This window comes from Populus trichocarpa, chromosome 14 (assembly GCF_000002775.5).
Source record: "Populus trichocarpa isolate Nisqually-1 chromosome 14, P.trichocarpa_v4.1, whole genome shotgun sequence".
Classification (NCBI taxonomy): Eukaryota; Viridiplantae; Streptophyta; class Magnoliopsida; order Malpighiales; family Salicaceae; genus Populus; species Populus trichocarpa.
The window spans coordinates 14,877,345-14,949,433 of NC_037298.2; the positions used below are offsets into that span (position 1 = coordinate 14,877,345).

Consider the following 72,089-nt stretch of genomic DNA (forward strand, 5'->3'; position numbering starts at 1 on the left):
GACCTCAAATTGATGACAAAATTATTCCGTCGGAAATTCCGTTGGTATTAAGCGAATTTCTGGTAGTGGTTTATCTTATTTCGAAACTCAGGTTCAATCTTGCTTTTGTTGGACAATTATGTGATTCTGGTGATTATTTAGTCATTTTTTCCTCTTCCTTTTAGTGTGTACAAGATTTGCAGTCTCAGAAGCTGATTGGGACAGGTTGTAGGGAGAATGGACTATATATTTTGGATGAGTTAAAAGTGTTAGTTGTTGTTGTTGCTACTACTACTACTGATTTGTCTTCTTTTCATTTGAGTCATTCCTCTTCTAGTTTTTATTTATGGCATTATCTTCTAGGTCATGTTTCATCTTCTCGTTTGAGATTTTTAGCATCCACATGAGCTTTAGGAAATTTGCAACCTTGTGATATTTCTTATTGTAATGGATGTAAACTGGGGAAGTTTTCTGCTTTACCTTTTAATCAAAGTATTTATGTTTCTTCTTTCCCATTTGACTTGATTCATTCTGATGTGTTGCTACTCAATTTTTGACCCTATCTTTTGATAAATTTTCGAAAAAAAAACATCAAAAAATAGTAAAAAAAACAACAAAAAACCCAAAAATATGCTTTTGACATCTTTGTGTCACTAGCAATGTTTTTTTCCATGTGTTCAGTTGTCAATGCATGTTTTTCAGGTCAATGTTGAAGTTACTCTTTTTCAAGAAAATTCATAATACAAAAACATAAGAAAAATTGACTGAAGAAAATAAAAAAGTAATAGTAATAGTGAGAAGAGGATGGCGGGAGCATAGAAAATGGTTAAAGATTGGTTGAGGAGGTTCAAAAATACAAAGATGGAAATTTGGCAATATATTTTTGACTGATGAGAGCCCTCTTGACAAAGAAAATTAAATTTGAGGAAGTAAAGTCCAAATCATATGTTTGTAGACTCAATTAAATTTTATTAAAGGTTTAATTGATTTTATGGAGGGTTTGATTGCAATAAAAATTAATTTGTTTAGGCTTTAAGTGAAAACAATTAAATTTGGAAGTCAATGAAGTCAATTTGGTCAAAGATTGGAAGAATTAACAAGTTTGGGGACTTATTTAAACTTTAATTTAATTAAGTAATGCAATCAAGTACTTAATTGAAAAACCAAAGTTTGGGGCTGATTGAGGTCAAAATCACAAGAAATTAAAGTTTAAGGATCATTTTGTAAATGGTGCTGAAATGTAGGGGTCCAATTGTATTTGATCCAGGGGCACAATTGCAAATAACCATTTTAGTCAAGAAAATGGCGTCGTTTCAAGGGACACTATTCATCTTTTTCAACGGACCAAACCAGAAATAGACGCCCCACGATCGCCATTACTCCTGCAATAACAACGGTCGGTCGCCTCATTATTTAGAGGTGACCGTATGGCGTTTTCTCCTATCAGTGTTAGCATTAAAGCGCAGAAGTAGGGAGAGAAGAGACATGCCTAGACTGAAAAATATGAAAAAGAATGAAACTTCAACAGAGCAGAAATCCTCTATAAGTGTCCATTTGCAACACCATTAGTGAAGAATCGAAGAGGAGACAAAGGATTTTTAGATTCATCAGGTTCTCCAATAGAAAAACAAGAAAAAAATGAGAGTGAGCTTTGAAACTTGTAAGATTGAAAGACTTGGAACATTAAATTAAGGAAGAATAAAGTGAAGGAAGATATAAGAAAGGAGAGGAGGGCTGGCCACACTAGGAGGAGAAGAGAAGTTGGGAGAACTTAAATTGGAGTTGTTTTGGGAGCAGGGCATCAGGCAGGAGGAGCTAGGCCATCACGAGAAGATGGTAAGTGATTTGTCACTTTCTTTTAAAATTCAAAGTTTCATTATTAGTTATGAGTTGTTTATGACATATTGATATGGGAAAAGTAGAAGAAGAAACTTGTTTGTATTATAATTGGGATGTTAGGTAATTCGTATGGAATTACCAGTTAGATTGACTATTGATAGATGTAGTTACTCATTTTTGGGCCCTACGTGCTAATGGAGATGGTGTATATCCCCTTTGAATCGAAGGCAGGATTTTTAGTTTAGGATTGCTAGGAAATTGACAAAAGCAGAGAAGAAAAAATATTTTTCGAACCCTGTTTCGGCTGTCTTCTGCTTTCTTTATCCTTCCCCTCTGCTGCCAAAATTGTCAGGATTGTTAGGCTAATTAGGAGTCTTTATGATGCTAAATTCGTTCCTTTTTTATCTGGTCTTTAAGGTTGGATAAATCCCTCAGAAGTTGCACTAAAAAACTGATTCTACTGTTGTCGCAATTTTTTGTTCCAACTTAGGCTTTGATTCTGATTTGGTTTCGTGCAATATCCGACCATCCCAGCTATATTCTGTCACTCATGACATGTTGAAGAATTGACCTACACCTTTATTGGGTCCTAGGGCTCACTATTCTTATGGCAGACTCTCAGTCAAAGTAGGATGCTTGGCATTGTCAGTTTCCTGAATTAGATCGGGAGATCCTTTTTGACCAACCACGTTGTAGCCAGTTTCTGTACTTCAAAATGAATTTATCTCATTCTTAATCCTTCATGAAAGTTGTAGTCCTATACACGTAAATGAATTTTGGTTTTTGAATCGCTTGATTTCGGTATTAGAAGCTCAAGATATCCCCATTTGAATACCTAAACGTGAAAGTAGAGAATTCTGCCACGAGCAGGATTCTAACCCGAGTTTTGCACTAAAGACTCTGCTTCCGTCATGATTTTGCGGGTCGTTATTTTTAGGTTATACTCTTAGTCATATCGGGATGCTCGGCATTTGTCAGTTTTTAAATCAGATCAGGAGACCCTTTTTTACCAACCAGATTGTTGTCTGATTCTGTTCTTTAAAACGATTTTATCTCACCTCGAATCCTCCATGAAAGTTGTAGTCCTACATGTGTAGATGAATTTGATTTTTTGAATCGCCTGATTTCGATATCAGAAACTCAAGATATTCCCGCTTGAATATCTAGCGTGAAAGTACAAAATCCTGTCGTGAGAAGGATTTTACCCCGAGTTTGCAGGACTGAATTGAAAAAAGACTGAAATGAGGGAGTTAATTGCAGATAAAAATTGGAAGAAACTTGGCTAGGTTTCGGAAGAAATAGAAAAAACGGGGATAGGATTAGAAAATGATATAAATTCTGCCACGACGTTTCTGCTGCCTTTCTAACAACAAACGACACCGTCTTTTCCTTTGTTGCATTAATTCTCTTCTTTAGCTAGACGGTGCCGTATGAGAACAACCCCTTTGCTGGAAATTTAATTAGCATGGCACTGTACCCCGTCTGCATTTCCTTCCCTCCTCTGCAACCATTCCCTGCTAATTTTTTAAACCACTCGTCCTTTCACCCTCTTCAACCTGGCATGTACTGGACAGCCCCCTTTTCACGTCAAATGTGCAGCTGCAACTCAGAGCTCCAGTCCAAGGGAAACCGTTTTGCACCTCACTGTGCCAGCTGTGAAAGAAGACGCAAAGAGGAGCCTCATCATCATCTAAGGGCTGGGATTGTTTCCCTAACACATACGGTGGAGATGAGAGAATGTGAGGGTGGTTTCCAGTTCTTGCATATATAACAGACTGCTTTGTAAAAGCAAAGGAGGAGGGGGAGACGCAAAGAAAGAGTGAAAAAAAGAGAGAGAACAAGCATATATAAGGCTGAGGTTAGAGAAACAGAAAAAAAAAAGGGAAAAAAAGTAGAAGAGGACGCAGAGAAGAGTAAAAAAAACAGAGAGCTAGCATAGAAAAAACAAAGAGAACGAGAGGGAAAATTGTCCCCGGTCTATCCTACATTGCCAAAAGGAGTGCAACAAATCTACAGGTTTTCTAAAACTCCCAACGGCAAAAAAGAGGAAGGCCTTCTTCAGTTTTTGGAGACAGAAAAGCAAAGGTTTTTTGTTCCACCTATCTACACCTCATCCTCTGCACTCAAACCAGCAGCATCCGCAGGTCATCAGAGGCAAAGCAAAGGCAGGGACTACCCCACGAGGGAGGCTTTCTTCGGGTCATCAGAGACAAAGGAAAGGCAGGGACTACCCCCGGTTTGTACTTCATTTTAGCAAGCAGGATCTGCAGGTATAAGCCAACTTCTTCTTCTTTGTTATATTCAAACCTGGTATCTTTTGTTCGTTCGGTTCCAACCCTTTTTTTTTCTCTTTTCCTTGGCCCTGGATTTCGGTTTCTGCCTGGACGCAGAAATTATTGTGCTTGTTTGCTTTTACTTCCATGGCTTTGAGTTAGAGATGTTGTTTATGTTAGAGTTGAATATTCTCGGTTTTTGCCATGGGGGACCGTGAGCCTCAAGGGTTTTCATCATCCTTCCCCTCCTCTGCTCAGTGCCTCCTTGACTGGGATTTGTATAGGAACGTCTCCCTCATAGTTGTAGTTTTCATCCAAAAAGAAAAACGCTAGAAGGGTTCCTTTGCATTCGAGGGGTTTTCTTTTGGCAGGTGTTTGGTTCACGTTTCCATTTCTGTTTCTGTGAAAAGGGAGGTAGCTGACAGTTGGCCTATAGTTATGGTCTTTAACATACGTAATACAAAGGCATGGTGTTCAAGGCTATGTTTGTTTCTGCAGATCATTTTTTGAGAATTCATTTTCTAAATTTTTTTATGTTTGTTTGTTATTAGAAAAGTTAGTCAATAGAAAATACTTTTCAGTCAAAAGAAAATTTAGCTTGGTTTCCAGAAAAGTGTTTTCCTGAAAAATTTGGGCGGAAAACACTTTCCGGAAGTTGTGAAAATTTTAAAAATGTCATATTATTTGCTGATTATATCAAATTTGATCCTCAAACTTTTGATTGCTATATATATTTTGTTTTAAATATTTTTTTTCAATTTCATCTCTTAAAATTTAATTTTTATATTAATTTTGGTTCTTATTTTTATAATTGTTATTTGCTTTTCCCTTATCATTTTTTTATTGAAATTTTTTATGTATCAAATTTAGTCCTCAATTTTTTTTTTATTACTTATTTTATTTGAAATAATTTATGAAATGTTAATTATTATTATTTTAATTTTTTCATCTTTCATTTTTTTTATTTTTTAAATTTGATCTCTATTATTTTGATTATTATTTATTTTATTTGAGATAATTTATGAAATTATATTTTTTTTCAATTTCATTCTCATTCAACTTTTTAATTTGTAAGATTTGTTCCTTATTATTTTAATAAACTTTAGAAAAATAAAACATTAATAAGTTATTTTTCAGCTCATTTTTCGTGACATAACCAAACACTAGAAAGTGTTTTCCAACTTATTTTTCATTGCACTACCAAACATCATAAAATAATTCACTTTCCCGGAATTTACTTTTAAAAAAATAATTACTTTCCAGCAAATAAACGAGTCCAAGTTCATTCCTTTAGCGGAAACAAACACGGTAGTGCCTGAGATTAAGAAAAGGGGAGAGGCGTGGGTCACGGTTTCTGCTGTAGGATTGGGTTCAAAACTGTGATTTTCGTGTGTACATTACTTACTCCTTTCTGTTGAAAATGATGGGTCATGGTATATTTAGGCTTTGAGTTGATAGACCGATTCTGTTTTGATGAGATTTGGCTTTGGATGACTTTCTTTTCGGTTTCCTCCTGCTTTGTTTTTAGCTGCACTGTTTAGATCTTATGATTTTTGAAATATATGTGATGACTTGTCATCTTTAATCGTGTATATTGTGATGCTTGAGTATTTGATTAAATAGAAATGTTTTTTATGTTGCATATGGCCAATACTCTAATATATTAATTTTTTTTTTAAATAACAAATATTCGAGGTTTCAAAAAAATATGTTTTAGCATGGATTTCTTAAACACAAAAATTATTTTCTTGCATCTTGGATTTTATAACGTGTTTGTAAATTCCAAAGGGTGTTGGCTAATATTTTAAAAATATAAAAATCTTATTTTTGAGAATTCATCTTTATTCACTATTAATGTTTGGATAAAGAAATCCAAAAGGGGTAAATATCCAAAATATTATTAGGAATAATTTGTTATTATTCATTATTAATGTTTGGATAAAGAAATCCCAAAGGGGTTGGGGTTAATATCCAAAATATTATTAGGAATAATTTGTTATTATTCACTACAAATATTTGGATTAAAAAACCCCAAAGGGGTTAATATTTAAAATATTATTGGGAATAATTCGTCATTATTCATTGTTAATATTTGGATAAAGAAACCCCAAGTGGTTAATATCAAAAAAATATTTTTCTAGGAATAACAAGTCATTATCCTTTAATAATATAAGGGCCAAAAAACCTATGAAAGGTAAATGTCCAAAATATTGTTAATAGGAATACAACTTGTTTATTTTTAACATAAGGGCAGGTTTAAGCCTAAAATTTTATTTAGAACAATTTAATTGCACATCCTTAAATGGAGCCTCAATTATAATTGGGGACATTTCAAATTTTGATTCCACAGTTTATGAGTCATAAAAATATGAAATACTAAGACAAAAATGAGCTTTTAAAGCACCTAGAATTTCCTTAGATTTCTAACTTAGTTTTTTTGTTTCTCTTCCCTGCGATTTACGAGTCGCGAACACTTGAAATACTAAGGGAAAAATGAGCTTTTAAGCACATTGAATCTCCTTAGATTTCTATCTTAGCTATCTCTAAATTCATAAATTCTAAATTTATTTCAAATCAAACATAGATTTCAAGAGATCTGCACCGTTTCTCTTTGACACTCTATAGACATATCTAAAGGTATGATCCATATTGGCCAAGGGTTCTTTCCCTTAGACTTTGAACCCAAGTTCGTTCATCATAGCAGACTTATCCTAGAAAACTGATGGGATTAGAGAACATCAACACCATAGCAATTATAAGGCAAACCAAACACTAAGCAACTTATCTTAGGTAGGGCATACTAGGGGTGCTAAAACCTTCCCTTTATGCAACCAGTCCCTTGCTTTAGAATCTCTGAAAGACCAGTTAGGTTTCCTAGTGACCATAATACTAGGTGGCGACTCCCTTTTTCACAAAACAAAGACCCCAAAATCAATTCCCCGCTCCGGGAAGGGTCGTCGCGACGTCGCGCTCTCGTGAGGGTACGACAATAGAGAATAACCGGATGGTGGATAATTCGTATGGAATTACCGGTTAGATTGGCTATTGATAGAGAATAGCTAGATGGTGGGTAATTTGTTTGGAATTACTGGTTAGATTGGCTATTGATAGAGAATAGCTGAATGCTAGGTAATTCGTTTGGAATTATCGGTTAGATTGGCTATTATTAGAGAATAGCCGGATGATGGGTAATTCGTATGGAATTACCGGTTAGATTGGCTATTATTAGAGAATAGCCGAATGTTAGGTAATATGTATGGAATTACCGGTTTGATTGTTGGCTATCGAAGAGGGTTAGCCGGGTTTGAGGTAAAATTGTGAATTACCAAATTAAAAATTAAGCAATGAGTGTTGGTTGCAGAGGTCCTATAAGTATAGGATTAATAAATTATGAATGGGTTATTAATATTCATATGTAGTAAGTTAGTGATGAAAGATAATTTGATATATTTTGAAGAATTGTGAACATAATAGCTTTATCATTTTTAATGTGTTATCTTCCTTATTTCTTATTAATGTTATGTATACAGGTTTTTCATGAGATGATGCGGAGCGTTAAATATGGGCTTTGTGTTTAAATCTGTTTATTTTGTGGGATGTAATATCTTTTGCTTTATATGTAATTTGTATTTTATGTACATTTTAATATATGTATCCTAAAGATATTTGCTTTTGGTATTTATACCATTAGAAAGTATAAGTAAGGAACTAATATTAGCAAACTATTCGAAAAGAATACTTAGTAATTAAAATCATGCAGGTTTAAAAGTGAATGCATGTTAATCTAATAATTAGTTCAATATGAATTCTTTGAGTTTATATTTTCTTGTAGTTAATGTTTTATTTGTTGATGATGTAAGGTTGAGAAAGCACAACAAAATATGGTTATGTGAAATATTGTATGATGAGATGGGAAATGATCCAGGATGGTTGGATCGAAGTGGAAGATTTGAGTATTGTGATTGAATGAAGTCTAGTCGATAACTTGGTAACATCAAAAAACAAAGGAAACTCTGCCGAAATTTTCAAAAAAAAAATCCCATAATCTTAGACATATTATTCAATACTTGATATTAGTAAAGAAATGTTTGAGATTTCATGACATTATAATTTGAGGATGTTACATTATATATCATTTCCTCTACAAAGACAATAACAGAAAAAGAGTTGATGAATAGTTGATGTTGATCTAAGGTCTTTGAAACCCTCAAACACCTTTTGAGCCTGTGAATTTCCCTTTCTTTCATAGCCATGAACCATAGCCAACATTACGTGCTTTTAAAAGCCCTTTTTGATCAAGTAAGCAATCTAAACCGATAAATGGTGATATTAGAAATGGAAGAGCTTTTCTATAAGAGTCATACGTTCATTAATTAAGTTATTGATTATTATGCATGCTGATAAAATAAATGTTAAGAAAAGAAACAACCTTTCTTGATAAAGTCTGAGCATCTTGTTTTTTAAATTCACAAAAATGTCACCTCATCACAAACTATCAAAAGATATACCCAAAATCAGAGTTTAAAATGGATACAAAGAACCAAGGAAAAAGCCATTTTAATCTTGCAACGAGTCAATTTCTATTTTCAAAACAGAAGACAATCAAATGACTGCATATATTGAATGACGTGTGTTAGGTCTTTGAGCAAAGAAAATTATTTTCAAAAATACTTTCCAAAATTGACATCTCTCTAATTTCATTTCAACAAATTAGACTTGAATAGACATGATCTTTGAAATGCGAGAGTTGATTCCAAAACAAGAAAGATTGTCTAACAAGAAGAACATCGATCGAGTTTGCAAAATCCTTGACAGAAATGACATTGACACTTATTGACACTCCTTGAAAAATAGAGCAGCCAGGGGGCAATACATTGGACCATAAAAAGGAAATTCAGATTAGCTGGGGCAAAGATGATCAAATGATGAATTAGTGAACTGAAGGGAAAGTTGTTCAAAGAAAGACAATCATTGAGCGAGCACATTCATATCATATTGGGGGCAATGTTGTTCAAAGACAGTCCATGATTTAGTGAACTTCAGTAGCAACTGATGAGCAACGCTGCACTTGAAGGGCATTTTATTGTCATCATCTTAGGTTACCCTCTGAAAACATGGTTATAGTTCCTGACAGATGTTATCGCACAGTGGCACTTGAATGAATATCGAAAAGATGCACGCCACCAAGAGTGACTGTGGGACCATCTGCTTTAGAGCCCAAAGTGCACTCCACCGCATGAATATGGGTGGTGAACATCATTGATGACTGTGGGACCATCTGCTTCAGAGCCCAAAGTGCACTCCACCACATGAATATAGGTGGTGAACATCATTGATGATGCCAATGCATTGCTGTCTATAATCAGATTAGACAAGTTAAGAGAAATCCATTGACAAGAACAATGAGCACATAACAAAGAGCCTTTTACTGCAAACTATGAGATACATGTCTTGACACCTGAATAGTTTCCAAGATGGTTAATGATAACATATACTTGAAAAGTATTGTTTCAACTTGAGGCAAGTCTGTGGATGATTATCAATCTAAGATAAGGATGACACTAGAAAACCTCTTAATGAGTATTGGCAGGACGCACACAATTGATTAAAAAATAGTTAACGAGGGAATCCTGGACATGAATGACTTGTTAAGCTCCTTCACGATGAATCAAGCAACACCACACTTGGAGGCAGGGTCAAACTTGATAAACAACAAGAGCAGTAATCATCGTGGACAACCCAGGCTTGATGAGTATTGGCAGGACACATATAATTGATGAAAGAACAGTTACCGAGAGAATCTAGGAGATGAATGACTTGTGAAGCTCTTTCATGGTAAATCAAGCAACACCACACTTGAAAGCATGGTCAAGCTTGAGAAACAATAAGAGCAGTAATCATTATGAACAACCTAGGATGGGCATTGCACTTGTATTTGAGTGGAAGGCAAGCACGCAAATGAGTCAAATCAATAAAAATAAATAAATAAGGCTTTGGATAGCAAACAAAGACACCCTTTGACGATGGAACATCATAGAGGAGGGACCTATATTTCAAACTAGGTAAGGATGCATGCATGTCATCTAACCTCCAAGCATTGCACAAATTTTTTGAATTGTTACACGAAAAATCCTCAATGAAATCCAGCAACATTGTGGACAAAGAAAGAATCATTGAGCTGATAATAACAGAGAATCATAGCTTTAACCCTGGAACAAGAAGAAGATGAGATGAACCCTATCATTAGGAAAATCTCAAAGAAATGAGAAGATCAACCTTGTCATCAAGAAGAGTCTTTAGGTCAACCCTGCAATTAGGAAGCACCAAATTTTCAAACCCCGCGATCAGGAATTATCAGGTCTACCCTGCAATCAAGAAGCACCAAGTGTTCCAGCCTATCCTGCCATCCCTTCAAGACTTCTCCAGCCAAGTCTTTTTGTCAGGTTGTCATATAGGATCTTAGGTTTACCAAGCCGTGGACACAGATTTTAGCTTCAGTCAAAGGGAATTGTTAGATGGGATTTCAGGTTGACCGAGTTGCACACACAGAGAGACTTTGATTCTGGTTAACGGGGATCGCCAAAAGGGATCTCAGGTTAGCCCAACCATATAGAGGATTTTAGTTTTGGTTAAGGTGGATCGCCATAAGGGATCTCAGGTTAGCCCAACCATACACAAATTTTGGTTCCGGTTAAAGGGATCGCCAGAAGGGATCTTGGGTTAGCTCAACCACACACAAATTTTGTTTGGTTCTGGTTAAAGGAGATCATCAGATGGGATCTCAGGTTAGCCCAACCACACACAAACTTTGGTTCTGGTTAAAGGGGATCGCTAGATGGGATCTCAAGTTAGCCCAACCACACACAGGATATTGGTTCTGGTTAAATTGGATCCTCAGAAGGGATCTTAGGTTAGCCCAACCACACACAGGATTTTAGTTTTGGTTAAAGGGGATCGCCAGATAGGATCTCAGGTTAACCCAACCATACATGGATTTTAGATTTGGTTAAAGGGAGTCGTCAAATGGGATTTCAGGTTGACCGAGCTGCACATAGGATTTTGGTTTTGGTTCAAGGGGATCACCAGATGGGATCTTAAGTTAACCCAACCACACACAGATTTTAGCTTTGGTTAAAGGGAGTCGCCAAATGGGATTTTAGGTTGACCAAGCTGCACACAGAATTTTGGTTCTGGTTAAAGGGGATTGTCAGATGGAATCTTAGGTTAACCCAACCACACATAAATTTTAGCTTTGGTTAAAGGAGTCGCCATATGGGATTTCAGGTTGACCAAGTTGCACATAGAATTTTGATTTTGGTTAAAGAGGATCGCCAGATGAGATCTCAGATTAACCCAACCGCAACACAGATTTTAGCTTTGGTTAAAGGAGTTGCCAGATGGGACCTCAGGTTAATCGAGCCACCAACATTAACTTAGCATTGGAAGAAAAGTGAGAAGAACCTTACCATTAGGAAATTCTCAAAAGAAAAAAAAAGTTAATATCATGCCGTCAAGAAGACCATTTTATTTGGTTCTAGTTAAAGAAGATCGCCAGATGGGATCTCAGGTTAACCTAACAAAAAAAAAGAGAAAAAAAAAGAAGAAAGAAAGGAAGTAAAAAAGATAAAGTAAAGAAAATAGAAGGAAAAAAAAAAAAAGCAAAGTCTTTAGATGAGTAGATCATTCAGCGAGTTAGGAAGATAAGTTTTCTTTACAAAGCTTACTATGCAAAACATTGAGTCTTGCTTCGTAAGCATTGTAAAGAGGGGGCATCTGTTGCTACCTAATTTTTACCCATATTTTTGATAAGTTTTGAAAAATCCAAAAATAGCAACAAAAAAAAAGGAAAACCCAAAAAAATTTATTCTTGATATATTTGCATCGTTTTTAACATTTTCAACGTCGTCTAAAAAAGAATTTAAATTTTCAAAGGTCTTTTTGAACATGTTTGACTTTTAACGTGTTGTTTTTAAAATCATTGATTTTTCTCATTGAGTCGATGTTGATACTGCTCGTTTTAAAAAAAAATCAAAATACAAAAAAATAAGAAAAATCAAATTTACAAAAAAAAAAAGAAACAAATTGAGGGACCAAGTTTGGGGACTTAGCAACATTTTTGCCTATAAATAGGAGTCTTCAAAATACACAAAAGGAAGGGGAATTTTGAAACAGAAAAATTTTGAGCAACCATAGAAAACCCTAAATCTAAATTTTCTCTCCAAGCCACAGTCGCAAGCGTCCCTTTCCTTGTTCCACAGAGGCTGGCCCCCCCTCCTTTTGAAAAAACAAGAGATCTCTCTCTCCCTCTGCTAATCTTCCCGACTTTCAACCAAGACCCGATCTCCCTCACTTTTCTCCTCCTACAATCATCGTCGAAAGAAACCCTCTCCCTTTGCCAAGCTAGCCATCATTGTTCCCCCCATTTTCTTCTCATCTTCAACCTTCAGCCCAACAACCCCCTTATTTCCTGTTCCTTTTGACAAAAACCAGAAAGAGAGAGAGTGCTCCTTCCTTCTCCCATAAACCAGCCACACACCCCACCTTCCCCCTCTCAATCGGTCTTCACCATCAGCAACAATAGCGTCGTCCTTACCAGAGATCCAGCAACCCACAGATCCCCATTTCTTCTCTTACCGTCGACCACAACAGATCTACCCCTTATCAGCATAGACCAGCCTCCGCCGAAACCTCTCAAGCGACACCAACCTTCGGGCGCCTACAGATCCACCGTTGTCCCTTTCCCTAACAATGACATCCCCCTCTCGGTCGTTTCTCCTCCTTATTGCTAGTTACCTGAAGTAGAGGAGAAGACTACGAAACCCAAAGAACAAATCTGTAGTGAAACAGGTCTGAAAAAGGAGAAAAGGAGAGAAGCAGACCTGAAAAACTAAGAAAGAAAAAACTAAAATCAATTGCTTGTTGTTTTTTTGGGTGTTTTGCAGGGCATCGCCAGCGAGGAAGGGAAGAAGGGAGGAAGCCGCTCCAGATCCCACAGTCTCCTGCCTTTTTCCTCGCAGTGGTGCATGAACCCACGTGTCGCCAATGGCGGTGACGTGTGGAGAAGACACGTCATCACTGTTCCTGTGTCTAGAAACCTACTAGCACTGTTCCCGAGGGTCTTTTTTTTAATGTTCAGACGTTGATGTGTATATTTAGATTACTGTTGTTTGATTTATTTTGATATTTTGTAAAATGAAAATGAGGGTGTGTGTGAGTATATTATATTAAAAAGGGATGTGTGTGTTTTTACTTTCTTTTATGTATGTTTTTGAATTATAAAATCGAAAAGATAAAAAAAAATTTATGTTTTGATTTGCACACGGTCAAGGATTGCAATCTTATACGTAAGACGTATTTCTGATATTAAAAAAAGTTGTTCGTTTTTTTTATTGACGTTAGATTTTCTTTACCTGATAAGATAAGGATCTCCTTACTAAGAAGAACTTTTCTTCTCTTTTTAATAGGCTAGTGACAAGAAAAATTATCAAAACTTCTAAACCACATCAAATCGCAAAACAGCTTACCTCAGGTAGGGTGTGCTAGGGGTGTTAATACCTTCCCTAGCCACAACCAGTCCGTTACCCGTGAATCTCTGACAAGACCACTAACGACCCGGCTTTTTCAGAGCCAGAGTCGATGGAATTTTTTTTTGTCCGGTTCTGGATGTTTTTCACCATATCATTCTGCAAATTTATAATTGCATTTCATTCATTAACAAGGCACAATCCACATAGGATAACGTAAATCAACATTTCTATTAAACATATTCTCAATATACATGCCCATAATATTTCATTTTTATACTCATAGGTTTACATTACATCATATTAACATACTCATAAATTCACATTCCTATTCTAGTCTCGTTATCATCACGAGTTCATAGGAGAGTGCCGAACAACAAGTTACACAACTAGTACCTTCTACTTTGGGGTTTTCACTCCCTCCTTGTTCTGAAATCGTGAGGCCACAACAAGCCAAGGAAGAATACTTCTCTTACCTCACATTTTTTACAACTTTAGAAAAGGTTTTGGTGACATGGTTCTTTCCTCAATCTTGATTTTTCCTTCTCTTCCATCTCTGTTGTATAGCGGGTCTATCACACTGCCTCTCCTCTCATGGTTTCAGTCATCAATGAAACTCCCTAGCTCTCTTCTTCTTCAAACACTCAGGCATGGAACATGCAGCTAGTGTAGGTGGGTCTTCTTCTTGGAGAGGGTGGTTATTGTTGCAGTCACAGCTGTTGGCCGGTTATGGGGAAGGGGTCTAGACTCCTTCTCCTTCCATGGCTTCGACCACTTCTATCTTTCCCTTGGTCACCCTTCTTCTCTAGCATTCAAAGGTGGTGTATGAAGCTGGGTATGCAGCTGTTGCAGGTAGATTTTTGGGGAGACAAAAAAGGTAAGAGCATGCAGCCTGTTTTGGAAAGAGTGCCCCTTTCTCTCTCCTTGCTGCATTTATACCCCTCTTAAATGCAAAGGGGTGTTTGGACGTTGGACCAAGGTTTTCCTTATCCCCCTTTGGTTATCCTTGGGTTGGTTTCTATTCCCATTCTCCCCTAGGGTAGGCCGGTCCAACATAATTTTTTGTTAAGTTTTACAGTTTCACTGTCGATTCAGAAATCGACAATGAGCATTGCGTCATTGCCAATTCATAAATTGATAGCCAAACTGTGCCGCTGTCAATTCAGAAATCAACAGCCAATTGTGCCGTTGCCGAATCAGAAATCGGCAGCCAAAAACTCTGTTGTTGCCGATTTATGAAATCAGCAGCGATGCTGGAGTCATTTCGGCTTTACTTCTCTCTCTTTTTTGGTGTTTCAAGACCAGTACACCCGGGTTTCCTAGTGACCTTGAACTAAATACTAGGTGGCGACTGCTCAAGAACAAGCAATTAACAAACAAAAATCGACATCGATGCCGCGCAGGCACGTGCGACATGAAGTATGGAGGCCTTCTCTTTTTTTTTGGTAAGTTGACGTATGTATTAAAAGAAGAAGATACAAACATTATAAGGGGCATACCCCAGATTTACAATGATAACAGAAACATAAAACAACATATGGCTACAGGCTAGCCACCGACCGTAAAACTGAAACCTCACTAGATTCGTTAGGGAAACCAATACAACCAGCTAACTAACAGATTAAGAATCTATGGTATTCACCCTCCAAGCTCGTTGGATCCTTGTGTTTTCATTTGTTGGTACGACATTCCTCATCAAATCAAGCTTATCACGAATGATACATTCGATTTGATTAAGGACCAAATTCGGAGTTCTAGACATTCCAGCAAAGATCCTTGCATTCCGTTCTTGCCATACATGATACACTGTAGCTGCAAAACTCAGTTTACGAGAAAAATTGACGAAACTCTTGCCATGCCAAGAGACAATGGCCCATCGAATCCATTCATTCCAGCCTTTTGTCATTCTTGGGATGTCGCATCTGTCACAAACATCCCACTAGATCGCTTTAGTATAGGAGCATTCAAAGAATAAGTGGTTGTGATCCTCATTGTTGCAGAGACAGAGTGAGCATCTATTGGGACCATGTATACCAAACCGATGAAGTTTATCTTGAGTTGTGAGTTTCTGTTGGACAGCCATCCATAGAAGAAATGAATGTCTTGGAACAACATTCTTGAACCACACAATGTCATGCCATTCAACCATCTGACGATGACGTCTTAGTTGTTCCCAAGCTACTTTGACCGAGAATCTGTGATTTGGCGAATCCAACCAAACTATCTCATCCTTTTGCCCCATCTTAGGATTAGAATTGGAAGGAAGGGCTTCAATAATGGGGTGCCAGCCAATAGCTTGGGTGGTAGGAGTTTTCCATTCTGAGTTCTGAATTAGCACATTCACCTTCGCGTTCTTGGCCATACCTGAATCATAGATGAATCTTTCCCTGTAAGAATCCGCGAGTGGGCTGTGAGGATGCCAATTATCAAACCATAGAGAGGTTATCATTCCATCTCCTATGATGTACTTCATCTTCGGCCATGCTAAGGATCTGAGCTTTAGAATCTTTCCCAAAGCCCAAGAGCAATTCTGTGGCGTCTTGATTGTCCAGAAATTCCTACCTCGCAACAGATTGGATCTGATCCAAGTAGACCATATTGAGCCATCTGAGTCATTGCACAGGTTCCAAATGTGTTTCAACAAAGCAATCTTGTTCCATTCTGTTATCCTTTTTATTCCTAGCCTCCCCTCCTTTTTTGGAAGGCATACCTGATCCCAAGCCACTTTAGCCCCATTACTTCTCATATCTGAACCTGACCAAAGAAAGGATTTCATAATTTGCTCCACATTTTTAATTACTTGCCCAGGTAAGAGAAAGAGAGATGCCCAATAGACCTGTATGGAAAATAAGACTGAATTAATCAGTTGTACCTGTCCTGCATACGAGAGTGTTCTACAAGTCCAATGTCGAACTTTAGAGGTGATTCGATCCACGAGGCCCTTACAATAAATAGCCTTGAGTCTGGACGAGAGAAGAGGTACTCCCAAATATTTCATAGGGAGCTCCCCCTCTCTAAACCCAAGAATATGAATAATTTGTTCCCTCTCAGCATTTAACACACCGCTCAAGAAGATGTAACTTTTGTTTGGATTTGGATACAGACCTGATAAATCTTGAAACTTTGTGAGCACAGTTCTAATCATACGAATTGAGTTTACATCCCCGTTGCTAAAAATCATCAAGTCATTAGCAAAACAAAGATGAGAAATTTTGTCCTTCTTGCATCTCCAGTGGAACTTGAATTCTTGGTTTGCACTCATCTTGCAGAATAGCCCCGAAAGGATTTCCATACATAGGACAAACAAATATGGGGACAATGGATCCCCTTGTCTCAGCCCTCTTCCCCCTTGAAAGTAACCTGCAGGCTCACCATTGACGTTGATAGAGAATTGACATGATGTAACACAAACCATGATCCAATCAATGACTGTTCTAGGGAATCCCATTTTTATTAACATAGCGTCAATGAAATCCCACCGCACCGAGTCATAAGCCTTCATCAGATCAACTTTCATAGCACAACGAGCAGGTCCCGTAGATTTATGATAGCCTTTCATTAGTTCCTGAGACAAAAGAATGTTATCACTGATTCTCTGTCCTGAGATAAAAGCAGTCTGATATGGACCAACTAAAGATGGCAAAACAACTTTGATTCTCCCAGCTAGAATCTTAGCGATGCATTTGTACACTGTATTGCAGCAAGATATAGGACGAAAATCTGTGAACCTTGTAGGATTAGCAACTTTAGGAATAAGAGAAATGGATGTAGCATTCATTTCTTTAAGCATTCTACGAGTCTGAAAGAAGGATCTAACAGCGTTGATTACATCTTCCCCAACTATGTGCCACATTCTTTTGAAGAAACCTGCGTTAAAGCCATCCGGACCAGGGGCTTTGTTGTTCTTCAAACTAAACATAGCATGCTTAATCTCCTCCCTTGTTACATCTTGTGCGAGTACATGCTGTTGCGTTGAAGACAGTTTCAAGTTAATTGCCAATTCCATCACTTCCTCGTTCAGAACCCTAGGCATCTGATCAACTCCTAACACACGATGGAAGTATGCAATTACTTCTGATTTGACTGCCTCGTGTCCTTCGACAACCTCTACATCCTCCCTTGTAAGTGATAGAAGCTTATTTCTATTTTGTCTTCCATTTACTGATTTGTGAAAGTAGCTAGTATTCTGATCCCCCAAGCTAAGCCATTGTATCCTTGCTTTCTGTTTGAAAAAACTCTCTTCAGCCCTGACGGTAGAAGCGTATTTATGAACAACATCCCTTTCTCGCATGCACAAAATTGGATTCTCATGCGCTGTATGCAGAGCCTGTTGAGCCTTATCCATTTTATTTTTTGCATCTTTCACTCTATCTGAAAATGTTGGAGAAGTGAGCCATATTGAAAAGTTTCAATTCCTACTTTAGCTTTCTTAGTTTGCAACACAGCTGATACATTGGACAACCCCCCGAATTCTGATCCCATACCTTCCTCACCAAGGGCATGAAATCGTCATGATCCATCCACATATCGAAGAATCTGAATGGTTTCTTTATGTTCTGATCATTGCCAATAACCTTTACCACCATAGGAGAATGGTCTGACATACCCGAAGGCAAAAATCTCGCTTCCGATAATGGAAAGTTCAGATTCCACTTCTCATTGACAAGCACTCTATCTAGTTTTCCGCATAATCAGATTATCAGGACATTGGTTCGACCAAGTATAATGCATACCTGAATACCGAAGATCATCTACTTTCGCTTCTCGAATACATGTATCCAATCTGTCCATAGTACCAGCCCACGTAGTAGACCCTCCTAACCTGTCCGACTGGTTGCGGATAGCATTAAAGTCACCCATAAGAATCCACGGGGTTGACTCCCATCCATCACTACGACTCACAATATCAGACCATAATGCCTCACGTAAGGAAGCATTATTGTCTCCATAAATAATTGAAGTATTGAAACTGATATTGGTAGCTAATATAGTACAGAAACATGAATAGCCTGGTCTGACATTCCAAAAACATCCACCTTCACCGTATCAGCATTCCAACAAACCCAAATACGCCCACGACAAGAGAAATCATAATTATACAAGAAGGACCAAGAACGCAGTAGAAGTTGAGAAACATTATCTTTATTCTTGTCTTTAACTCGAGTTTCAACCAGACCAAAAAGAGCTATCCTCTTTTGATGGATGAGCCGACGCAATTCTGAATGCTTTATAGGATCATTCAAACCTCTAATATTCCAACATCCAATAATCATAGGAAAATAGAGAGGAGTACAAACAGCAACACAAAGATTACCTTGACGTGCCTCCTGGAGAGGAGCCAGATTTCTTATGCTTCTTTGAAGAGGCTTTTGAACCCGTTTTCTTTTTCTCTAGAGAGTCTCTAGCCTTAATAGCTAACTGATTAACAGTTTCCCTTTTGGTGGAATTCAGGGTTTGAGGGGTTGTCAGGATCGTTGATGTTGACTCCTTATCGGTTTGTTCCCCATCTGTATCACCTCCCATTGCGTCCATATCTTGATCTAAAGCAGTACTTGCAGCCCCTTGCTCCTGTTTCATGTCTTCTCATAAACTCTTCAAGACAAGAGGAGAGGAAGGATTTTCATCTTTATGACAAGCAGCATTGTGCACATCTGATGCCGCATGATCAATCATCTTACAATCAGACATATGTATACCAGATGTTGAACAACCATTCTCATTACAATTACCCACTTTAGATGCCAAGGGAGCATTCTCCCCACTCACAGAACCCTTGTTTCGTTTACCAACTACCTGCCACTGAAACTGATTCTGCTTGTTATCCGCAGATTTAGAGTTCATAGCTCCTAGATTCCTCTTACCCTCTGCCACCACTTTAAGATTATCAATGTTATTAGTAGCACATAGCGCTGTGGTGTGTCCAAAGACATTGCAATTACTGCACTTCGACGGTATCCATTCGTACTCAGCTGAAATTGTTATGAATAACCCATTTGGACAGCGAAGATCATATTCCTTAACCAACGTCTTCGAAGCATCTATCTCAACGCAAACTCTTGCGTAACTAAGCCTTTTACGCAACAATGTTGTATGATCCGCATGAAGGGGGACTCCAATAGCACTCGCTACACCACTCAACCCCTTAATAGTCCAATACTCGAGAGGGACATTATACAGCCGAACCCATACCGGAACTCTAGCCAAATCATCTTTCAAAAATTGCATGTTCGGCTGCCAATGTTTAAGCACCAAAGGCCTGTTGGCCATGTGCCATAGGGCTCTTTCCAGCACATTAGTGGCATGATCAACAGAATCAAAATTGAAGATGAAGAAACCATTATCCGAAGACAAAACTTCTGATAGACCGTAGGAGCTCCATATTCTTTTGGCAATAGAATTAACCACGGGATACGGTAATTTCTGCCCCACAAAATGACCAACTAGGGTGGATTTCCAAAATTCGCAGCCATCTTCAAACACATCAAGTGGAGGAGCTACTGTCACACGACCATCCGTCATTATAGGGGGAGCAAAGTGCAGATTACGGACTGAATTAATGCCAAGGGTCTTGCTACCCTCATTGTCATCAACATTAGAACCCTTCAAAGCAGTTAAAAAATTCAATTTGGGTCTAGGTTTTAGTTGTTCTTGTTGATGAGACCCTACCTTCACCTCATCAACTTTAGAACCCAACACATGGTTCATTTCTGGAACAACAGTAGAAGCTTGGACAGTAGAGTGGTTCTCTATACTAACATCAGAATCAGCTTGAAATTGAGAAATCCTCATCCCATGGCTATTCAACATATCTTGCAATTCTAATCTTAATGTATGTCCAGACTTAACTTGATTGTGTTGTTCAATGTTAGAGCTAACCATTGGAACATTTTCCACAGAAGAACATAGAGACATTATGGTAGCATACAAATACTAGAGAGAACAAAATTCTAAAAAGATAAACTGAGTCCAAGAAGCAACCTAAACTCAGAAATAACAGCAACCTAACTCATAAACAACAAGATGCAGAAAATTACAGAATTACGAGGCCAATATCTCCCAGCACACTGATTATAACAATGATCCGTTCGGTCAAGATGTAGAGTAGGTTCCGAAGAACAACATACTCAAAAATGTTAACGATCCAACAGTGAACAAAAGAGATCAAGCTACGACAAACCACTCTGAAACTAGCAAGAAAAAATGAAACTTTTTCCAAAGAACTGTGATTTAATCTTCACATATGGCGAAGGCCTTCATGTCTATGATAGCCATAAGAGAAATCATGAAGAAAATCCATTCACTATGCTGCAACTTCACCACTTCTCCATAGTTCCAGAACTGAAAATGCAGAATAGTAGAAATATTGCGAGATCAATATCTCTTACCGCGTTGATTGGATAACAAATCCGTTCGGTCAATGTTGAGAGAAGGTTGGAAGGAACAACATAGTCAGAAATGAGAACAATCCAATGGTGGACGGAGTAGATGTAGCTCCGACAGCACCACACTCTCTCTCGTTCTCTCTCTCTCAAAAGAGAAACAAGCCTAACAGGGCTAGTATGGGGCCGAACATTGTATGGAGGCCTTCTCCTATTGCTACAAAAGAAGGGTCTCAATATTATGTTTCTTTTATTAATGATCATACTCGTTATTGTTGGATTTATTTAATGAAACATCATTTTAAATTCTTTGAGATATATACAGTCTTTCGAGCTCTTGTCAAAACTCAACATTATGTTGTTTTCTTTGTGATATATACAGCCTTCCGAGCTCTTGTCAAAACTCAACATTATGTTGTTATCAAATGTTTTAGGTGTGATTTGGGTGGGGAATATATCTCTAATAAATTATGTGAGTTCTTTGCCTTAGATGGAACCATTCACCAAACTTCGTGCAGATACTCCTAAGCAAAATGGTGTTGCTGAAAGAAAACATAGGCACATAGTCAAAACTACTCGTTCTCTCTTGTTCTCTATTTCTATTCCTAGTGAGTTTTAGGACGAAGTTGTCCTTATTGCTGTAAGTTTGATTAATACAATCTCATCTTCTCATAATTCAGGTTTTTCTCTTAAAAACTTTTATGGGTATGTCCCTTATTATTTCTCCTTTAGAGTTTTTGTTTGTACTTGTTTTGTTCTTCGTCCTCATGCAAAACGCAGCAAGTTGTCCTCTTAATCTGCTATTTGTGTCTTTCTGGGTTATGGTGAAGTTAAAAAGGTGTATCGTTGTTTTGATCCAATAACTTAGAAACTTTATGTATCTCGTCATGTTGTCTTTCTCGAGCATATACCTTTCTTTTCTATTCCATCCACTACTCATAACTTGACTAGATCTGATATTATTCGTATAGATCCCTTGTTTTGAGGATTCTGATAGTTTATCATCTCATATTTCTAGTACCTCAGATACCTTTCTCATGTTCGACCAATTTGTACTCATCATTCTGTAGGTACTAACAATCTGACACTTTACTCTCCAACACACCTGGAGTTCCATTCTCATCTGCAACCCCCCAAGCTTCGTCTAAGATTGTGGATCCACCTCTACGTTTGTAAGTCCATAAAACTACTAAAAATTGCTTATTCTTGTTATTCTTCATCCTTTACTTCTTTTTTTAGCTTATGTTCATTGTCTCTCTGAGCCCTTTCTATAAGGAGGCAATTCTTAATCCTTTTTTGCAGCAAGCTATGGATGAGGAATTTACTACTTTGCATTAGACAAATACTTCGGATTTGATTCCTCTACCTCCTGGTAAGAGTGTTGTTGGTTGTCGTTAGGTGTATAAGATCAAGACTAATTATGATGGGTCTATTGAATGATACAAACCTAGGTTGGTTGCAAAAGGATACTCTCAACAATATGGTATGGATTATGAGGAGATATTTGTCCCAGTTGCAAAAATGACTACTATTTGTACTCTTATTGTTGTAACTTTGGTTCTTCAGTGACATATCTCTAAACTTGATGTTAAAAATGCCTTCTTGAATGGAGATCTTCAAGAAGAAGTTTATATGGCACCCCCTTCTAGTGTTTCACATGACTCTATGTATGTTTGTAAGCTCAAGAAAGCATTATATGGTCTCAAACAAGCACCTCGTGTAATTTTTAAAATTTTTTTTATTATGTTACTTTTATGTGCTTCTTTTTTTTATTATCAAATAATTAAATAAGTAATAAATTTCACAAAATAAAGTTATTATACCTAATCGAGCTCATGATCCAGGTGATAGGTTTGGTGGGTTGACCTGGGTCAATCCAAAATATTGTTGTCTCTATATTTAAGAAAAAAGTTAAAACAACATTCTCTTGATTTGTCAATCCGAGTCGACCAGATCAAACAGGTCACATCAAATCAACTTCAACCCGCTTTAATTTGAAATTGGGTCAGGTAATGACTCTACACAATGAGTCTTCGATGTCAATTAAAATAAATTAATTCAATATATATTTGGGATATTATTTTATCAAATACCATTAAATTCTTTGTTTGTTTTTTAATGATATAATAACATTTTTTTATAATATAGTAAGCACTCTTTTTGTACAACCCTTCATGAATTGTATTTGTTTTGCTTAAATTTTATTTGGTTGTTCTCATGTGCATCTTTATTTTTATTATTTCATAATTAAATAAAAAATATATTAAAAAATAGTTATTAAACCTAATTGGATATGTGACCCGGATCGTGAGTTTGACGAGTTAACTTAGGTTAACGCAGGTTGATTCAAAACATCTTCTAAATGTTTTTTTCAAAAAATTAAACAAAGTTGTCTTGAATGGTTTTAAGTCAAATCGTGTTTTAAAAATTATTGTTAAAAGAAAAGGAAAAACATTGTTTCAATAGAATTAAAATTATTACTCTCTTAAGAGCAATGTTGACATATAATTAAATAAAAAATATTAATGGCTCTCCATGACACGAGCTCATATCTTTTAATTTGTATTTATCTCTTAGTTTCTTGATTTAGACTTTGATTATTGTTAACAATTTTTTTAATATTTATTGGTATATATAATTATCAATTATTTTATTAGACATACACGTCAAATTTTAAGTTCACAATTAAAAAACATTGTGTTAAAAAAACTAAAAAACTTTAATAGTCTGAATTTTTATGTTAGAAATTATTTTTATTTTTATTTACAACAAAGTTGGGCTAAGTTCGTTAATTATTACAAAAATAAACTAAAAGGAGTAGTCATTTAACTGTTCATCATTTATTATGCAGTATCTCACTTTTTTGTGAACCGGAACAATTCACTTTCTCTAGATTTTTATTTTGATCCTCAAACCTTTTTTTCCCATAATTGTATCATTTTGAGCTCAAATTGAAACCTAATCAATTCTTATTTTTAAGAAATGGTGAAATTAAAAGATAGAGGACCGATATGGAAAAGGCAGGGAATATAGGTGGTGACTTCTAGCTTTGAACAAAAAATTTTAGTTTGGTCACCCCTACTTTTCAGTTCATAAAAATTTAGTTCCTTTAGTTATCAAAAATTCAATTTTCATACAATTTTTTTATTCTTTTTTATTTTTCAGTCCTTGGTTTGTGAGAAGAGAGAAAGAGTCATTAGATTTTAGTGTAGAGAGAGAAATTTGTTGTTTACACCAATTCCAACAACAAAAATGGTTGATCTTGGTGTCAATGACTTTCATTTAATGAGAGAAGTTTGATTGTGGTTGTTTAGAACCTCAATATTTCCTAAAAAATCAGATCAAAGTCGAATAAATTTTTTTTACCCGGTTTTATTGTGTTTTTGGACCTTTTTTGGGTTTCCTAGGTTGATAAATTGATTTCTAGATGTTTTTAAGGGTGTTTACAAGGTATTTTTAGGATAAAATGGGTTGAAATATGAGTTTTTAGGTCAAAAAATACTTTACCATAATTTTTCAACTACCACTATGGTGGTCGAAATTTGAGCGTCATTTAATTATTATTTTTTATAAAGGGGGTTGAATGACAAGTCATTTGCTCCTTAAAAAGATATATAAAAAAATAAAATTAGGTCTTGATGCGCGCACCTAAGCTTGAAGACCCACGTGTTAGGGTTTTTTTTGGCATTTTTTGTTTTATTTTTTAATAACTTTATTATTTTATCGTTCGGTAAAAAATAAGCTTTAGAAAAAAAAATATTAAACCTAGCTGAATCTATGACCCGGGAGAGTTTCCTCTATATTTGTTGGTACCAAATTATCAACAACACTTCTATTATATGTCATTACAACTTCCATCTTGATCCAATCATCCTGGATCACATCTCATTCATCAAACAATCTCTCAATACTTATACTCATCAATAAATTCAAGTCTCATAATATCAATTAATAAGTCAACATAAAAGTATTACTAAAACAATTTGAAAGATAACAATTTCATCACTAAAAAGTAATAAATGCTAACTAACTACATATATGCATTTAGACTAAATGAATACAATATTAAGATTAAGAGTCATATTGTCTTAAAACATCTAATGTATTCTACCACCTTATATTATAAACTATCTTATCATTTTGAAAATGATTTAGACATAGTAACAACTATACATTTATATAATTCATCCAACACAAAGGTAATACATCTATTACATACTACGCATCTTCTACTTGATTTTTACAACACAAAGGTAATACATCTATTACATACTACGCATCTTCTACTTGATTTTTACAACACAAAGGTTTTCAAAGAAAATAAAGACATAAATATTACATTCCAAAATGATAATTCATAAACAGAAAATTCCTACATCTAACGATCTGCATCACCTCGCGGTGTACTTGTTTCAACAATACCATATTAATCAATTTACTCAATATCTTAATATAATATTAATTATTTACTCTTAACCTTTGAAATTCAATACTTCTAACTTCAATCAATTAATGTAGATAATCTTTTTAAAACTTAAATATCCAACTAACTCATCTCGATTACCAAATAATTCTAACACTTTCATATAATTACTCATAAATTTGGTTTTCCTTCATCGGTTACCAATAAATCCGGTAATTCCATCCGAATTACCCATCATCTAGCTAACCTCTTTTGTTAGCTAATCAATCCGGTAATTCCATATGAATTACCCTATATCCGGTTAACCTCTTTGTTAACCAATAAACCCAGTAATTCTCTTAATTATCCAAGAAATCCAGCTAACCCATTTTGGTTGCCAAAATCAATCCGGTAATTTCATATGAATTACCCAGCATCCGCTAACCTCTTTTGTTAGCCAATCAATCTGGTAATTTCATACGAATTACCCCATATCTGGTTAACCTCTTTGTTAACCAATAAACCCAGTAATTCTCTTAATTATCCAAGAAATCCAGCTAACCCATTTTGGTTGCCAAAATCAATCCGGTAATTTCATATGAATTACCCAGCATCCGCTAACCTCTTTTGTTAGCCAATCAATCCGGTAATTTCATATGAATTACCCAGCATCCGGCTATCCTCTTTTGCTAGCCAAATAATAATCCCGGTAATTTCACATAAATTACCAATAATTCTCATTTGTAATAATCACTTAATTTATTCATTTGCTTCATTCTTTTAACATCAATTAAATACACAACATAGTATTTAGAGAAAACTAATAATTATAAATTAAGGTGATGAATCATCTACCTTTTGCTCATGATGACCTAACTCCTCCTGTCTGATAATTAGCTCTAGACACAACTCCTGAATCAATCAAATGTCATTATATCATTAGTCCAATATTTTTCTTACGTGCCGAAACGCAAAGCACGTAATTTTTTATTTGTAATTTGTTCTAATAAAAATTCATTCTCAAACATAACATCATTATTTTACATACAACCACATATTTAAATCAAGTTACTGCTTTTCTTGTTTTATGTTCATAATTCCTCCATCAAATAATCCTTCTATTCTTTATGCCCTCACATCATATTATTTATTTTATCTAAACATATATAAGAACTATATTCAAACACAATCTAAACATCTTGTCTTCATGCTTTCTTTTAACTAGTTCATTTCTCTTTTAAATTGAATTTACTTATTTTTTCTCAACTTCAATGCTATTTCTTCATTTAGTCTTTCTTACATATTTCAAATATCATGATTAAACATAGTTTTCTAAACATTAACATCAAAACTCATTCTTCCACTTTTACTTCATTTGGCCAAATGTGATGTTCCTTTTCCTCCCCCAAATTTGTCTTCATTTACTTGTTATTTCAATTTGTTTTCATTCTTCCACTTCAACTTCATCATTTTTCCTTCCCCTCCTAATTCCCCCAAATTTCCATAAGAACCCTAAGTTCAAGAATCAAGGATTTAAGGGAAATTAAAGAAAAATTCCATGAAATTACTTCCTAACTCAATCAAGTAAGCTTAAAAACATCTAAATCAAACATTAAATCCAAACTTCTCATGCTTACCAATTGACTTTCTTCCTATTTTTCTTCTCTCCCAAAGTTAGCCAAATTCCCTCTCTCAATCCTCCTTCCTTCACTTGATTCTTCCTTAGATTAGTATTTTATAAGTTGAACTTTGCAAGTTAACAAGGTTATTCTTTCAATTTTCTTATTTTTTCCTTACTTTTCTCTCTTTCTCTCATGTTTTTTTCTATTCTTTCTTCTCACATTCTGCTTCTACCCAATCGGCATCTTATAAAAGAAAGGAGAGCTGATTTGTTTTATTTTTTAATGGCAAATAACCATGTTACCCTTAATGAATCTTTTTGCTTTTATTTGATGGTCCTTATTTTTTTTGCTAGCACTACCAAGCTCCGTTCATCCTAAAATTTTAACCAGATTTTATTCAATATATTTTAAGGTCCTGTGTAAAATTTTAACTCAATTTGATGGTCGGATTGAAAATAACATCTAATAACGTAAAATAGATCAAATTGTAATTTTTCGTCAAATTTCCGAATTTCTCTAAAAATTATGAAATTTTAACCCAAGCTAAGGTATCATATTAGAAGGCTCCATGCAAATTTTCAGAATTTTCTGATAATCTGATTGAGAGTTATGAATTTTTGTTTTGTTTTGCATAAAACTAGTCAATTTATGATTTTTCACCCAGAGGGTTTACTTTCTCCCCTCCTAAAAAAAACTTTTTTCCTCGAAATTTAAATTCGTACCTATGCAATAAAATAATCCAGGATATTTCTTCTTCATTTCTGACTCTCTCTCCCAGGTTTCTTCTTTTATTTGAGAGTTTCTCCACAATACTTTTCCTAACGACACCTTTTTATTTCGTAATTCCTTTATACTTCGGTCCATCATTTGCATAGGTTGTACCTCCATAGTTAAATCTTCCCGTATTCCATCAAAATTTGTGGCAAAATTTGTGCAGGATCTAGTCTGTTTTTCGCAATATCGAAACATGAAACACATTGTGTATCCTATCTAAATGTGGTGGAACAGTATTTGATAGGCAACCGTCCCAATTCTTTCTATAATCTTATATGGCCTGATATACCTAGGTGCTAATTTGCCTTTCATTCCAAACCAAATCACATGCTTCCATGGAGAAAATTTTTAAAATACCATATATCCAATTTGAAACTCTAGAGGTCTCCGTCAATTATCTGCATAACTCTTTTGTCGGTCTTGAACTTCTTTCATCCTTTCCTTTATCACCTTCACCTTATCAACCGTGATCTTCACCAGTTCAAGTCGCAATAATTTTCTTTCCCCAACTTCATCCCAACATACTGTAGTTTGACATCTTATTCCATACAATGCTTCATATGGTGTCATGTCAATAGTAGATTGATAACTATTATTATAAGTAAATTCTACTAATAACAAGTGATCCTCCCATTGACCTCCAAACTCTAGAATACAAGACCGCAAAAAATCTTTCAAAATCTAAATTTTCCTTTCAAATTGCCCATCAGTTTGTGGATGAAAAGTTGTGCTTAGATTCAATATGGTACCCAAAGCCCGTTGTATACTTGGCCATAACCTTGATGTAAACCAAGGATCCCTATCGGAAACTATAGAAACTGGTACACCATGCAATCTCACCACCTCTTTAATATATAATTGAGCTAGTTTTTCAACCGAATCCCCCATCTTCATAGGCAAAAACAAAGAAGACTTTGTCAGTCTATCCACGATCACTCATATGGCATCATGTCCTTTCCTACTTCTTGGTAACCTAGATACAAAATCCATAGTGATATTCTCCCATTTCCATTATGGAACCGGAAGAGATTGTAATTCTCCAATCGGTCATTGATGCTCTACTTTCACCTGCTGACATATAGCACACTTGGCCACGTATTTTGCTATCTCCCTCTTCATTTTTGGGCACCAGTAACTCTCCTTCAAATCTCTATACATTTTCATGCTCCCTGGATGAATCACCAATTTAGACTCATGAGCTTCTTTTAAGACTTCACCTTTTAAAACCTTATCATTAGGTAAATATATTCTTTTTCTCATCATTATGAGCCATCATTTGACACTTGAAATAAAGTGTCTTGGCCGACTTTTACATTATTCATTTTTTTCATCACTTCAGGATCTTCACCTTGAGCTTTTCAAATCTTTTCTCTCATGTTAGATTGTAGCACTAACGTTGCCAGTAATATTCCTCCTAAAGTCACATCCAAATGCACATTTAGCCCACCTAGTTCCAAGAGTTCTCTATCACCTTGCACTAGTAAACCACCAATAAAAGCTTTATTCTTCCAACTCGGAGCATCTGCCACCACATTTGCTTTTCCTGGGTGATAGTCAATAATACAATCATAATCTTTGATCTGCTCCATCTATCTTCTCTATCGCATATTCAATTCTTTTTGTGACATCAAATATTTTAAATTTTTGTAATCTGTAAAAATTTGTACATGTACCCCGTATAGATAATGTCTCCTTATCCTCAAAGTAAACACCACAACTGCCAGCTCCAAATCATATACCGGATAGTTTAAAGGTACAATATGATTTTTAAGTGTTTGAACTTATTGATTTTTAAAGTTGGGTATTTGAACTTTATTTTTATTCGAATAAGTATATTCTTTTATTTTACACGATAAAATGTCTAATTGGATTTATTTTAGTTAAATGTTTAGTGTCAATAAAGAGTGAAAATAAAAAATTTATATACATGAACTAGTGTGTTTGTTAAAAAATTTCTTGTCACAAATTAACTAACAACATTAATATCTAGTATTCCGATTTGCATGCCCAACACATAAACAATTACTTTCATGCATTTCTTATATCTTTCTAACATCCTTGGTATACAACACAAGATATTTCCCAGCAATGATTATTTTTAAGTAAACACCACAATTGCCAGCTCCAAATCATATACCGGATAGTTTAAAGGTACAATATGATTTTTAAGTGTTTGAACTTATTGATTTTTAAAGTTGGGTATTTGAACTTTATTTTTATTCGAATAAGTATATTCTTTTATTTTACACAATAAAGTGTCTAATTGGATTTATTTTAGTTAAATGTTTAGTGTCAATAAAGAGTGAAAATAAAAAATTTATATACATGAACTAGTGTGTTTGTTAAAAAATTTGTTGTCACAAATTAACTAACAACATTAATATCTAGTATTCCGATTTGCATGCCCAACACATAAACAATTACTTTCATGCATTTCTTATATCTTTCTAACATCCTTGGTATACAACACAAGATATTTCCCAGCAATGATTATTTTTAAGATTTTATAAATTCAAAGTTAGCTTCATAAGAGCATGCACACATAAATTTGTTTACATGTTCATGTTTCAACACATCATAACCTCTTATATGATCCATACTTGTTTATTTTAACATGCAATACATAATTCAACATTAAAAGTGACCCCCCCTCATCTCCTTCATGTCTGGCCGAAGGCTTCGACCTTCCCTCACCCATTTTGTTCTTCAATGATTTCTAACATTGTCAAACATTCTTCTTTGCCTCCATTTCACACTTTATTCTTACTTCTATCTACCCCAGAAAAATCCTCAAAAACCCTAATTTAAGAGTTAAAACTTTTGTACAACACTTACCCAATGTATTAGAAATTGTTCTAGGAAGGTTTCAGGTTTATCCTAGTTGTGTTTTCTACTCCCAAAAACCTCTTCTCCCTCATATTTTATTTGTCACTTTCCACTCCTCCTCTACTGCCCTAGCCTCCTCTCTTCCTTTTCCTCAATTTGTTTTGCTTTTAATGCTTTAATCTTCACTCAAACCTCTTATTTTCTCTCATGTGTTTGTTTGCATATGATTTTCTCCACTTGTTCTTTGGAATAAAGTGCTGAAGAGAAGAATATCTCTTCCTTTTCCCCTCCTCTCTATTCTGCCATCAACCCTATGATTCTTCTAAAGGCTAACATGTTTCTTTCTTCTTTTTTTGCTTTTGTTCCTCATTTGTTTATATATTTTCAGTTTAGTCCCCTCACTCTTTTGTCTTTACCACATTTGATCTCAATTTCTCCTTATTCACTTATATGTGTTTCTTACTTCAAGTTAGAGCTCTTGTCTTTTAGCAATGGGTTCTTCTCTATTTACTAAATCTCATGCATTTATGTTTTGGGGGTTTACAGAAAATACCCATAAATGTATGTCTTTTTGTTTTGTCTTTTTCTAGGGGTGAAGATAATCTTTTACTATATTCTAAGAAACAAAAAGAAAATACCAATTCTATTTTTTTTTTTGCTGGGTTAAATAATTCATTTTACTGCTTTGAAAAACTAGAAAAGAGCCCTCCCATTTTGGAAATCAATTGGAAATCCCTGTCGTGGGCTAGTCTCTCTCTACTTAATCCCTAAAATCTCTCCCATTTCTCATCTTCTCAACTCCCATTTTGTTATCATCCAAACCCTCAAGTCCTCAAAATGCCCCAAGCAGAATTACGAAACAACAGCCTTGAAATCAAAGAGCCTTCTCATAAAATCCCCAAGCTCTAACAAAATGGTGTCCACGAAGCTGCTCCAATCCCATCATCTCTCATGAAAGTGAAAAAGCTCTCTGAAAGCGTTGTTTTGCCCTCTAGGTGCTCTCTGCTTACCGCTGGCTATGATCTCTCCAGGTATTAAGCAAAACCCTATTTTAGTGTTTTTGTTTTTTGAAGGATGCAGGATTATTAGCAAATTCATGGGTTTTTGTTTCTAGTGTTGCGCAGTGCCTCAGTGACAGGTTCCAGCTAGAGGAAAAGCCCTCAACTTAATCAAGGCTCTAATACCATGTTGAAGAACCATCTTAACCCAATAACTTAAGCTTTTATATGAGGTCATAAGATACGATTTATATTATTCTCTAATATGCTATACCCAAAAGAACTTATGCTTGTATTGGTAAATCTCACTTCGTACTTTAAATTTATGTTCACAGATGGTTTGGTTTTGTTTCTAAAATTAAGTTTTATTGTTTTAGAACCCCGATCGGGGGTGCTGGTGTCATAGATGCTGATTACAGAGGCCCTGTTGGGGTTATCACTCTAATGTTGATTTCGAGTCAAAGGTTGGCGATAGAATTGCGCAGTTGATTCTTGAGAAAAGTGTAACTCCTGATGTCATGGAAGTCAAGGATTTGGATGCAACTGTGAGAAGTGTTGGGATATCTGATAATCAAATTTCTACCAAATGAGCCAATTGGTTCAGATATAAAATATATAAAGAAATCACAATGTCGAATACGCAACAGCTTTCCTCGTCCCATTAGATTGGGAATTGAGCGCACCATGTAAAAGTGGAAATGGAGCTTGCTCATACACTTAACTTTTCCTTTCTTTTCTCTTTGGCTAAATTGTTTTTTTTAAAAAAAAATTAATAATAATACTCAACTAGCAAATATCCCTGAACTGATTTTCCAATTATCTTTTCAATTTACTCCTAAACAATAGATTCGACAAAGAAACTTATAAAATAGAGAGAAAAACCTTAACCCTTCTTCATCGTCTATTTACAACTTATTCTAAGTTTGCAAGTCATAAAAGAAAAGGTAAATAAAAAAAAAGTCCCATAAACCCATACAACAAACCTAAATTGAAAATCCTAATTAAATATACTTTGTTGCTGCCGCTGCTGATACTGATGTTGTTTGAGCTCGAGCTCGTGCTCGTGCCCGTGCCCGTGCTCGTGCTTGTGCTTGTGCTCATGCTGCTGTTATTGTTGGTTGTACCGGTGTTGGTGTTTGTGTTGATGGCTGCTTCAAGTAGCGGTTCTGGTGTTGCTACTAGTGACTGAGTCTGCTTTAATAAATTAAATGGGCTTTTGTAGGTGAAATATGCAAGAATATTTTCGATTTATTTGTCTAAAAATAATGATTCCATGTATTTCAAATATTGTTGATAAAGATGTTAGATTAAAAAATTGAATATTTCTTTCTATCTTTTTTTATTATTATTATTATTAATAGAGACATAGAGAGCGATTCAAAAGATGTTAACAAACAAAATGCGTAGTGATGTTTTAAAACCCATCTTCCCATCCAAACACATAAATTTAAATTTAAATGCCAAATCAAAGGAAAGCTCAGGAATAGCAGAACACTTGGCTGTTGAAAACTCGAAATACCAATGAAATGCACGTAAATTTTGTTCTTACCTGGCTACTTGTAGAGAGTCCAAAATCATAAACCATGGTGAGATCAGTCTTGAAAAGTCCAAATGATCGCTCAGAACCAGGTCCAGGTTTCAAGTCTTCGTTATAAAGAGCAAAGAGGTATGTATCCACTTATTTTCCTGGCATGAGTGGAGTGCCCACCATCGATCGAAGGTGTGCAATCAAATTGCCATTGTAAGCCTTGGCATTCTCAATGCTTGGCCCTACGTCGTTGTCATCTCCTTTAAATGGCCATCCAGTCTCAGCCACCACAATCTCAACATTCTTAAATCCCATAGAATTCAGTGCAGAATAAACTGCATCCACCTGCAATTGATTAAACCACTTGTTAGTAGCATTTTTATTAGATCATCTATTGATACAAAATTTTCGCACTTGCAATTTGATTTACTCTCGTGCCCGTGCCCGTGCTCGTGCTCGTGCTGCTGTTATTGTTGCTGGTGGTGGTGGTGGCGGCGGCTGCTGCTGGTGGCGGTTGTGGTGCTGCTGCTGGTGCCTGGATCTGTTTCAATAAATTAAATGGGTTGTTGCAGGTGCAATATGCAAGAATATTTTGGATTTATTTGTGTAAAAATGATGATTCCATGTATTTCAAATATTGTTGATAAAGATGTTAGATTAAAAAATTGAATATTTCTTTTTATTTTTTTTTATTATTATTAATAGAGACATACAGAACGATTAAAAAGATGTTAATTTCCTAACAGAACAAGCCTATTCCAAAAATCATAATGTTTAGGATAGAAAATCAGGATCTTTTTTGTTCAGAAGTTAAGTTCAAGGGGCTTTTTTTATTTGTACAATTTGGCGTTTTTTAGTGATATTTTAAAACCCATCTTCCCAACCGAACACAGAAATTTAAATGCCAAATCAAAGGAAAGCTCAGGAATAGAACACTTGGCTGTTGAAAACTCGAAATACCAATGAAATGCACATAAATTTTGTTCTTACCTGGCTACTTGTAGAGAGTCCAACATCATAAACCATGGTGACACCAGTCTTGAAAAGTCCAGATGATCGCTCAGAACCAGGTCCAGGTTTGATCAAGTCTTCGTCATAAAATGCAAAGAGGTATGTATCCACTGATTCTCCTGGCATGAGTGGAGTGCCCACCAACGATCGAAGGTGTGCAATCAAATTGCCATTGTAAGCCTTGGCATTGTCAATGCTTGGCCCTACTTCGTTGTCATCTCCTTTATATGGCCATCCAGTCTCAGCCACCACAATCTCAACATTCTTAAATCCCATAGAATTCAGTGCAGAATAAACTGCATCCACCTGCAATTGATTAAACCACTTGTCAGTAGCATTTTTATTCGATCATCTATTGATACAAAATTTACGCCTTGCAATTTGATTTACTCTCACCTGAGCATCGAACATGTTCATGTATTTGATCTTAGTGTTTCCATCCATTCGTCCTGCATTCGGCTGGAAAAGGCAAAAAGCAAGAGTCTCAGGCGTTGTATCGCTTCTGTAGGCATAGTAAGGGTAGGGATTGATTGCGAAAGGCGAACCATTCGCACTATTAAACTCCAACAAGCCCTTCATCAGATCCCCATAACTTGGATCAAAGCTTCCAGAAGAAGGTGGCTCAGACTGCTTAAGCACTCCCATCGAATGAATTGTGGAGACCTTAATTTTACCCCCGAGCGATTCATCATTTAGAGTATTCTGTACATTTTGCATGGCTGGTAAGAGCTTGTTCATTAGATTCTGGTCATTGGAAGTCATGACCTCGTTGCCAACAGTGATGAGGATGATATTGCTAGCTGGATAGAAGGGAAGCACGTTTGTGTTGATCCAGCTCTTGGCGAAATTGGGATCAGAGGCTAGTCCTGGAATGTCGCCATTTGCAGTGCCGATAACAATTCCAATTCCAGTGTTGGCTAAGGCTTTGATTATGGCGGGGTCCGATCCATATAATCGGACCTTTTGGATTGAAGTGGATTGAAGAAGCTTTGCGGTGGATGATGGTGGTGGAAGGTTGTCCGCAACTTGGCCATAGTTTATACCGATGAATGCTTGCGAGTCTGCACAGAAAGCAGCAAAATTTAAAGCAGATGATCAAACATCAATTTTTAAACGACAAAACAGAACACCAACATTTTTTGTTTTCATAGCTGAAATGAAGACAGCTCAGTTAAGGTAAATTCTTTAGAAATGGAAGGTTGGCGATAGAACTGCGCAGTTGATTCTTGAGAAAATTGTAACTCATGATGTCATGGAAGTCAAGGATTTGGATGCAACTGTGAGAGGTGTTGAAGGGTTTGGATCTATTAATAGGAGAAAACACCTCTTTTACCCTCTCACAAATACCTCACAACTTTTTGGGGTCACTTTTTGTGAAACCCTGAAAATTTATAATTTAAATATGCAGATGTGCAAACCCTCATGTAAACGTAATACTGAAAGTGATATGATTTCAATGAGTGATGGAAACCAAGATTAGAAATAATAGATAAATGATGATATATAATAGAAGGGATGACCTACATCAAATAATAGGACTTAAGGACAGAGAAATTGGTAACGTGTTTTGATGGATAAAATAATGAGAAAAATGACCAAATGTTTCTAAGAAATAAGGGAGGTAATAAAGAATACATTATAATAAAGGATAGTGCAATGAAAAGGGTAGGACTGAAGGTGCAAGCACCGATTAAAAATCAGTGACGTTATTTTGAAAAGGTAATAAGCCCGATAAATAAATAAAGGTGGAATTTCTAAAATGAATATATTCCAAAATAATAAAATGACCTTAAAGGTTTAGAAGGTAAATTGATATGATTTTATGTGAAGATTGAACAAGAAAATTTGAATCGTTGACGAAAAAGTCATGAACTAACCAATTTTACATTAGGAAGCAGAGCTCTCAATCCAATCGTCGGATCGGGATGCAATTTTGCATGAAGTTTATTAATATGTTTTCCTACCTTGGTTAAAGATCTCATCCTAATCGGAGTTCGATAAAGACTAATGATTTAAGCAGAAATAAACCAGATAGTTTACATGAAAAATAAAATAAAATACATAAAGACATAAATGAGGGACAAAATTGTAATTAGGGGAAAAGGTGCCTATAAAACTGCAAAGAGGCCACCAATTAAAAAAAAAAAGGTGAGACACAATAGAGAAAATTCGGCTGGAGAGAGAAGTGTAGAATTTGGAGAAACCAATAATGCTTCGGTGGCCATATACCTGGAACCCACCGTTGGATCATGCTGAGGTTTTGATATATTGTTCTTCTCACACTCCTATACTAACTGACTGGAGGGATTGGAAGGAACACAATCCGTTGGATAGAAATCATCATCAAAAATTGTCTGGAAAACAAAAGGAAATACACCTGCAGGGCAGGTTTCGTTTATGTTGAACAGTAGCTCGTTTATTTTCAGGTTAGCTCGGTTTTATTCAGATCTAGGAAGATCCAACCGTTGGATCATTTTGATTTTCAGATATATTGTACACAACTCTATGATATTTAGTCTGACCGTTGGGGTTAAAACAATAATCAGAGATTGATGACTTATTGCTTTTTGAATCCATTGCTAGTTTTGCACTACCAGAAATTCGCTAAATACCAACGGATTTACCGACGGAATATTTATGTCGGTAATTTGAGGTCGAAATTACCGACGGAAACTTTTCCGTCTATAATTCAGTCGGTAACTACCGATGGACCCTTTTCCGTCTGTAATTCAGTCGGTAATTACCGACGGAAATTTTCCGTCGGTACTTACCGACAGAATTACGGACGGAAAAGTTTCCGAATTAAAAAAAAGGCGGGTCGCTGACGTGGAGGTTTTGGCGGGTTATTTTTTTCCGACGGATTCAAAACGACAACTCGTACAGTGACGTGACCGGTTCGCCGTTTAAATTGCCGATGGACTCACCGAGGGATTTGAAATGGCAGATCCGTACGGTGACGTGTCTATGTTTCCGTCAGAATCACCGACGTAATCACCGACGGATATTCCATCGGTGAAACCGTTGGTAAAAGTTAATATATGTCAGCTCTGCCGACTCTCTCGTCCCCTATTTCTCCTTCTTCTTCCTAATCCCAACTCTCCCCATCTGCAAACAACTAGCCCCCCCTCCCCCCCAAAAAAAAATCTTCCTCATATCAGCACAACAAGTTATATTTCTTGAAGTTTTGTGGTCACAGCATCCGTGTTCTGATTTACCGAAGGATTTTATCAATTTTTGTAAGTAATTCTTTCTTTTTAAATTTTAACATTTAATTAAATGTCAATTTTATCGTTTTTTTAGTATATGTATTTTGTTAGTAAATGTAAATGTACATGTTTTATTGTTATTTCTCAAACAAACTTGTAGTATATGAATGTATAATTCTATACCTGTTATGGTTTGTTTTAGATTTTGTAAGATTGTATTTTTTTGTAAACTGTTAAAACTTTATGGAACTACCGAATTACATGTGCTGTTTTGAAATAATTAATAGCTTACTTAATGGGTCCGTTTAAAGTTTTGTCAATGGTATTGCGGAGTGGTAATTTCTGTAAATTTATATATTTTAATTTGTATGGACGTTGATAAATGATAATGAATATTTAATATTTAATATTTATGAGAAGTTGTGATTGGTTTGTTGGATAATCTCGAGGCAAAGTAATATTTTTGCAAGTTTATTTACCTAACTTAGTTAATTAATACATTATGTCATCATAATTTTATAGAGGTTCGATATAAATCATGGATGATCGTTCATGGATGTATCGAGATTCACCCCAAGGATTGCGGAGGATGGATTATTGTAATGGGGTTCAGGGTTTTATTAATTTCGCAACATCTATTCCTAGAAATTTTACTAGAGGCGGTATTAGGTGTCCATGCAGAAAGTGTGAAAATAAAAAGTATTTGCATCAAGATGTTGTAATGATGCATCTTCTACACAAAGGGTTTATGGAGAATTACCAGTGTTGGTATGCACATGGAGAAGTATTTGTTAGCAAGAGTGAGAGGAGAATGGAAGAAACGGTGGTTGGGTCTACTTCTAGTGCTAGCAACGTGCATGAAGCGGCAAATGACAACACTAATCCTTACAGAAATATGGTTATGGATGCAATGAGAATGAATCAAGGTAATGGCAGTCAATGTCCAATCGTTGAAGAAGAACCTAATGCAGATGCAGCTAGGTTTTTTGATTTGTTGAAAGATTCTAAAGAACCATTATGGGATGGCTGCATGAACCACAGTAAATTATCGGCCGTAGCACAAGTGTTCACCATCAAGTCAGATCACGGGTTGAGTGAGGCCGGGTATGATAAGATTATTGAATGGGCAAGAAGCATTTTACCTGAAGGGAACAAGCTGAAAGAGAACTTCTATGCTGCGAAGTCCATGATGAAACCCCTCGGTTTAGGATACCAAAAAATTGACATATGCCCTAACTTCTGCATGTTATACTACCTTGAAAATGCTGAGATGACCGAGTACATGACATGCGGGCATTCCCGTTACAAACCTAGAACTGGCAGGGGAAAGACTCTAGTGGCATATAAAAAACTTAGATACTTCCCGATCACACCTAGACTGCAGAGGTTATTCATGTCACCAAGGACTGCTGAGCACATGACATGGCACCAAGCACACCATGCGGTTGATGGAGTGATGGTTCATCCTTCTGACGGCGAAGCGTGGAAACGCTTTAACAGTGTGCAACCTCACTTTTCAGCTGAATCAAGGAATGTGCGTCTTGGGTTGTGTACAGACGGATTCAACCCATTTGGGTCATTGGCTGCTCCTTATTCTTGTTGGCCGGTCATACTCACAGTTTATAACTTGCCACCGGGAATGTGTATGAGGCCGGAGTTCATGTTTTTATCTACTGTCATACCCGGTCCAAAAAGCCCGGGGCGGAATATAGATGTTTGTCTTCGACCGTTGATTGATGAGTTGGCGCAGTTGTGGTCCTCCGGAGCTCTGACTTATGATATATCGAGAAAACAAAATTTCCTTATGAGGGCGGCATTGATGTGGACTATCAATGATTTTCCAGCTTATGGAATGCTTTCTAGTTGGAGCACGCATGGGAAACTCGCATGTCCATACTGCATGGAAAACAACAAGGCATTCACGCTAGCAAATGGAGGTAAAGCTTCTTTTTTTGACTGTCACCGTCGCTTCTTGCCACTTCATCACAAGTACAGAAAGAACAGAAAAGATTTCTTTGTTGGCAGAGTTGAAAAGGATGTTGCACCCCTGCTTCTTTCTGGTGAAGAATTGCATGATATTGTCTCAGAGTACGGTGACATTGTGTTTGGCCTTCAATCAGGTAAGCAAAAGTTTCCTGGTTTTGGTTTGACCTATAATTGGGTAAAGCGAAGTATCTTTTTCGAGCTTCCATAACCTTGACGTCATGCACATCGAAAAGAACATGTTTGAGAATATTTTCAACACCGTCATGGATGTGAAGGGGAAGACAAAGGACAACATCAAGGCTAGATTGGATATAGCTTTATACTGTAACCGTAAAAATATGGAGTTGGTTTATGATAAGTCACGGGTCGCAAAACCAAAAGCAAGCTTCGTGTTAGAGAAAAACGCACAACTGCTAGTCTACAAATGGCTTAAGAGTCTGCGTTTTCTGGATGGACATGCATCGAACATATCAAGGCTGGTTAATATAGAGGACTGCAGATTGTATGGAATGAGAAGTCATGACTGCCACGTGTTTATGCAAACACTCATCCCATTAGCTTTTCGTGATTTGTTGCCAAAGGGAATATGGGATGCACTCACGGAGATCAATCATTTCTTCAGAGATATATGCTCTAGCAAGTTGAATGTGGATCACATTGAGAGGCTTCAAACGAATATCGTCGAGACACTATGCAAACTTGAGATGATATTCCCTCCATCATTTTTTGACTCAATGGAGCATCTCCCTATACATCTACCGTTCGAGGCAAAAGCTGGAGGACCGGTCCAATATAGATGGATGTACCCATTCGAACGGTTAGATATTACAGTTGCAATGTAATTCATATATAAAAGTTTTTTATATGTTTTTCTTAATTGAAAATACTTGATTAATATTTCAATGCAGGTACTTGTTTAATCTCAAGAAAAAGGTTAAGAACAAGGCGCATGTTGAGGCTTCAATATGTGAGGCCTATATTGTTGAGGAGATCTCAATATTTATCTCGTACTATTTCGAACCTCATCTGAGAACGAGAATCAATCGCGTTCCACGGCATGATGATGGCGGTGAAGTGACTTCCAGTGGGAACTTGTCAATATTCTCCAATACTGGACAACCCACACCTAAAAATGCCGTAAGAGGAAGATATTTGTCGGAAATAGAGTTCAAACAAGCACACAACTATGTTCTATTTAATTGTGATGAGCTGAGACCTTTTATTTAGTAAGTTTATACTAATTAAACTTTGTTAGTAATATACTGTTAATTATATATTGCAATATCATACACTCATTATCACTTGCAGGCAACATCGACAATATTTGCACTCCAATAACTCACAGCTGACCGAATCCCAGATCTTTCAATCACAAGATGAGCAGTTTGCCACGTGGTTCAGAACACATGTAAGCACTATCACAAACTCATTCTAACTTGCAAACTCATTCTAACTTGCAAAATTACTATACGTATGCATGTCATTACGAGATTCTCGTTCATTTACTATTTATTGATGTACATTACATACAAGGTTTATCAAATGGGAAGGAGTGCACCTAAGTCATTGTCTTCACTAAGCCTGGGGCCTGAAAGAAAATGTAAGTGCTACAACGGGTATTTTGTCAATGGATATGTTTTCGATACTGAAGAATACGGGCAAGGAAGAAAGACATACAACAACGGTGTTTGTGTTAAGGGATCCACTAGTAGTGAGTTAGAAGTTGACTACTATGGTAGATTAGAAGAGATCGTCGAACTGCAATATCATAACGAGCAGAATATAGTGTTTTTATTCAAATGCTATTGGTATGACACGACTGACAGAGGAATCAGAGTTGATCCGCACTATGGTCTGGTCGAAATCAACTCAAAAGCTAGACTCCGCAACATAAACGATGTCTTTGTTTTCACAAAGCAATGTCAACAAGTTTATTACACATACACCCCTTCATTTAGAAAGGATCGATCAAGAGTGGATTGGTTGTCCGTTTTAAAAACAAAACCCCGGGGTCGTGTCGAGGTTGCTCAGGATGAGAACGAAGACACAAGTGTGCGAGATGAAGTCTTTCAAGTTAGTGAGGTGGTTGAACCATATCGAGTTGCTCCTTCGATTGAATTGGAAGAAAATTCAAATTTTCATGTTTTCGATGATAGTCTTGTTGATGTTGACGCAGAGGAGTTGAATTTTGTTTTGAGCTCTAGCGGACAAGCAAATATCGATGAAGAAGATGATATTCATATTAAAGATTGCGATGAAGGTGATGACAATTCAATTGATGACGAAGAAGAAGAAAATTCTGACTAACTACCTAAATGAAGCCCTATGTAAAACCCTTTTTTTATGTAATTTAGATTATGGATGATATATTTTGAAACACAAAATATTTATTACTTGAAATAATTAGTTGAAATGCCACAATTATGAAATAATTACTTGAAATAATTACTTGAAATGCCACCATATCACCGACGGACTTAAGTCCGTCGGTATTTCACAGAGAGTTCGAAAATAATTACTTGAAATGCCACAATATCACCGACGGACACACCGACGACCTAAGTCCGTCGGTATTTCACAGAGAGTTCGAAAATAACTACTTGAAATGCCACCATATCACCGACGGACACACCGACGACCTAAGTCCGTCGGCATTTCACAGAGAGTTCGAAAATAATTACTTGAAATGCCACAATATCACCGACGGACACACCGACGACCTAAGTCCGTCGGCATTTCACAGAGAGTTCGAAAATAATTACTTGAAATGCCACCATATCACCGACGGACACACCGACGCCTTAAGTCCGTCGGCATTTTACAGAGAGTTCGAAAATAATTACTTGAAATGCCACCATATCACCGACGGACACACCGACGACTTAAGTCCGTCGGTATTTTGTCGGCGGGTCAATTTTACCGACAAAATTACCGACGGACTACAAAAAATATGGAGGGTCATTGAAAAAATTGGTGCGAAATTCAAAATTTACCGACGGATTTTTAACACATCACCGACGGAATAAATTAAAATAATAATTAATTTTATATCTGTCGATGAATCCGTCGGTAAAACTGCCATATAAGTTCAAGTGACTGCCCATTCAATTCATTTTTTCTTCTCCTTCGTTTCTCACCTTAAGATTTCGATTTTTTTCCTCTCCATTCTTCAAAGCTTTCACCTCCAATCTCTAGCAAGTTTTCTTCATCATCTTCATCAGTTTAAAAGGTTAGTGTTTCCTCTATTTCATTTTACTTTAATGGTTTTTTTTTGCTATTTTTTTGGTTATTGTTTTTGTTTTGTTGTATTTTTTTGTAATGTAGATAAAGTCTATAGTTTTTTTTGCATAATTCATTGCTAAATTTTATAGTTTTTTTTTTAATTTATTGAATATTTTTTATTGTTGTATTGGCATAATTATTATTAGTTAATTTGTTGAATATTTAATTTTAATGTTGAATTTACCATAGAATTAGTAATTGAATATGTTGGAATAATTATTAATTTTACTTTATTATTGCATGATTTGTGTTTAATTTTTTCCATTTATTTTGATTGTTATTCTAGAGTTTTTTTTTTAATTTATTGTTTTGTTGTATTGGCATAATTATTGAATAATTTGCTGAATTGTAATTCTTAATGTTGAATTTACCTTAGAATTAGTAATTGAATATGTTGGAATAATTAGTATAGATTGGGTAAATTGACTATTGTTAATATGTGCAGGTTTGTGGATTTGCGTAGTATCCGGTATAGGGGAGGTGCTGTCGAATTTTTTTTTTACATTTGAATTTAATTATATAATTATTTGTATAAAATTGTGTAGATGCGTAGAACGAAAACCAGAGCTGATCGCTCACGTATGGTCGCAGCTAGTTCGTCTAGCAACGAGGATGATATTTCCTTAGGTGCCTCTCAAGAAGAGGCACCTACACCACATGCGTCGTCAACCGAGGCTGCCTCTTCCAGCGGTACTTCACAGCGCAGAGGCGGCGTGCCTTCGCAGCAGAATCAATTTACCCGCAAGTACGAGGCACAGTGGAAGGATGACCTTTCAATGTAAGTTTGTTAAGGTTTTAGTTTTTTTTTTTAAATTACAACATAATTTATGAAGTAATCACTATTGAATTTATTTCATTTATTTTCAGGTTCACAAACATTGAAGCCGCCCGAGTAATATCATCGGCGTTTAAATCGTCGATAGAGATTCCATTGTTTCAATGGAGTCAGATATCCAAGCATCTGGAATGGATGCCTCAAATCAATGCATGGTTTAACAGGTTTGAGGTTGGTATTAATTTATAATTTTCAGCTTATTAATATAATTGTAAATAAATTATTATTTTTATTTAAACTTGTTTATTTATACACAGCACAAATTCTGCTGGGACAGTGAGCATAACACTGTTGTGAGGAGGGTGTGGGAAAATCACGCGGCAACTAGGTAAGATCGAAAACAATACAAAATTTTTTTTAGACAAAAATTTATGTTTCGAAATGTAATTTTTGGTTGCGTGAAGTAGGTTGCGTGATTTTTGGTATGAAGCACAAAAAAAGGCAAAAAAAACCACGAGGGATAGGGGTTTCCAAGGCTGGAACGATGTTGCGGTTTGGAGGGATTTCAAACCGATATACATCCCGGAAGATATATGGCCGCACTATCTTGAGCACGTGACGTCTGAGCGGTTCACACGACGCTCACAGTCCGGTGCTGGCAACCGGAATCGGCCAATTTATGGCGGGGTGACAACGCACACCGGCGACTCCGTTCCGTTTGCTGCACATGCGAAACGGATGGTAAGATTAATTTAAATGAAATATATCGTTAAATTCAATTGTTGTTAATATATCTTTTTTCATTATAGGCTGCGTCTCTTGGACATGAGCCGAGCCCGATGGAGCTGTTTGTGGAGACGCACGTGCGGAGTCAAGACCGCCAGAAGGGGGCGCAACAGTTCGTTGATAACCGTGCTCAGCATTTCGTGGCATGTTTGTTCAATCATTTTATTTTGTAAGTTATTATGTAAGTTATTATGTTTATTGTATTGAATATGATGATTACTTTGTATTTTATTTTCAGGAGACGTATAATAATCGGTTGAGGGAGAGATACGAGGACGATACTTTGACCCATCCGGAATTCGATCCGGATTTGTGGATGGAGGTTGGCTCGTCAGGTGGACCCGATAAAAATCGGGTTTACGGGCTCTCCAACACTACGGCCGACAACTTGCGGTCGACCCGTAGTGTTTCAACCGTTGGGAGCTCCCAATCAATATCGAGCTCCCAATCTAAGGAGTTCGTGGCCTTGCAGCAACACACTGCTCAGCTCACCGAGAAATACGATAACCTAAAAGCGGAGTACGCACAACTCAAAGCGTCTCATGCACAACAAAGAGCGGAACAAAGAGCGGAGTCTGAGCAACTCAAAGCGTCTCAAGCACAACAAAAAGCGGAGTATGAAGCGGCTCATGAACAACAAAAAGCGGCTTATGAACAGCTTCGCGAAATGATTATGAACATGTCAAATAGTGGAACATGTGTGCCTAATCTTTTTTGGTCGTATAACCACCAGCCTCCTCAGGATCTCCTCCTCCTCCTCCTCCAGCTCCACCTTTATATTAATTTGTAATCAACACTATTTACATTTAAAACTTCATTTAATATTTTTCTTGAAACATATTCAATTTGTAATGAATAGTATTTAACTTTGTTTTTTTTATGTTTAATATAAATTTTATTTGCATAATTGGTTTGTATAACAATTAATTTATATAGTTTTATATTATATATCCTAAATAATTTTTTAAAAACAAATTAAGAAAAAAACTATTACCAAGGATTTTACCGACGGATAAATTCGGTCGGTATTACTCACCGACCGAATTACCGACGGAATTAATCCGTCGGAATTTCACAGTAGCTTCCACCGGTACCGACGAATTTACCGACGGACAGATTCGGTAGGTATTTCATACACTCACCGACATCATTACCGACGGATATTTGCCGTCGGTAATTACAATATCACCGACGGAATAAAAATCCGTGGTATATTTCAAGCGGGAATCTTTTTTTTTGGCGCGCAAATTCCTTCTGTAAAACCATCGGGAAATGGTTTTTTTTTTTTCCGACCGATATACCGACAGAATGGGGAATCACCGACGAAGGTAAAGCCGACGGACGTAATCCGTCGGAGATGACGTCGGTAAAAAAATCACCGACAAACTTTTAATCATACACCAACGGAATTGGTCCGTCGGTAAAACTGTGAAATCTTGTAGTGTTGGCAAAATTTAGTAAGCTTGATTAAATACATGTTTTTATGAAATTAGAATTGTGTGGGTGTAGGGTTTATAGAAGAAGTAATGGTAAAATATGTTCTTGTTATTAGTATTGTTATAGATTAATTGTGTATTCTTTATATGAGGGGAAGGATGATTATTGTGTAAGAATAGGAAGGAACATTGCTATATGAACATGTTGATTGAATAAAAAGATAACTTGTTGGTTGTGTGGATATGAATGGGGTAGAACCATGAAGAAATTGAAATGAAAGAAATTTGGAAAATAAAACATATTTAAAGCTAGCCATAAGTATTTTTGGCAAATTGGTTAGTTAATGAAGATTGTCATGGATTCCAACTAGTAGGGTGAAATTATTGTTGTGATAATGATCTAAGAATATTATTTGTTAAGGTTTGTTGCATATGTTTAATCGCATGAGGAGAAAATGAATGGTTCATCATTTTGTTATATTAATAATGCTAAACAAGGATAATAACATATACAGTGTGTGTAAAAAATAATAATAATAATAATAATAGGAGAAATCCCAAAGGGATAAGTTTCCTTATTTTGGCCTAATGTTGCTATATTGTAGAAATAGGGAAATTGTTTGAACGTTTTGCTTTAGAATTGGTTTGAATTTGTGACTTAATGATGTCAAATGACCTTAGAAAATGTTGTTTTTGCATGAAAATAAGTTGGAAGTTGAAAAGGATTTCCAAGGGATGAAAATCCTCGTTGTCCAAAATTTTAGCTATAAAGGAAGGGCTACTGTGATTGTTGATTTTGAGCCTTAACACAAAACAATTTGGAGTTGGTTTCTTCATAAAAGGTGTATTTCTATGTTTTAGCTTTTCATAGAGATAAATCACGTCCAAAACTGAGTTTTACAGCTTTAGTCATGATTAAAACACTAGATAGTGTTCTGGGTTGGTTAAGCTAAATTGATCGGAATTAGACAATTTTTAATCTTTGATTGGAATTGTTGTTGAGTGATGGTTTTGATAACAAAATTATAAGAATGAATATAAACATGAAAATGGGTAAGAGTATGAGATCCTAAAGAAATTCCTTGTGATTGGTTTGATAATATTAGTTGAATGAAAATTAAATAAAGTTGTGATGTTGGTTGTATTGTTGATAAAACCTGAATCCCTGGTGGTATAGAGGAAGCTATGAGGACTGGACAATTGCATTGAGTGGAAGCACATGCACATACTCTAGCTAAGTGCATCGCACCTTGTCTTTTTAATTTGTGTAAACTTGTTGATAAATTTTACAATTTATTGTTTTATTGCTTCCATAATATTGGAATGAATATAAGTACCTTGCGTGCTTTGATGTGTATCGACTAGTTATGATATAATTGAAATGGATACGAGTATCTTACATACATTGATATGTATCAAACTTGTGATGATATTGTTGGAATGAATAAGAGTACCATGCATGCAACGATATACCTCCATTAGTTAGGATTGTTGTTACCCAATTTTTGACCCACCTTTTTGATAAAATTTTCAAAAAATCCAAAAATAGCGAAAAACAAAGAAAATCCAAAAAAATATGTTTTTTAATGTATTTGCATCATTTTTAGCATTTTCAGCATCGTCTCAAAAGAATTTAAATTTTCAAAAGTCTTTCAAACGCGTTTGACTTTTCACGCGTCATTTTTAAAATCATTGATTTTCCTCGTTCAGTCGACGTTGATATTGCTCATTTTCAAAAATACAAAATAAAATAAGAAAAATCAAAATTTACAAAAAATAAAGAAGTTGAGGGACCAATGTGTTTCGAAGACCAAGCCATTTTGCCTATAAATAGAGGTCACAACACACACAAAGAAGGGGGGCAATTTTGAAACAAAAAAAAAAGAGTCACAAAAACCCTAAAGACAAAACCCTAGAACCAACTCTACCAAAAAGAGTCGCCGCCCCCCATAGCTCTTGGTTTTCTTCCTCCCTGCTCTTTCTCGGTTCTCTCTCCTGGCCAACTACAATAGCCGTCTCCATCTTTCCTCCCTCAGCCACAAGACAACCCCTTGTAAACAACAAGTAGACCTACCCACCTCTCTCCTTTTTTGTTCTTGGTCCAGTAACTAGTCAAGTCTTCCTCTCCCTTTGCCCGAAGCCAGTCGGTCTTCTCCCCATTCCCCTGCACATAAGCTTCCCTTTCCCTTCTAGCCGTCAGCCATACCTAGACAACCCCAACAACAGCCACGAACCAACTCCCCCCTTACCAGATCTTCCCTCACCCAGTCGCGACACTCTCTTCCTTCCTCGCTGCACCTCCATCTTCCCCTCATCCCTCTCTCGGTTGCAGCCAAAACAGACCAACCCAACCTCTCCATCGTCCTCTCCTTTCTCAGCTTCTCTGTAAACCAAACCCCAACATTTTTCCCCTCAGCTAATAGATCTTCCCTCTCTCAGCCGACTCACTCTTCCCCACCGAATCCCGAACCTCCAGCAGCAGCCCAAGCACAGCGGTGCTCGCGGACCCAGATTTGTTCGTTGCTCACCCTCCTTCTTTCCCTCACAGATCTCCACCGCGACTTCAGTGGCCACGGATGACAACTGCCAGATCTAGCACCGAAGGAAGAGAGAAAACATAAATGAGATAGATCTGAAAAGGAGAAAGAACCAGATCTAAGAAGGAGAAAATAAAATTAAAATCAATCGTTGTTTGTGCCTTTGTCTCTTGTTACAGGTGACGGTGATCCTCATCGCCGGCAGGAAAGTGACGGTGGCGCGTGGAGCAAACGCGCCGCCAGTATTCCTGTTGTCCCTGAGGCTTCCAACACTACTCCTGATTCTATTTTGGCTCCTGATTCTATTTTAGGGCCTCCTTTTGTAAATTCAAATTGTTTAATGTGTTGTTTAGATTATTTTGGACTTTGCTTATTTTGTAATAATATGTAGTTCTGGGTGTGAGAATATATAGTAAAAAAGTGATGTGTGTGTTTGTATTTTTTTAATTTATGTTTTTGAATGATAAAAAAACTAAAAAAGACAAAAAGAATTAAAAAGACAAAAAACAATTAAATGTTTTAATTTGCATTGAATTTGGTTCCTATTTCAAAAAAATTTCAAAAATTAATTTTCTTTTGGTATTCGGGATTATAATCTTATACATAAGATGTATTCTTGATATTGAATAGAAAAGCTTGTTTTGTTTTTATTGATGTTAGAGCAATTAGGTTTTCTTTACCTAATAAGATAAGGATCTCCTTACCGAGGAAAACTTTTCTTTTATTTTTAAGAAATCATTGGCAAAGACAACTTTCAAAACCTTTTAAACTGCATCAAACTGCAAAGCAGCTTACCTCAGGTAGGATGCGCCAGGGGTGCTAATACCTTCCCTAACCATAACCAGTCTCTTACTCATGAATTTATGACAAGACCAGTGCACCTGGGTTTCTTAGTGACCCTGAATCAAATACTAGGTGGCGACTCCTAAAGATCAAAAAACGAACAAAAAACACCATCGACGCCGCGAGGGGACGTGCGACAGAATGACAACTCCACTGGGGAAGGTACTGTTTTTGACAATATTGGACTAAGCTTTGTGTATTTGATGTGTTTAAGTTTTTGCCTTTTGTCTTATTTTGTTAATGTTTTTTTCCATGCATTGTATAGAATTGTCTCATGCATCACATGTCTTTATTTTTGAAAGCACACATAAGCTTTTAAGTTAGGTGGGGAATTAACGATCTGCCCTATGACTATTGGTTAGGGTTTAGATGCGTGAAACACCCAACTTATATCTGAGTGCCTGCTTGGTAATAGTGGGTATACGTACCTTAACCATTTCTCGCAACGCCCCTATACTATCTTTACGAAGATCGTCACTGGGCAGATATGAGACCCTGTTGAGACGAGGTAGAAAACCTACCCATGTTCACATAATGAATAGAACTTGTCCTTAGATTGTATGTGCTATTGTTATTTGCATCAGAGCAAACCCTTCTTAAAGCATCTTGAGATCAAGACTTGTGGGTGACATAATGATCGTCACTCTGAAAATTTTCATTGTAGAGTTTGGGCAAGAATCAAGATTCTTGTTTCATCCATCATACAAGAGTTATGACCATATGTCACCCCTCGAAGGGTGAGTTCATCATATAGATTATATGTTCATACATTTTTCATGCATGTACTGGGATGAAAAATAGGTTCCCTCCACTTGGTCTCCTACACTAGACTGAGAAAAGTTAGAAAATGAAGAATGAGGCCCGAAAAAGGCTCACTATCTAAAGGAGATTGAGAGCATCAAATGTGAAGTAGCTAGACTCCTTGATCTGCTTGAACAGGTGCTAGGCTTTAAGAATGGAAAGGGAACGTCCACGCAGCCTCCTGGGGAAACATTGTTAGTCCACATCTCACATAAGGAAAACATCATTGACTTTTCTCCTTAGCACTCCACTAGTAGAGGCTATAAACCTCAAAGCTGCACCGTCTGTCTATCTTTTCAGTCATGAACAGCGGCAACAACACCTTCAGTCATCAACAAAAGACAATCTCCTATTAGTTGTTCACCGCCTTCACGTCTTGTGTAACATCCCCCATTCCGGGATAAAACGACAATCTCATGCTAATCGAAAAACAGAGTAATAAATTTTTTTTTGTATATATATATTCATGGTCTTCGTATTAAAATCTACCGACATTTCGACAGAGTCCCCCCTATACCGGAAGGTCCCAAGTTATTGACATGGAATCTGTTTACACTTTTAATAGCTCGCATCTCATAACTTAATTCTCGACCCAATCATCCTGGGTTTCAATTCCACACTTATACTCACACCTATCAACCACAATATTTATGATATGCATTATATAACAAATATCATTATGGATGGATAAAAATAAATAAATATAAATACATAGACATGAAATATGGTTATATGAACTACAGGGTTAAATTCATTCAATCAAGTTTAAACATTAATTATACAAATTAAGTTATACAAACATTTTTATGTTTACAAAATACAAGGGTATACTTCCTAGAACCTAGATTACAAGAAGGGAACAAAGCTAGGGTCTACTCTTGTCGTGCATGCGATGATCCTGAAACAAAATACATATTATTGAAAGGTGAATATTACAATAAATATAACAACAGGAATATCTAACAATTCCAACAGGGTAAAATGCATTCATAGTTCATTCGCTTCTCCCTTCTTGTTTTTATTAGAATCTCTTTCTTATTCAACTATTAATAACTGTTCCCTCTACCACTTTCAACCTTCATTCCAGACTTTATGAGATCAACCATGATTATTCTTGCTTATCACAATACTGATACCACTTTCACTAGTATCATCATCATCACCCCATAGGAGTCGATGCAAGGTGATTGATTAGTACTTAAAAGTGCATTTTTATCAAGGTTTTATATCATCATTTTGCACTTAAAGTATCAATAACTCCTTAACTAAAGCATGTTTTATAATAACATATCTAATAATATAAGATACCTTTAATTTATGGTAAATGTTCATCTTAAATGCAGGCTATCACATAAATGAAAGAATTGATTGATGAGTTGAAATACTCAAATTGAAAGGACAAAGAGATGGCCAAACTTACAAAAGAGATGTTGGTGCAGTCCAAACTGGAATATTGTTCGGTAATCGGGTCATATCTGGAGCTGTAGATCTTGGATTTAGGTTTACTTTATATGGATGGAAAGATAAGACATAGGCCTACAACTTTCATGTGGAGCCCAAGATTTAAAAAGGCCGTTTTCAAGTCCAAATTATAGCAACAACAAAGAAGTCCGAATCTGTCCTGCAGCTCAGACATTGTTCAGTGTTCAGCCCATATCTCACGTTCTAGAAGTCCAAATGATCTCACATTTTTACCCTGGAAAGATGAGACAATTTCCAAGAACTTTCATGATTTATGTTTGTTCAGATTATGACGTCATCAATGACATTTTTGGCAGACAAGAAGATAAGAATTGTCACCAAGTCAAGTTGTGGCCACCCACTCATCAATTAGTCAACAAATCAATAGTTCTGAATTTTGGCCTATAAAACGAGGCATTTGCCATGTATTTAGGCATCTTGGTGTTCAGATCAAGATCATGCTCTTGCTCTCTCTTTATATTTTGTAATGCTTAAGTTTTGCTTATATTAATTTCTTTCTTATGCTTTTCATTTCCTTTCCTTGTTTATTTATGTTTCTCTCTTTCATTATGTTTAGCTAAGTTAATTATGTCAAGGTGAAAAGGGTACACTAATGGTGTAAGAATAAGTATAATATAAACTTAACATGAACCTTAATGTTGGATACTAACATGCTTTATATTTGTTATCTTGTTCACTTTTAATACTTTGCTTGTTAAATGGTTAATCTAGATTTATGTTGTATAACACTTGGTACAACAAATACTTGGCACTTTCATAGCCTATAATGTATAGTATAACCGACACCTGAGCTATGAAAGGAACTTGATTTGTTGTTAACATAAATTATAATCATGAATGCCTGACAACATTTACAAGTATTAGCATTATTCGAATAAGATAACTAATGTAATCATGTTAACAATTTATAATCCGATTGGAACCTCCTTTGTGTGTGGTTTCCAGTTAAATAATAAGAGTTTATACTATACTTGTTTGACGTACCATTAGTGGATCCTCTAACCTTGACATTTGTTGTTATCATTGTTTAATCCTTACATTAATCTTGCATCTCAAAGTTCTCATCAACTTCTTCTTCTTCTTCTTCATTATTATTATTATTACTATTATTGTTGTTGTTATTGTGTTGCTGTTAACTATAATTTATACAATAACCTCCCTGTGGTTCGACCCCGGTCTTGCCGGGTTATTTATTACTTCGACACTCCTGCACTTGGGAGAAGACATCAATCTTTTGGTCGTGTCAAGTTTTTGGCGCCGTTGCCGGGGAGGTAAATTCTTGTACAAATTATAGTATTTATTTTATTTTCTCTTTTTACTTTTCTTGTATTTAACTTTTTTTCTTTTGTGTTGTTTCTTTTTCTTTTGTTTTCTCCTTCTTTTTATTCTCTTCCTACACGTGCATGAGAGTTTGGTCACGTACATTAAGTGGTAGACTTTGTAGAGTATCCTCATCATTTTCAGAAAATATGGCCGAAGAAGATAACCAATCGCTTTATAATGAGAATAATGAGAATATTCGGGTTAGAACACTTAGAGACCACATGAATCCCACAAGAACAAGTGCACCCTCATGCATAGTTTTTCCTCCTGATGCATCTCATTTTAATTTTAAGCCAGGCATTATTCAACTTTTACCTTCTTTTCATGGTTTAGATTTAGAAAATCCATACTTGCATTTAAGGGAATTTGAGGAGGTCTGTAACACCTATAAATACTCAAATTGTAGCATGAACACCATTAGATTGAAGCTTTTTCCTTTTTCATTAAAAGATAAAGCTAAAACATGGCTACAAAATTTGAGACCTGGATCCATTCGTGCTTGGGATGAAATGCAACAACAATTTTTAAAGAAGTTTTTTCCATCTCACAGAACAAACTCTTTCAAAAGACAAATAATCACTTTCACTCAAAAACCAGGAGAAACATTTTACCAATGTTGGGATAGGTATCGAGACTTGCTTAATACTTGCCCCCATCATGGTTTTGAAACATGGAGATTGGTTTCACATTTTTATGAAGGGTTAACTCCTAGAGATAGGCAAATGGTTGAATTGATGTGCAATGGAACTTTTGAGGATAAAGACCTTAATAAAGCCATGGAATACCTAGACTTGCTAGCTGAAAATGCGCAAAATTAGGACACTACAGGAACTTATGAGGCACCAAGTAAAACCCAACCTCATACATCTAGTGGAGGTATGTACAACCTTAGGAAAGATCATGACCTCCAAGCCAAGTTTGCATCTTTAGCTAAAAAAGTCGAGGCACTAGAATTAAAAAAGAGTGGTCAACTAAAATTTGTTCAAGACATTGTGTGTCAAATCTGTGAAACCAATGAACATTCAACCAATGACTGTCCAACTTTGCCCTCTTTTAAGGAATGTCTCCATGAACAAGCTCATGCTCTAAACAGTTTCCAAAGGCCCAATCATAACCCATACTCGCAAACATACAACCCTGGTTGGAGAAATCACCCAAATTTCAATTGGAAGAGTGATAACAATAATGCACAAACTTCACAGCCACCATTTCAAGCACCCCATTACTTCCAAAAATCTCATGGATATACACCTCCTTATGCCCCACCTCCTAGAAGAAATCTTGAGGAAACATTGCATGCATTCATTGAAAAGCAAGAGACGATCAACGCTCAACTTGCTCAAAGCATGACAGATTTTAAAGATACTCTTGCAAAATTGACATCTGCTCTCAGTTTCCAAGAGAAAGGTAAGTTTCCATCTCAAACACAACAAAATCCCAAGGGGCAATACAATGTGAATGCAAGTAGTTCTGGAAGCCAACACATGGATCAAGCCAAATCAGTCATCACTCTTCGCAATGGTAAGGTTATTGAAAAACCCATTCTTGAACCTTGTGAGAAAGACGATGAGTCAATCTCTGAGGGTAAGGAAGGGGTTGAATCTGATCATTACAAAGAAAAGACTGATTCTTCGCCAGCACTTCCATTTCCTCATGCCATGACCAAACAAAGGAAAGTTAATCACAACTCCGAAATCTTTGAAACTTTCAAACAGGTAAGGATCAATATACCTTTGTTGGATGCTATTAAACAGGTTCCTTCTTATGCTAAATTTTTGAAAGATCTGTGCACTGTGAAGAGAAAACTGAATGTGAAAAAGAAAGCCTTTTTAGCCGAACAAGTAAGTGCCATTCTTCAGAACAATAATGCTTTGAAATATAAAGACCCTGGTTGTCCTACAATTTCTTGCTTTATCGGAGAACATAAAATTGAAAAAGCCTTACTTGATCTTGGAGCTAGTGTGAATTTACTTCCATATTCAGTTTTTCAAAGTCTCAATCTAGGTGAGTTAAAACCAACTTCTATAACTCTTTTACTTGCCGATAGATCTGTAAAAGTGCCTAGAGGAATAATTGAAGATGTGTTAGTACAAGTCGATAAATTCATTTACCCTGTGGATTTTATTGTCTTGGATACACAACTTGTTGAAGCATGTAATTCATTTTCTGTTATTTTAGGACGTCCGTTTCTTGCAACTTCTAATGCATTGATTAATTGTAGGAATGGACTGATGAAGCTATCTTTTGGAAACATGACATTGGAGATGAATATTTTCAACATTTGCAAGCAACCTGGAGATGATAATGATTTACAAGAAGTAGATCTTATTGAAGAATTAGTTCATGATCAACTTGAATCTACTTTGAGTAAAATTGAGTTGGAAGAATCTGAAGATTTGCAAATGATTTATTCTCAAGAAGAAATCATGGATGAAAAAGACACCGAAAATGTTGATGCGGATCTTTTGTCAAGAGTGACAACAGATTCGACATCCGACATCACACCAATCAACGATTACTTTCCTGATGAATCCTTACTTTCTCTTAGTTCAATGCCTTGGTTTGCTAAAAATATCAATTTTCTTGCTACAGGAGATTTGCCAACTCATTGGAGTACCGAAGACAAAGGTAAGTTTTTGAACGAAATGAAGAAATTTTATTGGGATGACCCTTACTTATTCGAATATTGTCCTGATCAAATATTTCGAAGATGCATTCCTGACAGTGAGGTAAGTAATGTCATTAAACTTTGTCATTCTGAAGCATGTGGGAGTGTCATTTCTCGTCAAAAAAGACAGCTGCGAAAATCTTACAAAATGGATTTTATTGGCCCACCATGTTCAAGGATACACATGCATTCTGCAAAACTTGTGAAAATTGTCAAAAAGTTGATACTGGTCAAAGAGTTTTGCTTTATAATTCTCGACTCCATTTATTTCCTGGAAAGCTAAGATCAAGATGGAGCGGTCCATTTATTGAGAAACATGTGTATTCTTATGGGGCCTTTGATATTGAGAATCCAAAGAATGACAATGTTTCTAAGGTAAATGGACATCGTTTGAAAGCTTACTTTGATAATTTTCCTAGTGAAAATGAATCCATTGGTTTGAATGATCCTGTAGATAAAGGTTGATTATTTTATTTTTCTCACATTGTTTTTGTGTTTTGTTTTGGTGTGAATCTTGTTTTGCTAGTCTCTCTCACCCCGGTCAAATGGCGGATAACGGTACTTCGTGACTTCAGTCGGTTCTTTCAGTTTCCCATAATAACTGATATCTGTATATATTTGTGCAATTCTTTGCTCTTTCTCCCTTCTTTGAATCTCTTCTCCAATCCTCATTTGAAAATGGACACCACTCTTGAAAAATTGAAAAAGTACTTTCCCGCTCTGCCTCAGAATGCGATTATAAAAATTTACCGTGCTAGGTGTGCAAGATTGAGGTTGTTAATGAATCATGGAATTCTTGAAGATATCCATTGGTTGATTGAAGCAAAGGTCCAATTATCAGGTGAGTCCTCCAATTCTTTCATCTCATACATGCCTAGAACAGGTAAAAGCACTTTTGCAAAGAAACGTCGTGCAAAATGACTGAAAGTCTGTCACAGATGTGCCAGATGGACATGTAACGCAACATGTCGTTCTTTAGGAATGGTATCTATAAATCGTGAAGATAAAATACAATTCATTAAGGATGGCCTAAGTAAGGGGTCTTTAGATAATCTTCTATTAACCCTTGAGACGCATCCTAGTGGAGATGTGCATCGTGCTATTCATGATTTATGGCCACAATTCCATAAAGAACATGATCGATTTAGTCTTGGGAATCTGACTATAAAAGACCCTGTTTGCCAGTTTTTAAGAAAACTGGATGGGAAGCCTATCCCCGACCCATAGAGGGCGTTTAAGCCGTTCTTGGACGTAAAACCAAGGGAAGATGTGAGCCACAATCACAACTATGATTTGAGTCTTAGTTTGTAAAAATTAATATCTTTTGGTTTTATTAATAGCATAGTATTTCTTATATTTGTTTAAGTGTGTTTCAGGTTTGTCAGTGCTCGTTGTTTCAGGTGATGTTTTCTATACTCTATCTTTCTACCTTATGACATTGAGGACAATGTCTCGTTTTGGTTAGGGGGAGAGGGTAGTAGTAGCTATTTTTGTTTTTAAAGCCATTTGACAAAACTGTTATTAGGATGGCAGAGTAAGGAGGAATTTTAGTAACTCTTGAGACGCATCTTAGTAAACATTTTCCAATGGTTATTTGCAATATTCATAACAAGGCCTATTAGAATACTTCTTGAAATATTCAGGTTTACAAACTCTCGCATTGTTATCACTTGATTCTGCTCATATACTCATTTAACAAGTATTCTTAAACCTTCATTTTCACACACACACTTTAACATATGATTATGAGTTGCACATTGGATTATTACATTATTTATGTTCTTTTGTTAAAGGTAACAACTAAGGGATATGGATAGTCTATAATTTGCAAAAAAAAACAAAAACAAAAAGAAAATGATGATAATAAAAACGTAGATAAGTTTGATTTCATAGCCTCCCTAACCTAAGCAATTAAGCCCGAAGGGGTGTTTTAACACCTAATACCCTAAAGTCAACTGACTTGGGAGCTATTGGCCCAAAGCTTGTTACATGGGTTAAGGAGAAAAGCTTAGGGGTGTCTCAACACCTAATGCCCTAAGACCAACTAGTCTGGGAGTCATTAGCCGAAAGCTCGTTACATGGGTTAAAGATGCATTGTGTTTTAAGTATATGTATAAATATTGAAAAAGAAAAAAAAAAAGAGAAGAAGATAATAATCCCAACCCAAGGAAGTTAACCTTAAACATTAGAATAGAATATTGTTTTCTTCCAATAAAAGCCTCATCATCTATGTTTCCATACATTGAGCATATAAAAAGGAAGGTTTATTAATATCTTGTTTAAGAGGTATTGAGCAGATATATAAATTTAATGAGAGTTTGTTTATCTGGATAGATTAATGGAAGTTGAATGATGAATGCCTTGCTTTGTGGAATTTGCAAATAGTTTTTCTATTTTAACGCTTTGATTACTAGGGACTAGTAATAAGCTGGTTGGGGGGTGTGATTAGTACTTAAAAGTGCATTTTTATCAAGGTTTTATATCATCATTTTGCACTTGAAGTATCAATAACTCCTTAACTAAAGCATGTTTTATAATAACATATCTAATAATATAAGATACCTTTAATTTATGGTAAATGTTCATCTTAAATGCAGGCCTATCACATAAATGAAAGAATTGATTGATGAGTTGAAATACTCAAATTGAAAGGACAAAGAGATGGCCAAACTTACAAAAGAGATGTTGGTGCAGTCCAAACTGGAATATTGTTCGGTAATCGGGTCATATCTGGAGCTGTAGATCTTGGATTTAGGTTTACTTTATATGGATGGAAAGATAAGACATAGGCCTACAACTTTCATGTGGAGCCCAAGATTTAAAAAGGCCGTTTTCAAGTCCAAATTATAGCAACAACAAAGAAGTCCGAATCTGTCCTGCAGCTCAGACACTGTTCAGTGTTCAGCCCATATCTCACGTTCTAGAAGTCCAAATGATCTCACATTTTTACCCTGGAAAGATGAGACAATTTCCAAGAACTTTCATGATTTATGTTTGTTCAGATTATGACGTCATCAATGACATTTTTGGCAGACAAGAAGATAAGAATTGTCACCAAGTCAAGTTGTGGCCACCCACTCATCAATTAGTCAACAAATCAATAGTTCTGAATTTTGGCCTATAAAAGGAGGCATTTGCCATGTATTTAGGCATCTTGGTGTTCAGATCAAGATCATGCTCTTGCTCTCTCTTTATATTTTGTAATGCTTAAGTTTTGCTTATATTAATTTCTTTCTTATGCTTTTCATTTCCTTTCCTTGTTTATTTATGTTTCTCTCTTTCATTATGTTTAGCTAAGTTAATTATGTCAAGGTGAAAAGGGTACACTAATGGTGTAAGAATAAGTATAATATAAACTTAACATGAACCTTAATGTTGGATACTAACATGCTTTATATTTGTTATCTTGTTCACTTTTAATACTTTGCTTGTTAAATGGTTAATCTAGATTTATGTTGTATAACACTTGGTACAACAAATACTTGGCACTTTCATAGCCTATAATGTATAGTATAACCGACACTTGAGCTATGAAAGGAACTTGATTTGTTGTTAATATAAGTTATAATCATGAATGTCTGACAACATTTACAAGTATTAGCATTATTCGAATAAGATAACTAATGTAATCATGTTAACAATTTATAATCCGATTGGAACCTCCTTTGTGTGTGGTTTCCAGTTAAATAATAAGAGTTTATACTATACTTGTTTGACGTACCATTAGTGGATCCTCTAACCTTGACATTTGTTGTTATCATTGTTTAATCCTTACATTAATCTTGCATCTCAAAGTTCTCATCAACTTCTTCTTCTTCTTCATTATTATTATTATTATTACTATTATTGTTGTTGTTATTGTGTTGCTGTTAACTATAATTTATACAATTAACCTCCCTGTGGTTCGACCCCGGTCTTGCCGGGTTATTTATTACTTCGACACTCCTGCACTTGGGAGAAGACATCAATCTTTTGGTCGTGTCAGTGATCCCCTTACCCGGGATCCTAACATACACTAAATGTATGCTAGCCAATACATGGTGATCCCCTTACCCGGGATCCTAACATACACTAAATGTATGCTAGTCCAATCGTGGCGATCCCCTTACCCGGGATCCTAACATACACTAAATGTATGCTAGTTTACGCCTCAAATCGCACTTCTCATATTTCTTTTATCAGTGATAATTTCATTATTTGGCAATTCAGACAACAAGTTTTCACCTTGAATACACATACATTCAGTAATTCACATTTCACATTGGTAATATAAATAAATCATGGAATTAATTAGGAAGTATAGGTGCGATTCACCTACCTGCAATAGAAGCTCTACTCGTGCTCCCTTGCTGCTGCTGCACCACGCCTGTGGTCCCTCCAGGTACGAATCAAGGTTTCGATCCCTCCTTTTCTTTCTAATGACAGCCAGCCCTCCCCTCTTCTCTTCTTGTTCAATTTCTCTTGTTAATCCCTTTCCCACCAGTGTTTATTCTACCTATAACCCTTAATCTTGGATGGGTTTTTGAAATTTTGGTGTTTCTCTCTTGATTTGTAAAAATAAATATAAAAACTCCCTCTTTTCTTTCTTTATGTTATCTGCAGATCTGTTTTTGGTGAGAAGAGGAGTACTTATGCTCTATAATTATTCTTATTTGCATTTAGGCCCCATTTTCTTTAAGTGTATTCGTTTTGCCCCCACTTCCTTTTAGTTTAGTTCATTTCCTTTAATTTAATCAAGCCTTTTTTATATTTTTTTTCTTGGGATTTACATCTTGCAATAGCACCTAATAGCTGCTAGCTTTCTGTGTCTGACCTTCTTTGAAGTCACCGAACTTCATTCATGTCTTGCAGCATAAGATGTTAGTTTAAAAAACAAGAGCAGACACCAAACTTTAACGTAGCAGAGCTCCCTCTACAAAGATCTGTTTGTGACTCTGTTAGTGGAAAATACAAGAAGGGATATAATAGTTTCAGACGCTATGAAAATTTATGCCACCAGCTTCAGCACCAAAACATAGTGGTAAGCAGAAGAGACAAACCTGGTCTGAAAAACAGAGCAGGCATTGAACTTCAATGTAACAGAGCTCTCTCTATAGAGAACTGTTTGTGGATCTGCCAGTGGAAAATTCAAGAAGGGATGCAATAGTTTCAAATCATTTATAATTTTCTTCTACCAGTGTTAGCATTAAAACACAGAAGTAGAGAGAAGAGACATGTCTGAACTGAAAAACATGAAGAAGACTGAAATTTTAATAGTAAAACTCCCTCTCTACAAGTGTCTGTTTGCTACATCGTCAGTGAGGAATCGAAGAGGAAATAGAGGAGATTCATAGTCATCATTTTCTCTCCTAGTATAGACAATGTGTGACTCCACGCATCGGCAGTGGTGGTGCTATGCGCTACCTAGATTATCTAGCAACCTTGCAAGGCTTCCAACAATCTTCAAACCACCACAACAACCATAGAAGATTGACATGAGATTGTGAGGATTGCTAAAAGAGTTGAACAAGCTATAACGATGGGAAAGATTGAAGGTTCTGTCAATGATTCTAGAACAATGATGAGAGATGAATTAAAAGATAACTCTGAAGGTGGGAAACCATAGTTATGTGGTCTAGTCAGGTCTCGCTGAAGCATCAACTACTCAAATGTCTTTGCCAAGGATTGACATACCTCTCCCACTCGAGTTTGTCTACCAGCATCTGTTAGGCCCCAAACTTGTCGTCCTGACTCCGTCAAATCCCATGTAACCACTGTTCCCTATGTGGTATGATCCAAACAAGAGATTTGAATATCATTAGGGGATTTCAGGCCATTTAGTTGAATCGTTGCAAGAATTTGAAGAATCGAGTCAGAGGTTGGTGTTCAAGAGCCAAGTTGATTTTGTGAAACATAATGTCATCAACCATATTGTCATTAGAACATCCTCAGAATGACAAATGATTAAGAATACTTGGCAAAACACAGATATTGCCATAGTAGCTGATCCAAGAAGGGTGATGAATTGTCAATCATTTTTGGTATGGATTTTGGCCATTCTGCATTTTGTTTTGGAATCACATCTCATCCTTTAACAAAACATGTCTTTTCTTTCTCTTTTTATTATTCTGAAATTATGAGATGCTTCTTTCAAAGGGTATTTTGACAAAATATCTTTGATCAAACTCCAACATGCAAAATTAAGGCTAGTCAATCCTAAAAGATTAAAAGTGTTTTGATTGTAGAAATTACTCGATGCTTGAAAATGACATGAAATGACCAAACCATTTTGAACTCACACATGAAATTGAAACACACATCATATAGCTAAATTTTAGCAGTATGAATAATGACTTTTAGTGAATTCGGTAGTTATGGACTTGTGAATCATGACTCTTACAAGTACAAATCATTACATTGGACGAGGTCAAAATTTATCAGTTCTAACCGACCTTGCTTGAAATGAGAAAATGCTATATTTGTTTATCCCTTCACTTTCTAAAGATTATATCCCTTGTGGTCCCCATTTGAGCTTGATAGAATATTTCTTTTCAGAAGAAACCCTAACTATGATCATACCCCACACTGGGGGCAAATAAGTGATTTTTGTTAGAAAATGATGAAGAAAAAAGTGGAATCAATAGTAAAAAGAAGGCTAAGAACAAAAGTCCAATGACTGAAAAAGGCTAAAAGAAAGAAACCATAGATTGGGGGCATGTAAGGAAACTTTGAGGAATGCTATGAAAAAAAAAGTGGAAATTGCCTACACTTAAAGGCAAATCAAGGATAAAGGAAGGAGAATGCCTACCAATTCAAAGAGGAGCAAAAGAGGTTTCAATTGAGAAAAGACACAGCAAATGCCAAAAGTCAACATAAGGAAAAATCGAGCTTCATGTCTTTTGGTGTCTATGATAAAGCCTCTAATGTATTCAAAAGATAAGATTGTTTATTCATCAAGGAAGAAGTTGGATCTGCATTATGACCTATGTTAAAAGAATTCTGATCTTTGAGGTTAATAAGGTTATATGCCACTTCCTCTACAAAGACAATAAGAGAAAGAGAATTGATGAATAGTTGATGTTGATCCTAGGTCTTTAAAACCCTCAAACACCTTTTGAGCTTGTGAATTTCCTTCTTTCATAGCCATGAACCATAGCCTGCATTACGTGCTTCTAAAAGCCCTTTTTTTATCAAGCAATTTGAACCGATAAATAAAGCTCTCAAAACTGGAAGAGCTTTTCTATAAGGATCGTGACTTCATGAATTAAGCTACTGGTTATTATGCATGCTGATAAAATAAATGCTAAGAAAACAAACAACCTTTCTTGATAAAGCCTGAGCATCTTGTTTTGAAATTCACAAAAATATCACCCCATCACATGCCATCAAATGATATACTTAGGATCAGAGTTTAAAATGGATACAAAAAACCATGAAAAAAGCCATTTTAATGTTACAACGGGTCAATTTTTGTTTTCAAAATACAAGACAATCAAAGGACTACATTGGATAGCGTGTGTCGGATCTTTAACCGAAGAAGTTGATTTTAAAAAAAAAACTTTCAAAAATTGACATCTCTCTGATTTCATTTCAACAATTAGACTTAATAGATATGTTCTTTAAAATATGAGATTTGATTCCAGAACAAGAAGGATTGTCAAACAAAAAAAAGAACATTGATCAAGTTTGTGAAATCCTTGATAGAATTGACATTGACACTTCTCGTCACTCCTTAAAAAGTTGAGCAGCTGGGGGCAATACAGTGGACCCTGAGAAGTGTCATAATCAGATGAACGAGCACATTCAGATCATACTGGGGGGCAATGTTGTTCAAAAAAATTCCATGATCTATTGAATTCCAGCAGCAATTGAAAACAACGCTGCCCTTGAGGGACAACTTCATATCTCGATCTGGGTTTATCCTCTGAAAACATGGTTATGACTCCCGACGGATGTTATTGCACAATTGTATTGGAATGAATGTCAAAAAGATGAACACCACCAAGACTGATTGTGGGACCATCTGTTATGAATCATAAGGGCGCACTTCACTACATGAATATGGGTGATCAATTGAACATCATTGATGAGGCTAATGCATTTCTTTTCACAATCTAATTAGACAAGCTGAGAGGAATTTGTTGAGAAAAACACTGAGCATACAACAAATAGCCTTTTACTGCAAGTTATGAGATGCATGTCTGGACGACTGGATAGTTTACAAGAAGGCTGATGATAACATATACTTGAAAAGTACTATTTAAACTAGAGGCAAGTTCGTGGCTAATCAACGATCTAAGATGAGGATGACACTAGAAAACCTCTTGATGGGTGTTGGTAGGATGCACACAGCTAAACAAAGAACAGTTCTCGAGAGAATACAGCAGATGGATGATTGGTTAAGCTCCTTCATGATGAATCAAGCAACACCACACTTGGGGGCATTGTTAAGCTCGATAAATAACGAAAACAGTAATTATTGCGGACAACCTAGGAGGAGCACTGCACTTACAACTGAATGAGAGACTAACATGCAATTAAGCAGGCAAATCAGAAGGACAAAGAAGGCTTTGGAATGCAAACAAATACACCCTATGATGATGGAACATCGAATAGGGGGGACCTATGTTTCAAATCAGGTAAGGATGCATGCATGTCATCTAACCTTAAAGCATTGCACATATATTTTTGATTTGTTACAGGAAAATCCTCAATGAAATCCAACAAGATTGTGGACAAAGAAAGAATCATTGAGTTGATGATAGCAAAGAATCACATTTTTGACCCGGAACGTGAAGAAGATCAACCTTACATCAGTAAAATTCTTCAGGTCAACCCTGCAATCAAGAAGCACCAAGTTTTCCAGCCATTCTCATGTCATCCCTTCAAGACTTCGCCAGGTAAGTCCCATTTTTTTTCACACTTGTCACTTTTCATATCTTCCACTTGGGTAGGTCACCCATAACAATGAGATAATCTTCTACTTGGGCAGGTCACCCATTACAATGAGACCACACTTCACATTTTTCTCCAGCTGGGTAGGTCACCCATTACAATGAGACCACACTTCACATTTTTCTCCAGCTGGGTAGGTCACCCATTATAATGAGACCACTTTTTACACATTTTCTTTGGTTTTGGTTAAATAAGGTCGCCAGATTGGATCACAGGTAGCTTTGGTTAAAAGGAATCGCCAGATGGGATTTCAGGTTGACCGAGCTACACACATTCTTTTGTTTTAGTTAAAGGGGATCGCCAGATAGGATCTTAGGTAGCTTTGGTTAAAGGGAATCGTCAGATGAGATTTCAGGTTGACCGAGCTACACACATTCTTTGGTTCTAGTTAAAGGAGATCACTAGATGGGATCTTAGGTGGCTTTGGTTAAAGGAAATTGCCAGATGGGATTTCAGGTTGACCGAGCTACACACATTCTTTGGTTCTGGTTAAAAGAGATCGCCAGATGGGATATCAAGTTTACCGAACCGTAACACCGATTTTAGCTTTGATTAAAGGGAATCGCTAGATGAGATTTCAGGTTGACCAAGCGACACACAAATTTTGGTTAAATGAGGTCACCAGATGGGATCTCAAGTTGACTCAACCGCTACACAAATTTTAGCTTTGGTTAAAGGAAGTCGCCAGATGAGATTTCAGGTTGACCGAGCTGCACAAAGAGACATTGGTTCTGGTTAAAGGAGATCGCCAAATGGGATCACAGGTTGACCGAGCCACCAGCATTATCCTAGCATTGGAAGAAAAGTGAGAAGAACCCTACCATTAAGAAATTCTCAAAAAAAAAAAAAAAGAGAGAAAGAAAGAAAGAATAGAAAGAAAAGAGAAAGAAATAGAAAAACAAGAAAGTTAAGTCTTTAGATGAGTGGATCATTCAGCAAGTTAGGAAGACAAGAAGACAAGTTTTCTTTACAAAGCTTACTATGCAAAACATTGAGGAGTTTTGCTTTTTGATAAAATTGAGGCATTTGTTGTTACCTAATTTTTGACCCACCTTTTTGATAAAATTTTCAGAAAATCCAAAAATAGCGAAAAACAAAGAAAATCCAAAAAAATATGTTTTTTAATGTATTTGCATCATTTTTAGCATTTTCAGCATCGTCTTAAAAGAATTTAAATTTTCAAGTCTTTCAAATGCATTCGACTTTTCACGCGTCATTTTTAAAATCATTGATTTTCCTCGTTCAGTCGATGTTGATATTGCTTGTTTTCAAAAGTACAAAATAAAATAAGAAAAATCAAAATTTACAAAAAATAAAGAAGTTAAGGGACCAGTGTGTTTCGAGGACCAAACCACTTTGCCTATAAATAGAGGTCACAGCACACACAAAGAAGGGGGGCAATTTTGAAACAAAAAAAAAGAGTCACAAAAACCCTATAAACAAAACCCTAAAACCATCTCTACCAAAAAGAGTCGTCGCCCCTTGCAACTCTTGGTTTTCTTCCTCCCTGCTCTTTCCCGGTTCTCTCTCCTAGCCAACCACAACAGCCGTCTCCATCTTTCCTCCCTCAGTCACAAGACAACCCCCTGTAAACAACAAGTAGACCTACCCACCTCTCTCCTTTTTTGTTCTTGGTCCAGTTTCCAGTCAAGTCTTCCTCTCCCTTTGCCCGAAGCCAGCCGGTCTTCTCTCCATTTCCCTGCACATAAGCTTCCATTTCCCTTCCAGCCGTCAGCCATACCTAGACAACCCCAACAACAGCCACAAACCAACTCCCCCCCTCACCTCCATCTTCCCCTCATCCCTCTCTCGGTTGCAGCCAAAACATACCAACCCAGCCTCTTCATCAGCCTCTCCTTTCTCAACTTCTCTATAAACCAAACCCCCTATGTTTCCCTTCAGCCAACAGATCTTCCCTCTCTCAGCCGACTCACTCTTCCCCACCGAACCCTGAACCTCCAACAGCAGCCCAAGCACAGTGGCGCTCGCGGACCCAGATCTGTACGCTCTCACCCTCCTTATTTCCCTCATAGATCTCCACCGCAGCTTCAGCGGCCACGGACGACAGCCGCCAGATCTAGCACCGAAGGAAAAGAGAAAACATAAATAAGATAGATCTGAAAAGGAGAAAGAACCAAGTCTGAGAAGGAGAAAACAAAATTAAAATCAACTGTTGTTTGTGCATTTGTCTCTTGTTTCAAGTGACGGTGATCCTCACCGCCGACAGGAAAGTGAAGGGGAGGAAGTCGTTTTGGATCTCCCCTGCTGCCTGAAAACATAAATGAGATAGATCTGAAAAGGAGAAAGAACCAGGTCTGAGAAGGAGAAAACAAAATTAAAATCAACTGTTGTTTGTGCATTTGTCTCTTATTTCAAGTGATGGTGATCTTCACCGCCGGCAGGAAAGTGAAGAGGGGAGGAAGTCGTTTTGGATCTCCCCTGCTGCCTGGATTTTTACGGCGGCGCGTGAAGCCACGCGCCGCCAGTGATAGTGGCACGTGGAGCAAACACGTCGCCACTATTCCTGTTGTCCCTACTATTCCTGATTCTATTTTAGGGCCTCTTTTTGTAAATTCAAATTGTTTAATGTGTTGTTTAGATTATTTTGGACTTTGATTTTTTGTAATAATATGTAGTTCTGGGTGTGAGAAAATATAGTAAAAAGGTGTTGTGTGTGTTTGTATTTTTTTTATGTATGTTTTTGAATGATAAAAAAACTAAAAAGGACAAAAAGAATTAAAAAGACAAAAATTAAACGTTTTAATTCGCTTTGAATTTGGTTCCTATTTCAAAAACATTTCAAAAAAATATCAAAAAATATTTTTCTTCTGGTATTCGGGATTATAATCTTATATGTAAGATGTATTCTTGATATTAAATAGAAAAGCTTGTTTTGTTTTTATTGATGCTAGAGCAATTAGGTTTTCTTTACCTGATAAGACAAGGATCTCCTTACCGATGAGAACTTTTCTTTTATTTTTAAGAAATCATTGGCAAGATAACTTTCAAAACCTTTTAAACTGCATCAAACCGCAAAGCAGCTTACCTCAGGTAGGGTGCACTAGGGGTGCTAATACCTTCCCTAACCACAACCAGTCCCTTACTCATGAATTTCTGATAAGACCAGTACACCTGGGTTTCTTAGTGACCCTGAATCAAATACTAAGTGGCGACTCCCAAAGATCAACAAACGAACAAAAAACGCCATCGACACCGCGCAGGGACGTGCAACAAGGATGTTGTTTGAACGAATATGAGTATCTTGTGTGCATTGTTATGTAGCGAATTAATTTTGTTATTATTAGGATAAATACAATTACCTTACATTGATAAATATCGAATTTGTCATGATAACCTTGGAGTAGATGTAATTATCTTACATACCTTAGTATGGATTGGGTATACAAAATGACTTAGAGATTAGGGGAGAAATGATAGATAAATTGGTCACCATAGTGTCGGTGGCTAAGGATATATTACAATGATACTTTACACTATGATGAGGGTGACCAAGGTTATGTGAATGATGCTTAGTGGTCGTAGTGTCAATAATTAAGTTTGTGTGTGAATGATACTTAGCAACCGTGGTTACAATGCATATGATATTAATAATAAAAAAAAAAGGGGATCGGTACGAATGGAAAATTTAGGTGACATTGATTAGCTATCCAGGTTTGGATAGCTAATGGTATCAATGAGGTTTGATTCGTATCAGCATTTTAGGTGACATTGATGAGCTATCCGGGTTTGGATAGCTAATGGTATCAATGAGGTTTCAAATGTATCGGCATTTCAGACGATATTGATTAGCTATCCGAGTTTGGATTGCTAATGGTATCGATGAGGTTTCATCGGTGCCGACATTTCTTAAATTGATTAGTCGATCCCGAGCAAGATTATCAAATTGTCCCATAGATAAAATTTTCTTCTTTAAGCCTTTCACATGTCACACTTCTGAAATAATACGAATTGAGCCATCATACATCTTCAATTTGATGGTGCCAATGCCAACAATCTCTAAAGCATGATCATTACCTATGAACATTAAGCCTTCAGAGATGGGTTCATATGTATGAAACTAATCTCAATTAGGAGTCGTATGCCATGTTGCTCTTGAATCCATTAATCAAACCTCAGTAAAAAAATTTTTATTTGTAGAGACTGTCGCTACTTCACTATATAAAACCTCCCCATCTTCTAAGGTGCTTGCAACACATCCTTGAGGTTTTGATAACTCTGCAGTGTTCTTTATACCCTTTTTAAAGCAACAATCCCTTTTGAAGTGCCCTTTTCTACCACAGTTGCAGCATTTCACAGTCTTCTTACTTCTTGATTTGGACCTCCCTTGGATTTGACTCCCATTGGAGCCACGCTTCGTTGATCTTCCTCTTGACATCAACAACGCCTCTGCTTGGTTTGAACTATTTCTGTCTCCTTTTTTTTCATCTATTTTCTTCTTCCAAGATAGTGGCTGCGACATCATCAAATACTAAATAGTTTGAGAGGATATTATTGGTCAAGTTGATAATGAGCTGATCATACGAATTAGGAAGACTTTGAAGTAGAAGCTCTGCACGCCCATTTTCCTCTATTTGTTGACTCAATGTAGTGAGTTGTGAAAATAGAGTTCTTATTGTGTTGATGTGGTCAGTTACCGATGTGGTTTCTGTCATTCGAAAGGTATAAGGTCTCTGCTTTAAGAAAATCTTATTGTGCAAAGACTTGGACTCATACAGCTTTGTTAGAGTATCCCATATCTCCTTAACAGTTTTCTTCTCTACCACAGTTGATAATACTTCATCAGCTAATGCTAAATGTATATTAGTAAAAGCATTGTCATCCATCTCATTCCATGTTATGAGGTTATCACAATCTAAAAAAAACATCTCGGTATTGGGTTGGTGTTTGATTTCACATTCATCTATTATTTTTATCATATCGTCAAATAAAATATAGTTTTAAAAAAACAAATTATAATCTCAGTGGAGTCTATAACCCAGTTTATAGGTTTGGCGTACTAGCCCGACTTACCCAATTCACAGGTTTGGCAAGTTTACCCACCGATATGATATGATTTTTTTTTTTTTGGTCTTTTAATTGTTTTTAATTTATTTTTTTAATTTCATCATTTAATATTAAATTGGTTAAGAAATGAACTGCATTATTGATTTATGTTTGCTTTCTAGGGATAATTGTCTCAAATAAGTGTCTATTTTTAGGTTGGTGATCAATTTTGTGAGCATATATTTTTATCATATAATTAAATAAAAAAGTTGTTAAACCCAATAGAGTCCATGACTCGGGTCGTGAGGGAGCCAAGGTCAATCCAATTTATTAGTATCTCAATATTTTAAAAAAATTATCATCTTGAGATTTTTTTAAAAAACTAAATCATGTTTTTATTGATCATCAAGGTTGCATTTGAACCTATGAAATTGATCGATTTAAGTTGAGTTAACTCTCACATAGTGTAATTAAAAACTTGAGTTAGGCAAATAGTTGAGTTGGGAGGTTTTAAAATTAACCCACTTTATCAGGTTTAATAATACTATTAAAAAATTCTTCATGCTTTTAATAAATTTTTTATATTTTTTTAAAAAATTGATCAAACCCGCGGCGAAGCACAGGGAATATTCTAGTAAACTTGAAAGCGTGGATCATGATGTATGGAACAATTACACGTGGCGACATGAATCAAAAATCGCTTTAATGTAGAGGAAATGACATGAATGCCTCCCTAGAATGACCCTAATATTACGCCCATTTTGGATTTTATTAGTCCACTCTCGGGATAGTCAAAGGAACAATATGATTTTAAATGTTTAAACTTATTGATTTTTAAAATTGGGTATTTGAACTTTATTTTTATTCAAATAAGTATATTCTTTTATTTTACACAATAAAGTGTCTAAGTGGATGTATATTTGTTAAATGTTTAGTGTCAATAAAGAGTGAAAATAAAAAATTTATATACATGAACTAATGTGCATGTTAAAAAATCTATATACATGAACTAATGAGAACATAATTGTGTGCTTGTCTGAACTCTATTTCCGACAAATATCTTCCCCTTACAACATTTTTAGGTGTGGGTCATCCAGGATTGGAGACTATTGACAAGTTCCCACTAGAAGGCACTTCACCACCATCATCATGCCGTGGAACGCGATTGATTCTCGTTCTCAAATAAGGTTCGAAATAGTACGAGATAAATGTTGAGATCTCCTCTACAACATAGGACTCACATATCGAAGCCTCAACATGCGCCTTGTTCTTAACCTTTTTCTTAAGATTGAACAAGTACTTGCATTGAATTAATCAAATATTTTCAATTAAGAAAAACAAAGAAAATACTTTTATATATGAATTACATTGCAACTGTAATTTCTAACCGTTCGAATGGATACATCCATCTATACTGGACCAGTCCTCCAACTTTTGCCTCGAACGGTAAATGTATGGAGAGATGCTCCATTGAGTCAAAAAATGATGGAGAGAATATCATCTCATGTTTGTATAGTGTCTCGACCATATTTGTTTCAAGCCTCTCAATGTGATCAACATTCAACTTGCTGGAGCATATATCTCTAAAGAAATGACTGATCTCCATGAGTTCATCCCATATCCCTTTTGGCAACAAATCATTATAAGCTAATGGAATGAGTGTTTGCATAAACACGTGGCAGTCATGACTCTTCATTCTATATAATCTGCATTCCTCCATATTAACCAACCTTGATATGTTCGAGGCATGTCCATTAGGAAAACACAAACTCTTAAGCCATTTGTAGACTAGTAGTTGTGCATTTTTCTCTAACATGAAGCTTGCTCTTGGTTTTGCGACCCGTTACCCATCACAAACCAACTCCATATTTGTATGATTACAAAACAAAGCTATATCCAATCTAGCCTTGATGTTGTCTTTTGTCTTCCCCTTCACATCTATGACGGTGTTGAAAATGTTCTCAAACACGTTCTTTTCTATGTGCATGAAGTCAAGGTTATGGCGGAGGAGATTGGTCTTCCAATAAGGAAGCTCCCAAAAGATACTTCGCTTGACCCAATTTTGGGTCAAATCAAAACCAGGAAACTTCTGCTTACCTGATTGGAGACTAAACACAATGTCATCATACTCTGATACAACATCATGCAATTCTTCACCAGAAAGACGCGGGGGTGAAACATCCTTTTCAACTCTGCCAACAAAGAAATCCTTTCTGTTCTTTCTGTACCTGTGATTCGATGGCAAGAAACGACGATGACACTAAAAAAAAAAGAGCTTTACCTATGTTTGTTAGCATGAAGGCCTTGTTGTTTTCCATGCAGTATGGACATTCTAGTTTTTCATGCGTGCTCCAACTAGAAACCATTTCATAAGCTAGAAAATCATTGATAGTCCACATCAAAGTCGCCCTTATCACAAAATTTTGTTTCCCCAATATGTCATAAGTCAAAGCTCCGGAGGACCACAACTGCGTCAACTCATCAATCAACAGTCGAAGACAAACAACTATATTTCAGCCCGGGCTACTCGGACCGGGTATGACAGTAGATAAAAACATGAACTCCAGCCTCATACATACCCTCGGTGGCAAGTTATAAACCGTGAGTATGACTGGCCAACAAGAATAAGGAGTAGTAAATGACCCGAATGGGTTGAATCCATCTGTACGCAACCCAAGACGCATGTTTCTTGATTCAACTGAAAAGTGAGGATGCACACTATTAAAGTGTTTCCATGCTTCGCCGTCAGAAGGATGCATCATCACTCCATCAACCGCATTATGTGATTGGTGCCATGTCATGTGCTCAACAATCATTGGTGACATGAATAACCTCTACAGTCTGGTGTGATTGGGAAGTATCTAAGTTTTA

At 36.2% G+C, this 72,089-nt stretch overlaps 1 pseudogene; it reads right to left on the minus strand.

The window, feature by feature from the left end:
* Positions 1–12,457: 12,457 nt before the first annotated feature.
* On the minus strand, positions 12,458–36,732 carry LOC127904288 (glucan endo-1,3-beta-glucosidase 7-like; annotated as a pseudogene).
* Between the last annotated feature and the right edge of the window lie 35,357 nt (positions 36,733–72,089).